Source organism: Triticum aestivum, chromosome 7B, assembly GCF_018294505.1.
Source record: "Triticum aestivum cultivar Chinese Spring chromosome 7B, IWGSC CS RefSeq v2.1, whole genome shotgun sequence".
Classification (NCBI taxonomy): Eukaryota; Viridiplantae; Streptophyta; class Magnoliopsida; order Poales; family Poaceae; genus Triticum; species Triticum aestivum.
Window position 1 is genome coordinate 443,026,991 of NC_057813.1, and position 53,661 is coordinate 443,080,651.

Sequence of the window (53,661 nt, forward strand, 5' to 3'; positions counted from 1 at the left end):
TCTTCTCATTTGGTGCTAGGTCCCATTTATGATGATGCGTCGATACTCGACGACTTCGTCCTTCCTTTGGACAAGACGATGGCCATGGTGGAATACGATGCACCCCCCACATGGTTCCATCAAGATGAAGATGACCACCATTTGGTCTTTCCCACCTCACCTACACCACTTGAGTGGAATGACAAAGGTAACATAGGTGACGGTGATGCTCTAGTCCCACTAGTGGACATTCTTGACATTGATTGCTTGCATGATGTTGATCCACCTAGTACCATGCTTCATGCTAGTATGATTTCCCCATGTGATGATTTGCCCATTTATGATGAGTATGATGATTCTCATGTGGAGTCTATTAGTAGTGATGCCATGTTACATAGGATTTCTTGTGACAATTCTTTCGGTCACATCATGTTTGATAATCCGCTTGACTTGTCATATGCTATGCATGAGATCCATCATATGTCTTATTTGCAATCTCTTCATAGTGACTATGCATATGCCATTAAAATAAACCCAATTTGCACATATGGCATAGATGACAAGCCCATGGTTATTGGCATTTGTTTTTCTTGTGATGAAATTGATATGCTACCTTTGCATCATTTATCTCATATGCCATGCCATGACATCCTAGCTTCGGATATGCATTGTTTTGGATGTTGTCCATTTTCTCCATATGATGTTTCTGATATTTCTCATGAGGAGACCCCCATAGTTTCCTCATACATTTTAGGAGATTTTGATCCATCCCATTCATTGCATGATCCCAATACTTGTGTGCACCATATGCTCCCCATGAATAAACATGCTATTGATATGCCATATACTTGCATTCTCAATTTGTATCCCCATCGAGTCATACATAATAACTATTCTTTCATGATGGATGACATGTTCTTATACCATGCATCAAATTTCTTCGAGCATTGCTTATCTTGTGCTAATTTACACGTGCACATACACATCATGATGGATGATGTGTACATTTACCACGCGCACAATTTCTTTGGTTTGTGTCTCTTTTATGTAGGTACCCATGAATACTTGTCAACCTCGCAATCCCACGAGTTGACAAAACGAGCTCTAGAGAGCAACGATGATTTGGGATCCCATGGATTGTCTTTCCCACCGCTCTCTTCGCACAAAGACTTGGCGCATTTCTTCTACATGGCCCTCACATGGTTATGGCTTATTGTCCATTATATATCATTTGCCCATCTTGCCATGTTCACTTTGCATGATATGCTATTTACTATGCCTTTGTCATGCATTTGTGACCCATGCTTTGCATTACACATGATGATTGATTCTAGTACTTGTATGTGTATTTGCAAGCTTGGTGGAGATATTGCTTGTTATTGCCATGTTTCTTTTGTGCACCATTCCTATGATGATACTTGCATCTTGCTTTGTGTTTGTGCTTGCGATATGTCATGTGCATTCCCTATGCCTATTATTTGCTCACATGACATGATTGCCATGATTTCTTCTAGTGTGTTGCATCTTCGCTCCACTAGTTTGCACGACTTGATTACTATGCTTGCTTATGTTGCATCACCAATGATTCATACTTGCTCATTTCATGCGGTTGATGACAACCATCTAAATGCTTTGCACATGATTGTTATTGCTTCTTGTCACATATCTCCATATGTTGCCTCTCTCATGCTAGATCATTTTCCATGTATTGAGTGCAACCATGATTGTCGTCTTGCTCATGAGATGGCCCCCATAGCATTCTCACACTTGTTTGGAGTTTTTGACATATTCCTTGTGAAGCATGCTTGCCTTACTTCTTTGCACCATATACCTAGTGCCATGAATATCGCCATTGTTGCATCATATTATTCATGCACTTTTGTTACTAATGGTTTTGTGCAAAAGATGAGAACCATCAAGATGGATGATGTGTTTTTCTACCATGCGCATACTTTATTTGTTTTGTTTTGTGCATGTGTAGGATACTTGGACTTTGTGTCGACTTCCACTTCACGTGAGTTGACCATTCGAGCTCTTGAGAGCGAGCCTCATACATTCTACCACGACTCGCATCTACACCGTATTTGCTTCCACTTCGGCATTGTGAAGAATGCACAAGGACACGCTTTCAAGGTGACATCCTTCTTGAGCTTGGATATTGTGGATCATACTTCATGTGTTGCTTGCACCATTTGCACGCATGTTCAAGATATTGCTTTTACCCATGATTGCCACATTTCCATGCTTCATGACATATATACCTTGTGTGTTGCATCAATTCTTGGACTACTTGCTCCTATGATATGGTTGGTTGCACCAATATCATTTCTTCACATATGTCATGTCCCTTTGTTTGTCACATGATTCACTTGATTGCATCACACATGATGAACAATTGCTCTTTCTATTGTGTTGAGTGCCACACTATATTCACTACACCCTATGCACATTATGCTTGGATTGTCTTGCACTTGACCCATGTGTTTAAACACTTCATTTTATTTGGTGTTGTGAATGATTCTCATGCCTACCATAGACCTTTCATTGAGCAATTTGTGAATGCTTGCTATGAACTTGAGGTAGATGCTTATTCTCTTCTCACACATATTTGCATCACTACCTCACATTTGCATACTTGTCACCATGATATCTTTGCTTGTGCTCAATTGATATGCTTACATGCCATGTCACAATCCTTTGTCACACCCGATGCTACGCTTGATGACGACACTTGTTTGGTGAATCACCTCTTGAATGCTTGGTTTTGCACTAACGCTAACCACATTTGTTTTTCCAAGTGTTTGTTGTTCTTGATTCTTTTGAAGGAATCACTAGACAGTGCGACATTGGAGAGTGCCCATTTCGAGTTTCAAGATGATGAGTGCTTGGTGACCGACCATTTTGACACGGCACCGCCATCTCTTTCCCATGGTGATTTGGTTTTCGATCCGAAGTCGGATCTTTTCCAAGGGGGAGGGGACGATGCGGAGCATCCTACGGTCATCACCATGTCAAGAGTCCGTTTGACAAGTGACACGTGCGACCTCTACTTCTCATACATAAAGGTGAATCTTCTCCTTTACACGTGCTCACTTGACCCCTTCGAGGATGGTATACTACTTGACACTTCTCCCGTGTGCATGCATAGGTATTGTCGGAGCTTCACGGATGTTGAGGAGGAGTGCGAGTGCCAAGGAACAACTACACCATCCGCAAGGGAAGCTTGGAAGTGACGACGAAAGAAGACGGAGACAACCCCCAGGACCCGGACATCCGGCCAGGACCCCGGACATCCGGCCCCTGGAGCTTCACCCACAGCAGCCACCCAGCAGCCAAGTACCTACAGGCCCCGGACATCTGGCTCGCAAGCCCGGACATCCGGTGCCTCCCGACAGCCCGGACATCCGGCCACAAGCCCGGAAATCCGATGCCCCTATCCAGAGAGCACCGAGGCCGACCTCACCAGCCCAGACATCCGGCCCATGCCCCGGACATCTGGCCTCCCGCGAACGCCCGGACATCCGGCCCCCAGCCCGGACATCCGGCGCCTGCCTGCGCGCAGAGTTGGGCCAAAGGCCCATGTATCCCCTCCTCACTTACCCCTTCGTGGACTAGCCTATATATACTCCATCCCCTTCCTCGAGTTAGGGTTAGCAAATATGATAGCTCATTCTTAGGTGAGCTTTGTTCCTACCTCTACTCTTGAGAGAGAGAGACTACCACTCCCATGGAGTTCAAGACCTCCATGTGAGAAGATCCTGCGGGATATCATCAAGACCCCCTTGTGGGAAGATCCATCTAGGATATCATCAAGACCTCCTCTTGGAGATGAACCTTACCTTGTATCTTTCCCTTTGTTGTTCATGTATCTTGTGATCTTGTGTGTTTGATTGTCTAGTGGATGTGTGATTGGACTTGTTCTTGAGTGTTTCCCCTTGTGATTTCTCCCCGTTCTTCCCCGTGTTCATCGTGTTCTTCGAGGGATCCCACTCCAATCATGAAAGATCGGCCTACACCGGGTTAGCCCCACATCAGGATGCAACAGAATGCGTCGTGTTCATCGGGAGGCAACAAAATGCGTCGTGTTCATCAGGAGGCAACGGAACGCATGGGAGCCAACCGGCTTGGACGGAATAGCCGATGGAAACGAGGCATGGCGTACCGCAGAATGGAGGAAACGGCCTTGTGTTCGACCGGCCACATTCGAAACGGGATCTTGTTCATCGGGAGGGGTCTGACGTATCGCAAAACGGAGGAAACGGACTTGTGTTGGACCTCCTACGATTGAAACGGGGTCCTGTTGATCGGGAGCGGTGTGGCATACCGCAAAACGGAGGAAACAGACTTCTATGATGATACCGGGTTTTGTCACAATTATCGTCATAGAAGTGTCATAAGTATGACAGGAAAAAAATCGTTCGGCCCAACATATCACGGATGTGTCTTTTTTTGTAGTGGATTGGCCTTACCGACCTATGCAAGATGGCGGATGCTAATGATATTCGCAAGTACACTCGTCTGGATTGCATGGCGAAGGATATCATCTGCTCCTGTCTCTCCAGAAATCAGTTCAGGCTCATTATGCATCTGTGCAATGCAAAGCTTATCTGGGGCCGGATCTCTCATGTTTATGAAGGTCATCGAACTCGTCAGGATCCCTGGTTTGATGATTTCAAGGAATCACTCAAAACGATGACTTTTGAACCAGAATCATCATCATCCGCACCATGCCTCATGGCTAAGGGTGCAAAGGTACCTGATTACTCCTCATCCTAATCTAGTGATGATGAATCTGATGATGATGTCTTTGGACCTAGTTATACCAAGCTTGTTACAATTGCCACTAAACAACAAAAGCCTTTGCAAAAGGTTCAAAATCTGCTAGACAAAAGCGATGACCTGTTGGGTGAGGAACTGGATCGAACTCAAACTCTGACTGATGATCTTCAAAGTCTTCAGTCTAAGTTTGATAAACTTCAGAGTCATCATAACTCTCTCTTAGCTGATCATGAGAAGCTTTCTTATGAATTTCTTCAGGGAAAGCAAGATCTTGAGAAGTTAAAAGTGAGTTATGAAGATCTTCAGAAGGAAAACAATTCATTGCTTGCTCAACAGATCAGTTCCGCTAAGGAAGAATTTATTCCACCATGTTTCAAATGCATTGAGCGTGAATCTGCTAATTCCTCACCTGAATGTTCAAATGCTTCTATTGCTGCAAATTCTTCAACTGCCTCTGTGGTCACAAATTCCTCATCTGAGGATGCCACAAGTATCACTGATGATAATGCAGGGTTGAAGGAATTGTATGTGATAGGCATATACAAAAGCCTCAAAGGGCATCAGACTCTTTGCGACGTGCTCAAAAAGCAGATCTTGAACAGGAATCCTAGGAAAGAGGGTATTGCCTTTGAGAGGAAACTCAATGCAGATGGGACCTACTGGAAACCTGAGCAGTATCCCAAAACCTCATGGGTTTCTGCAAAAGGACCTCCTGTAGATCCATGCACTTTATCTGGCTTTACTTGTGAATCTTCATATTCCTCTGATGAGTCATTTGACTCCAACTATAAACTGTTGAAGAATCAGAATGGTGAAATATTTGCTCGATATGTTGGAACTAACTGCAGGAACGATCCCCCTATGAAGAAAATCTAGGTTCCCAAAAGGCGCCTTGAAAGTCTTCAGGTGAATGTCATCATGACACCACCTGTGAAGAATAGGAACCCCAGATCAAATTCTTCATATGGATCAAAATCTTCATATGGATCCAAGTCCTCATATGGACCAAATTCTTCGTTTGGATCAAATTCCTCACGTGGATCCAAATCCTCATATGAACATCATCGTGCTAACACTTCTATTTCGCAGGGAAAGTCAAAAGCCTATGAATATGTGCATTATTCTTCAAACCATTATGTTCATAAGCCCTCAGAGAATTTCTCTGCTTATTCATAAGCTTACCCTAACCCCTCTTCTGTGAAACAAAGTGCACTGGCTTCAATGCCATCTTTCTCTTATGGAGCTCCCAGAATGATGAACTCTTTGCCACCCCTCCATATGTGGGTGGTCAAGAAAAAGAACCAATATCTTATGCAGGGTCAGGTCTCCAGACAAACTTAATCGTCTGAAGAATTTGCTGGAGACCTGAATATTCTTGAATGGACGCAAGATAATCATGAAGAAATGAGTTACTCATTTCTCACGTCCTCATGTTGTTATATCTGTTATACTGTTGATGAAGTTCCATCTGATGAAATTAATGTCATATTCTTCACTGATGAAGTATATGGGTTCGTAAGTTGCACTAAATCATCTGCAGGATGAACAACCCAAAGCTACTGAGTGGGTCCTTGCCAGTGGATGTACAAATCACATGACCGGTGACAGGAACTTATTGATGGACACTGCTTTATCTCCATCTCATCTGAAGCATATCACCTACATTGACAAAGGCAAAAGCAAGTCTTCAAAGGCTTTAGGAGAGGAGACTTGTATATTGTTGATTTGTTTGTAGGACCACAACCTGCCACATGTCTACTTGCAAAATCTTCAGAAGGCTAGTTATGGCATCGACGACTTGGTCATGCTGGGATGAGGAACTTGCATACACTCGCGAAGAAGAAGCATGTCATTGGCATCGAGGGTGTCAAATTCCTCAAAGATAATCTTTGTGGGGCTTGTGAGGCTGGAAAGATCACCAGAGCCAAGCATCCCTCGAAGACTATCATGACCACTTCTCGTCCCTTAGAATTACTTCACATGGGTCTCTTTGGCCCCAGTCATTATGCCACATTCACTAATGCTGCATCATTATATGGCTTTGTCATTGTTGATGATTATTCTCGTTACAAAACTGAAGTGTAGGAAGTCTTCAAACGATTTTCCTCAAGAGCATCTACGAACTTCAGTGTGAAGATCAAGCATATCAGGAGTGATAATGGGACTGAGTTCAAGAATACTGGTCTTGATGACTATCTTGATGAACTTGGTATTACTCACGAGTTATCTGCCCCTTATACTCCTCAGCAGAATGGCGTTATGGAGCACAAGAACAGGACTCTTGTTGAGATGGCTCGCACTATGCTTGATGAATACAAGACTCTGCCTCGTTTCTGGCCTGATGCTATTGATATTGAATGCCACATCATCAACAGGGTATATCTTCACAAATTCTTCAAAAAGACCTCATATGAACTCCTCACTGACAAGAAACCCACTGTAAGTTATTTCAAAGTCTTTGGTGAAAAATGCTGGATTAGAGATCCTCATCACAATTCTAAATTTGCACCGAAAGCACATGAGGGTTTTATGCTTGGTTACGGAAAGGACTCGCACACCTACAGAGTCTTCAACACCTATCATCACAAGGTTGTTGAAACTATAGATGTGCGGTTCGATGAAACTAATGGCTCGCAAAGAGAGCACCTACCTCCAGTGCTAGATGAAATATCACCTGAGGAATCCATCAAGTTCAAGGCTAGTGAGGATGTCATCCCTACCGAAGAATCTACTGAAGAAGGCATTTCATAACATGAAGAAAATCATGTTGGTGCTACTGAAGAAAATGGCCCTAAATAAAATGTTGTGCGAAATCAAAGTCGTCAACCTGCTCATCCCCATGTTGCAAATGAAGTGCAGATTGAGAGAATCATCAACAACATCAACGCACCAGGTCCTCTCACGCGCTCAAAAGCTCCACATTTGTCTAAATTTTGTGGGCATTTTGCGTTTGTCTCCATAGAGCCCACCAAAGTTGATGAAGCATTTATGGAGCCTGTGTCGATTCAAGCTATGCAAGATGAATTACATCAATTCGAGCTCAATAATGTGTGGGACCTTGTCAAGCGACCAGACCCACGCAAGCACAATATCATCAGCACCAAATGGATCTACCATAACAAGCAAGATGAAAATGGCCTTGTAGTGAGGAATAAGGCTCATCTTGTAGCTCAAGGCTACACACCGATTGAAGGAATTGATTTTGATGAAACTTTTGCACATGTTGCTAGACTTGAGGCTATTCGCATATTGCTTGCTTATGCTAACCATCATAACATCATCTTACATCAAATGGATGTGAAAAGTGCATTCCTCAATGGTAAGCTTGAGGAAGAAGTATATGTTGCTCAACCACCAGATTTTGAGGATCCAAAACTTCCAGACCATGTCTTCAGACTCAACAAGGCCCTCTATGGCCTCGAGCAAGCTCCTCGGGCATGGTATGATACTTTGAAGGAATTCCTCATGAAGAAAGGCTTCAAACCCGGTTCGCTCGATCTAACTCTTTTCACCAAAACATATGATGATGAATTATTCATGTGCCAAATATATGTTGATGATATTATCTTTGGCTGTACTAACCAACGTTACAGTGACGAATTTGCCTATGTGATGAGTGAGGAATATCAAATGCCTATTATGGGAGAGTTGAAATTCTTCTTAGGTCTTCAAATTCGTCAACAACACAATGGCATATTCATATCCCAGGAGAAATACCTCAAGGATGTGTTGAGGAAATTCGGCATGCAAGATTGCAAAGGAGTCAAAATCCCTATACCCACAAATGGCCATCTATGCACCGATGAAAATGGTAAAGACTTCGATCAAAAGGTATACCGCTCCATGATTGGCTCTTTATTGTATCTATGTGCATCTAGGCCGGATATTATGCTTAGTGTTTGTATGTGTGCCCGATTTCAAGCTACACCGAAGGAATCACACCATAAGGCCGTGAAGCATATTCTTCAATATATAGCTCACACTCCAACACTTGGATTATGGTATCCCAAGGGCTCGGCTTTTGATCTCATTGGATATTCTGACTCTGACTATGCTGGTGATCGGGTGGATCGCAAGTCAACAGCAGGCACATGTCATTTCCTCAGACAATCCTTGGTATGTTGGTCCTCGAAGAAGCAGAACTGGGTATCACTCTCTACTGCTGAAGCTGAGTACATTGCTGCTAGATCTTGCTGTGCTCAATTGCTATGGATGAAGCAAACCCTCAAGGACTATAACATCAATGTGAAGAATGTGCCACTCTACTGCAAGAATGATAGTGCTATCAAGATTGCTCACAACCCAGTTCAGCACTCGAAGACAAAGCACATCCAGATTCGTCATCATTTTCCTCGTGACCATGTGTTGAAAGGCGACATCTCCATCGACCATGTGAATACTGAAGATCAGCTGGCAGATATCTTCACAAAGCACTTGGATGAGATGAGATTTACCAAGTTGCGGTGTGGGCTAAATATCTTAGAATTTTCGAATGTTCTTTGAAAAGGACACACATCCTAACACTTATGAAAAATTGATGACTTAGATGTGCAACACACAAAGTAACGTTTTTCTTCAATCAATGAAGACTAATGCTCTAAGTGTGATGAAATTAATGAAGAATTTGATTCTCAAAACCCTATGACAATTGTACTCGGTGTCTGAAATCATCATTCTTATACGGTGGGTTACGCCACCAACCAAACTTGAAAATCTTCAATTTGAGTTTTTGCAATTTCTTCAATTTTCAAATTCTTCAACTTTGGAATTTCCCCAGTCTTTCTGACTGTGTTTTTCATTGCTATATATATGAGTTTTTCATGTCCTCTACAGCGTTCACTTATTGCTAATTCTTCAAGATGCTTTTTCATCTAAGTGAATGTGATCAGACCCTTTCCCCCTCTATGCTAAACTCAACCTAGTATGTTCACAAATTCTTCATGTGCATTCTATTTGAAACCCGTTCAAAATCTTCACTATGTCCTTGACAACTGAAGAATTTGTGAACGAAACGTTAAAATTTTCATATCTAATTTTTCGGCTTTTGCCGCTCAAATCCTTCTGCATCCCACGACAGGATTAATCTATTCACCCACGATCTAACATGATCTGCACCTCTCAGTACGTGCGTGACACATGTCGCAAGGATAGCAAGGGTCAGGGGCACGTTCGTCCAATTTCCTCGGACGAGCGGTTTTTCACTTCGTCTATAAATACCCCTCCCCTTTCTCTGAGTGCATTTACTCCGCTCGATCTCTCTCCCTCGCTCGAGCTCTCTGACCTGGCGCCGCCGCTGCATTCTATCATCGCCGGTGAGGAAGAGCTTCACTGCCACGACCTCGTTGTCGTCGTACTCGCGTCGGCCGTGGAAATCTTCACCTCCACCGCCGCCGTAGCTGTCTTCCTCCGCCAAGTTAGGGCGTGGAAGATCTGAATGGACGAACTTCTATAGTTCACCTCTCAGTTCGTCGTGTTCTTTGTCAAGGGTAAATAAAATTCACTTTTACTGCCCTTGTTGATTCTGATGATTTCCACAAAATCTTCAAAAGGTATTTATTCTTCAACTTTCATATCCGTAAACACCAAAAGTTGCTTCTGTTCTTGATTTGTTTCCCTAAGATGTGTTTTTCTTCAAGATTCCTCAATTGTGTAGATTTCCAATCTATACAACTCTGGAACCTAAGACAAGAACTCTTAGTGAAATTCCTCAAGACTCCTCTGGTCAAATTCCTCAAACTTGATTCCTTTTAAAAACAAAATTCTTAGAACGCATATGACCTCTCCAAATTCTTCGCACCTATATTCTGTTCACAGGTACACATGTCTACTGCTGAATCACTAGGTTCTCATCAACTTAACTCATTTGTAGCATTCCTCGAAGAAAAACTGCATACCTCTTCAGAAACCTCTATTGTTCAGAATCCTCAGACGAAGAATATGGCTTATGGAAAGCGTCCTCGGAAGGGAGGAAAGAGGCCTGAGACAAACACTGCCTTCGAAATCCCTGAAGAAATATATGAAGAATATTGTACTCCTGATGAAGCCAAGCATGGCAAGGAGAACAAAAATTAGCGCAAGGTGCGCATTCAGTGGATTGAACGCAGATGGGCAAGAGAATGGAGGGAATATTGTTATGTCACTCCCAAGTACATGAAGAAATTCGTTGTCAATCCTCCATGCCCAAGACCACCATTGGCTGCAGGCCAAGAAGCTGATCCCACAAGCATCCAAAGTGGTGAGGAATTTCCGGAGTGGGCAAAGTGCCAAAGAAAATTGGCCAAAGTAGCAAAAGAAGCAGTGAAGAAATTCAATGAAGATTCTGCTGCTGAGGCCTCTACTAGTAAGCTCAAGAAGGCTATGTCGAAGAAATCAGTTGTGAAACCACCTTCTTCAGCTGCAATGCCTACATGGCCAAGCTCATCAAAGCCCTCACGGCCATCTTCTCAAGCAACATCTTTAAGTGCTGCTCCTGCTCCTGCCAAAGCCTCAGCTGCACCTGCAAAGTCCTTAGCACTAGTGCATCTTGCCATGTGCCAAAGGACGACAGGCATCTCTATTGCTTTAGGAGCCTCAGCTAGTTCCTCAATTCAGCCTTAGTCCTCAACAGCACCAATATTGCTGAAGAAAAAGGCTGCTGCTGGACGCGGCGCAAGGCCAAGTCCTCACAAGAAGCAGGTCGCCTTTGAAATTCCATCAAGTGGTCATGAAGCTGATGATGATGAACTTGCTGAGATCATCAGAGACCACCAACACTAGGCCGCTAGTGCCAAAGGCAGTGTTGTGCCACTTTTGCTAGATCCAAAGAAGATCCTCGACTTCATAGATCTATGGCACAAAGATCCCAACACATCGCTGCCAGAACTGAATCTCTCGCCTAGAGAGAGTCACATGTTGACCACCTTTACCACTGAAGAAAAATGGAAATTTGATAAGGCCAGGCAAGTGAAGTAATCTCAGTACAAGAAGGAGCGATTCCAGATGAAGAATGTTGTCAACATGTCTCCTGAAGAACTTGTGACTCTACAGACTAAGATCAAAGCTCTCAGTGATGAATTTGACGCATATCGTGTAGATTGGCTAGGCGCTAAGGTCAGATTCGTCAGACTGGCAAAAGGCTTTAAGACCAATGTTGCTGCTAAAGCGCAACAAGAAATTCCTCAGGGTGAAGCATCTGCTCAGCCCACTGAAGAACATGCTAGCACAACTGATGAAAATCAGGTTGTTGATGATACTGAGAGTGCCAGGGCTGTTGAAGAAATTCTAGCTCCTGATGAAACTGCCAAGGCAACCATCAATGTTGCGCCTGAAGATCAACCGAAGCCAGCTGAAGAATCTGCTAATGTGCCTAAAGAAACTGAACCTGCCAGGGCAACTGCATCAGTTGCGCCTGAAGAAGTTGTGCCTCTTTCATCTGCTCCTCCTACAATGTCATCACAGATGAAAAACATCAACCTTCCTTCTGCATCAGAAGCGAAGAAAACAAAGGCTGCAGAAAGGGCAGCTGTGAAGAAAAGAAAAGCATCTGCAACCTCAGAGTCTTCAGCTCCCAAGAACGTGAAGACTTTGACAAGCTCATTCGCAAATCCGATTGATGATGTTCCTCTGTCAAGCATACCATCAAAGGAGATTGTTCCCTTTGGTGAGGAATATGTCATCCCTAATGACACTGATGAAGAGAATCCCTCTGCTGCTACGTCAGAGCAGTTGTTTGAAGAAATTGAAGTGGATGAGATCCCTTCACCTCTACAAGTATCATCGATCGTGCCTCAGTTCACTGCTGAAGAGGCAGGCGTTGATGAAATTGACGCTGAAGATGAGGATGTGGACATTGGGTCTACGACTCCGGTTCTGAATGATGATTATTGGGAAAGACATCATCCCAATTCTCCCCTGACCACTCCTCTGCAGCAAATTCCTGAGTCCCCTGCTCAAACTGAAGAAATTCATACGGGCTCTAAAGAACGTCAAGCTTCACTTCTTTCTATTCCAGAAGAAGTTCCAGCCACTAGCGCTGAAGAAATGGAGACCAAGGCTGCCTCTGGTAAAATTGCTCCTGAAATTCCTCAGCTTGTGGCTCCCGAGGCTGTGCGATAAGAGGTTGTGAAGACTTCCACTGCAAATCTTCAGCCCAAGCCACAGAATCCTCACACCAAGAAGCAGAAGTTCAAGGCTGATGACTTCTTTACTGAGCATCATTTCTTTTCTGACTACAATCCATACGACTCTGCTCGACTTCGTTGCAAGCGTTTTTGGACTGCCACACAGATGAGTTTCTATTCCTCATTGTTGTTTGATAAGGACAAAGTTTTTGACCATGAGCAACATCCTCATGTGGATATGGAGTCTCTTCCATGTTTCACCCCAATCCTCAGTGTTCTTCATGACGCTGGTTTGCTCAACTTCTGCACCGACATCTTCGATCGGAATGAAGAACTCGTTCTTCAATTCTATGCCACGCTGCACATCACTGGAAATGTTGATGATGTCAATGTTGGAAATATGCCCTAGAGGCAATAATAAAAGGGTTATTATTATATTTCCTTGTTCCTGATAATTGTCTTTATTCATGCTATAACTGTATTATCCAGAAATCGTAATGCACGTGTGAATACATAGACCATAATATGTCCCTAGTAAGCCTCTAGTTGACTAGCTCGTTGATCAATAGATAGTCATGGTTTCCTGACTATGGACATTGGATGCCGTTGATAACGGGATCACATCATTAGGAGAATGATGTGATGGACAAGACCCAATCCTAAGCATAGCACAAGATCGTGTAGTTCGTTTGCTAGAGCTTTTCCAATGTCAAGTATCTTTTCCTTAGACCATGAGATCGTGTAACTCCCGGATACTGTAGGAGTGCTTTGGGTGTACCAAACGTCACAACGTAACTGGGTGACTATAAAGGTGCACTACAGGTATCTCCGAAAGTGTCTGTTGGGTTGACACGGATCGAGACTGGGATTTGTCACTCCGTATGACGGAGAGGTATCTCTGGGCCCACTCGGTAATGCATCATCATAATGAGCTCAAAGTGACCAAGTGTTTGGTCACGGGATCATGCATTATGGTATGAGTAAAGTGACTTGCCGGTAACGAGACTGAACGAGGTATTGGGATACCGACGATCGAGTCTCGGGCAAGTAACGTACCGATTGACAAAGGGAATTGTATACGGGGTTGTTCGAATCCTCGACATCGTGGTTCATCCGATGAGATCATCGAGGAGCATGTGGGAGCCAACATGGGTATCCAGATCCCGCTGTTGGTTATTGCCCGAGAGGCGTCTCGGTCATGTCTACGTGTCTCCCGAACCCGTAGGGTCTACACACTTAAGGTTCGGTGACGCTAGGGTTGTATGAATATGAGTATGCAGCATGCCGAATGTTGTTCGGAGTCCCGTATGAGATCTCGGACGTCACGAGGAGTTCCGGAATGGTCCGGAGGTGAAGAATTATATATAGGAAGTGATATTTCGGCCATCGGGAAAGTTTCGGGGTCACCCGGTATTGTACCGGGACCACCGGAAGGGTCCCGGGGGTCCACCGGGTGGGGCCACCCATCCCGGAGGGCCCCAAGGGCCAAAGTGGGGAGGGGAACCAGCCCATATTGGGCTGGTGCGCCCCCCTTGGCCCACCCCCTACGCCTAGGGTTGAAACCCTAGGGTGGGGGGGGCGCCCCACTTGGCTTGGGGGGTACTCCACCCCCTTGGCCGCCGCCCCCCTTGGGAGATTGGATCTCCCAGGGCCGGCGCCCTCCCCTGGGGGCCTATATAAAGGGAGGGGGGAGGGGGCAGCCGCACCCTGAAGTTCTGGCGCCACCCTCCCCCTGCTACACCTCTTCCTCCTCCGTCACGTGCTTGGCGAAGCCCTGCCAGAGTGTTGCTGTTCCACCACCACCACGCCATTGTGCTTCTGCTGGAGCCATCATCATCAACCTCTCCTTCCCCCTTGCTGGATCAAGAAGGAGGAGACGTCATCCGCTCCGTACGTGTGTTGAACGCGGAGGTGCTGTCCGTTCAGCGCTAGGATCTCCGGTGATAGGATCACGACGAGAATGACTACTTCAACCCCGTTCTTTTGAACGCTTCCGCTCGCGATCTACAAAGTGGTATATAGATGCATCTCCCATGACTCATTGCTTAGATGAACTCATAGATGGATCTTGGTGAAACCATAGGAAATTTTTTAATTTTCTGCAACGTTCCCCAACAGTCAATTCATGGGTGCTTGACTGGATAACTAAAAATACTCACTACAAAGCTCCAGCCTCTGAATTGCTTCATGCCATCCCAGTCAGTCCTCCCACTGAAGGCGCTCTAAAACTCTATGAGGAACCTGAATTGTCAAATCATCTGATGCAAGTACTGATGAAGCCTTTGAAGGTTGGCCAAGCTCCAAGGACCACTTTCCTCGTGAAGGAATTGTTGTATGTGCCAAGGACAGTGTATCGCATTTTGGCCAAAACCCTCAGTCCAATCAAGGGCCACAACTCAGATGAAGAAGAAGTTGTTGGCATCATGAAGAATCTGCTCTTTAACATCATGCATGGTATTCCTATCAACTACCGCGATTTCTTCATGAGAACTTTGGCCAATGCTGCTCTGTCACCTTTTGAGTTGAAGCCTTACGCTCCCTGGGTCATGAAATTCATCAGATCAAGGTCTTCAATTCATTACGAGGCTGATTTTCAGAATCATCTCAGCTATTTACCCCCAATTGAAGTCCTCAAACAGACTATTTCCTGAGCAGATGAGAAGGGCAAGGGTGCGGTCATTGATGAAGGCACGCGTCCTCTGGATGGTCAATTTCGCAAGGTTGCATCCTACTCGACCAATGATGACTCTGCCGCAAATGCTTCAAAGAAAAATCCTCAAGCCACTGCTCCGCGTGTGATGACTGATCGTGAGCTGCTCCTCAATCTTCATCAGAAAGTGGATAGAAATCACAAGTGGGTCAAGCGTCAGTTTGGTGCAATTCTTCAGAACATGGTCGTTACTCAAAACACTATGAAGAAGAATCACCATTATCTGCATCAAGTCTTCGACCGCACCTGGGCTATTCTTTCGCATCTATACACTAATGATGAACTCAAGGAGATGGACTTCCAATAGGACTTTGACTGGTCTCAACCACCATCGAAGAAATTCAAGAAGGTCAAAATTCCTCAGCTGGTTGCAAGTTCATATTCTTCATCGCGCGAGACAGACGAAGCTGAAGATTTGGATGACACTGTGGCAGGCCCTACATCAATGGACGACCCCAACAACGCCGGCGCTCCTCCATCAACATCATGATGATATTCTTCAGGGGCGTTAGTCCTAATTTTCGTCCCTTTCCATCGAAGAAATTCAACAAGGTCAAAGTTCATCAGCTGGTTGCAAGTCCATATTCTTCATTGCGCGAGACAGACGAAGCTGAAGATTTGGACAACACTGTGGCAGGCCCTACATCAACGGACGACCCCAACAACGTTGGCGCTCCTCCATCGACATCATGATGATATTCTTCAGGGGCATTAGTCCTCATTTTTCATCCCTTTTGGTCATTTGATGACAAAGGGGGAGAAATTTGAGTTAGTCTTCAAGAGGGTCTATTATATGGGCATTTTTTGGTTAAGTTACAACTCTTGTTCTTCTGAAGTGTTTGCTTTGTCAAGTTGTGAACTTAAGTCCTATGGTGGTCTGATACCTTTGACTGCTTTCTGCATGCTTATTTCCTCAAGTACTTAAATGCACGCATGCTAAATTTCGTCAGACACCATATTTCATCATGCATTTCAAATTCTTCATACGATATGTCAAATGCGTGTATGGATTACAAGATATAGGGGGATATCTCCATGATATTACTCTACAATGTGCATTTGCTATCCAAAGCAAATTCCTCAAATATGCACATCTTCAGAGGAGTTCTTCTATATCTTGCAATCAAATTCCTCAATATTAGCATTTACACTTCATATGTTTATCCCCGTTGAAAACTTAACCTATTTGTCATCAATCACCAAAAAGGGGGAGATTGTAAGTGCATCTAGTGCCCCTTAGTGATTTTGGTGTATTGAAGACTTATAGGTTAAGGGACTAATATGTTTGTGAGTGTACACAGGCTCTATAAGTCGATGAGGAGTTTGATATTTAGGATGAAAGTCGATACCTAAAAATGTATGTCTTCACCTGAAGACTTTGGTTCTCCTGAAGATTTTGAAAGTGAAGAAATTGGTGTGACCTTGAAGACTTGGATATTCATGCGAGGATTATGAAGCGTGAAGACTTTTATTTTCATAGTTTCATTTTCTCTTTCTTGAGTCATAGGAAACACCACACTGTTAAAGGGGGTCGAGGTAATACTAAGGAAAGTGATTTCATGCTCAACTCAAAATCCTACACCTACCCAACCCTTTCTAGTGAAGCCATTGGAAATCTCATATTAGTTCAGTAAATTTCTTCAGTGACAGAGATGAAGATCTTCTGGTCTCTAAGGAATTTGTTTTGACCGAGAAGTTAGGAGAATTCGCCAGTGCGAATTGCCTACACAGTGAGGAACATGATAGCCCCGAGAATTTTGAACCTCAAATATTCGACCGTTGTTGTGCTATGCGCTAGCTGTCCCAAAATATCTACCCACCTAACGGTCATATCATTGAAGGGCATTTATGTCTTATCATGTCGGGTTGTTCCCTAGGCTATAAATAGCCGCCCCCTACAACCACTAGCTAGTTGGCTACTCCAAGACAAACTGACACTTGTCATTGAGAGCATCCCATCCTCCGAGGACTTTGAGCGAAAATCATCAAGTGAGGAAAAACCCAAAACCCAAACACCTACAACCCAAAGTGATTGAGCATCACTGAAGATATTGTTCCTGTGTGGAACCCACGCTTGTTACCTTTGAGGACTGTGTATCCTCCAGACGGTTAGGCGTCATGGTTTGAGCATCCAAGAGGAATTGTGGATTGCCGAGTGACCAAGTCTATGAAGGTTCGGAAGTCACCTGAAGACTTACCACAAGTGATTGGGTGAGGTCTGTGTGACTTTAGCTTAAGGAGAGTACGTGAGGACTGTGTGTCCGGGACTGTGTGTCCTCGGGTTTAAATACCCAGCCACTCCAACCAGACGTACAACTATCACAGCTATTGGAACTGGTCTACCAAATCATTGTCTTCACCAAACCAACTGGTTCTATTTCCTCAACCCTTTCATTTCCTCATTCATGTGTTGATGAACCTGATCATTATTGTATGAAGACATTGACTGAAGACTTTCTCTATTTCCTCAATCCTATTTCTTCAGTCACATAGTCTTCAGCCTGCTTATCCTATTTTCACGCTATGTATACTTTGTGCTTGTTTTCATTTCATCATGGTGACTATGTTGTTGCTCTGTTATGCTTATACCTGAGTACTTGTTCCGCTGCTAGTGTGTCGTTGCTTACGAATTTCGTCACCTAGAAATTCCTCAGTGACGAATTTGTAAAAGTCGCCTATTCACCCCCCCCCCCCTCTAGTCGATATAACACACTTTCACTTTCTACTCCAACTTCCAAGCCAAACATTTGATCTCTAATCCCCTACTTACCACTTGAAACTCGCCAATCCAAAGATTTATCTTATAAGAGTTTTGTGGAGGAGATTATCTTCCAAAGCACAAGAGCAAGGTATTCATCACCAATCAACGTCAATCTTATAACTTTTGGAGGGTGTGCGCCTTCTAGATCGGCTAGGTCTGCTTGAGAGACTTCAAGGCCTGAAGGAACCAAGAAGTTTGTATGAGCCCGAAGATCGCCTACTTCGTGAAGATCTACCATGACTCAGGCTAGACCTTTGTTGTCGTAAGCCGTCGTGGGATATGTTGGCTGCACTTTTGTGGACCTTTGTGGAGGACCTTGCAACCAAGATCCCTATGGCCCAGAATCTTCGTGATTTGAAGCATACAAAGACATGGAGTAGGATAGCTCCAACTATCCAAACCACAAGAGAGGTCGTCGAGACTACTTGTTTGCATTCCTCTAACCTTAGTCTTTGTGCAAGTTTTTGTTTTCGCTCGCCTTACTTTTTGTACTCCCTCCGTTCCTAAATATAAGTCTTTTTAGATATTCCAATATGGACTATATACAGAGCATAATGAGTGAATCTACACTCTAAAATATATCTATATACATCTGTATCCGTATGTAGTCTATATTGAAATCTATAAAAAGGCGTATATTTAAGAATGGTTGGAGTAGATTTGCATGTGTAGGATGTGTTAGGCAGCCCCTAGCTAAGCTGAAAATTGGCAAGAACTAAAATTTAGGTGGGGGTGGGGGATCTTCTACCATGTTGTTTTAATAGTCTATTCAACCCATCCCCCCTCCCTAGATTCAAACGAGCGTACAAGAGGAAATGCTAGCAGTCAGCAAGGCCAGACAAGTTGTCAGACTACCCCTAAATTATCCGAGAACCACAACATGGGCAGAGAGATCAACACAAAACACATACTCACGACTCTATCAGGGGGTTCTTTTAGAACCCTAGACAACAACCACTAGGGGCCTTTACTTGCTTTACGTGTGACTCCGACCAAGAAGCCGAGATCTACAACTTGGTGTCAAAGCTTCGTCAATTTGTCATGCTAGTAGGTAAAAAGAGTAAATGCGAGAAAAAGGAAATCAAAAAGGTGCAAAAAAAATATACTAACCTAGTAGCCAACCTTATAACCAACTCTATTATATGAGTGATTAGGTATGTTGGCTATGAATGACACGCCGATCTCATACAGCCAATTGTTGGGAATATTATTTACTAGAAGTTACCCCACACTTTTGTTGCATTAATGTTTTGCAATATATGCCAATGAGATTTGATTGTATTTTTCTTTTGCAGGAATCATAGAGCTTTATTCAGTCATTTCCAGCTCCAGCGCGATCAACCAACAGGAAACTGGGAGGAGTTCATCCAGCAATCAGTTACACCCAGTGTGCTTGCATGTTTCACACACAAGTGAGCTGAATTGTTGGCCGAACAACAAATAGTATCTCTTCTCTACTACTTCAAAAGAACATAAGGTTACTGTTTCACCTTTCTTCGTATCATCCCTTCATCCAACCTTCCCCATGTAATAATAAATTACCTTAATTTATTTACTTTTTAAACCAATTCCACTTTAATTTATTTACCAAACTTCTGATCAAAATACAAGGTAAATCAGGAGCAGAATTTGATGAACATTTATTTACACAATCGCATACTATGGGCAGGTAAATCACTTCCGATCAAAATATAAGGTAAATCACGAACAAAATTTGATCAACATTTATTTACACAATCGCATATTATGGACAGGTAAATCACAACCAAACGTACTATAATATTTATATCCTGTTGCAACGTAGGGCATTGTTCTGAGAACTAAAATTAAAAATACATATGATTTATTGTGTATTACTATTATATAATTGTAAAATATTTATTTAATAATAAATAGCATAATAGAATGGAAAATCCTCATGCATTTTTGCATGTTGATGTGGGCTTTTTCCTATGTATGATTACATATTGTGGTGGACTTTTCTAGATGTATGTTGTATGCCAAGGTGACATACTTGCATGTATGAGAAAAATAGGTTAGTGGATAAGCTATTTAGATGTACTTAAACTTCCGTTTCTAAATATAAATCTTTTTAGAGATTTCAATAGGAATTACATACAGACGCATAGACATATTTTTAAGTGTACATTCACTCATTTTGCTCCGTATGTACTTCACATTGAAATTTCTAATAAGACTTATATTTAGGTACGGAGGAGAACAAGATTAGCCTTGCTCTCAGGGCTAACAACAAAAGGCCCTAGATTTCAGCCTCTTCTAGTACACCCGGGCTGGTTTGCTTGGTTACCATCTAAGACGAAACCTGCATTCTTTAGTAGTACATATTTGCCGAGCAGAAAACCAAGTGAATTTAATATCTGCCCCGAGATGAGCAGCCCAGATGCTTCAGTTCTTTACGTCAGGGTCAGATACTCTACTACAGAGGAAATAGATAACCGAAATATATATACACAGGTAACAAACTTTGCCGTACAATAGACGAGACAAAGATCCATCGTTCTCTTAAGATAAACCATTTGATCCCATCGCTTCCAAGTCTCCAAAATCCAAAATGAATACTTCAGGTCTCCAATCTTCACTCATTCTGCAGTTTTCTTGTCAGCGTCGCTGCAGTGAACAAAGCTTCTTTCTCAAACTGTGAAATCTGAATGTTCCTGCAAAACAGTATACAGAAATTAAATGCACAGGGAACTTAGTGAATTTGTTGGCAGATCCGTACTGATAGTCTGATATGGCTGCCCGACATGCAGCGAGAGTACCATCTGACACTCATCTCCTGAGTCCTGACAGCTTTAGAATCGTGGTGGCCGCTACGATAATAAACACAACAAAATACTCACGTGTTGATTTTTCTCAGATTCTGGAAAGCCAACACAAACTTGCAAGATATCTCGAGAAGAGACGCTCCCATCATTTTTGCTGCATCATTAGCTTCGCTAGAACCACCATCAACGGATAGGCAGACCTGAAAGGTTTTATGATTGTCAAAATTATAACCCAAGATGTAGATTGCTGTAAATGGAAGAATATCAGAACAGCAGAGAACATCAGGGTGGGAACATGGAAGACAGAGATCTACAATGCCACCTGTTCAAGTTTCTTAATAACAATAGTATTACGCTCTTCAATTAAACAAAGAGAAAAGGAATTATGCTCTAGACAGTATCAAGCTAGCGGCAAATAATGGATGAATGATGCATTTATGCTCTCAACCTGAATGACAGATAATCAGGCAATATACAGTACAATGCAAAGATGGCCATACGAGTTAAAGACACATACGCTTACTGCCTATCTACCAAGGAGTATCGCCTTAGAAACTATATTCTGGAGATGTGTATGCATCTATATTATTCCATGTCACTATTTCTCGGGTCAAAACATACATTTCTGGGGTCAAATCAAATATCTAGTCGCCTCTGTCCAAAATCTATACAAAAAAAAAATCTTGTATAGAAAATAAGGAGCAGGCAATTAATGCCCTAACCTGGTATGCATGTGCTAAGAGAAGCTGAGCAACTTCTGGACACATCATCTTAACCATGGCCTTTGCGCTTGCTTCTGTTGAAAACATACTCAGAGCGCTTTCCACTGTCAAATCTTGTTGAGAATTATCTGACCTCCGAGTACGTACTGCAGACCATGAGCAACAAAAAAGGCGGCAATAGCATCCATGATTTTGCTTTGATCACAAAATGAACTTATGTGAAAGCTCTCAGGTAGAAGAGATAACGAGGACAATACACCAATTAGCATGTCAATATTAACATTTAATAATGATCTCTAGTCATTTTAACTCCATGCACACAGAAAACTGAGTTCATAAATAATACGTTAGTTTGTGACATACATCTGCACCTGTTAGTTGGCATTTTGATGTCTATCTCTCAAAAATGCTACTAGAAATAAGAGCTCCATGTGTGTGGGAAAAGTTGCCTATAAAAACCAAACAGTAGTACTTGACATCCTTTTCTAATTGACATCTAAACTGTAGTACTTGTAACTTCTATCAACATGTCCAAAAAACAATTGTTAGTACAGGTCAGTAACACTCCTAAGATTCTTGTTTAGAGGACAAATAACCCAATCATGCTAGACTTTCAAATAACATAGGAAAGAGCAAAAGATCTGTAAAATGGTACGCCTCCGATTCATAATAAGTATCGCGGTTTTGAACCAAGGTTGAACTAATATTAGTTCAAAACTGCAACACTTATGATCGATCGGAAGGAGTACCATATGCATGGTTGAGTGGAGCTAAACATGCATGCAGCCTAGGAAACAGGGTAATGGACGTCACTGGTTGATAAGAGATGGAGGCAGGGAAGAGAAGCGCTTTGTGTCATTTTAAATGAAACTTTTTTTGAGAAAACGCAAAGGACCTTTGCGTTTCATTTCATTGAAAACATGAGAAGATACAATCCTCCTAGGAGGTGAGGGTTACATGGGTCAGCACCCTATCAGTGAACATCCCAGTTAGTGGGAAGAACTACCCTGAGGCCCATTGCGCCGGCTTGTGCCCAACAATGGAATATTCCCCGGGAGTGTTATTTACCACAAAGTTTGCTCTTGTGATGTCTATTTAGCATAAAATTTACTATTGTGGTGTCATTTTTAAAGTCAAGTGTGTTTGAGATGATCTAAGTGTTGTGGATAAGCCTGCAAATGATAGCTTAAGCTGTGAGAACCAATATTGCTGTTTCAGCATTGGAATTCATTTTCGTTGTGGCCAAATTCAAGGTGATTCTGTCTGTCAGATTAAACTTGTAGAATTTTTTAAATGATGTTCCATTTATTTCAGAACTCAGTTTGAAATTATAGGTACATATTCAAGTCCTATGTAATTAATAAAACAAACCAGTCTAGATAATGCCAATGAAGACATGATGGGGGTGGAATATTTGGAGAACCTATCTAAGAGGCAAGAAAATTTGTATCAACTGGAGAGCAACAGTTGATACCAACATTTGATACCACAATTGTCACACTTCTGCTGTATATACTGAAACACCAATCACTGTCTCCAAAGGGGCATTTCTTTAGTTGCACAGAAGGCATTTGCATGCTAAGAATCAGGTGATTATAAAGTAAATTTAGCATACCTTAACTTGATATCTTGAGAAGTACAGCAGGATAATCTGCAATTTCCACTTCCACTCCGTGAAGGCCTGTTGCGGTTGATAAACAAAATCATTAATTTACTATCAAAGTGGAGTACCAGGAAAATGAGCAGCAAATAGAAACAAAATTATGCGTACAGGTTCTGATATCTAAATAGCTTTCATCTCTTTATTTTCATTTCCAAAAAAAAATCATATAGCATTCATCGGATAAGAATTCAAGGTGCAAGTTTTCGTATCTAAATGGCACCAGATATCTAACTTGTGTCCAAACAGTTATTAAACACTTGAGGTACCCATCAGCGATGGTCCAAACTCCAAAGTCCGCACTTCACCCAAAAAAGAAGCTGGTAAACCAAGCCATGTGCCTAATCATTGGGAGTAAATTGCAAAAAAGAAAACACCACTTTGAAGGCTAGGTTTGCGAAAAACACTAGGATACATTTTTTCGACAAAAAACACCACGTCTTGCGTATTGTTTTTGCAAAATCCACTGGTCGGCGGATCTGGCTCGGTTAAGTGTGTTTATGACAGATGGGGCCCGCCAATCAGGCTGACATGGCATCAATCTCTCACACCGTTACAACGAAAGGTTTTGCTGGGCGCGAGACCGGCTCGTCAGCGAAACACTGGAGCGGGCCGGTGTTGTGGGGCGTCGGAGGTTCACGGAGGCGGTCTCCGGTGACGCTGGAGCGGGCCGTGACGACGTCGAAGTACAGGGGCGCGGGCAGCAGGGGTGCGCTCCCGGAATTCGTCGGCGCGAGCAGGGGCGATGGCATCTTCCGCGTGCGGCCATGCACCTTGGCCGCTCGCCGGAGTTCAAGGTGCGGCCGCGATGAACTGGGCGGCGGCGAGGTGGTTCCAGGCGAGAAGGTGCGGCGGCGGGCTGTTGGCGAGCTGCGGCAGGCCGCTCCTCAACCGGGCGCGGGGGCGGGACATGCGGTGTCCTCTGCCTAGCCCTTGGTGCGGTGAGCAGCGAGCAGGCGCGGCGAGCAGGCAGTGGGCGTGGCGGCCAGCGAGCAAGCAGCAGGCACGACGAGCAGGCAGCGGGTGCGGTGACCAACGAGCAAGCAGCGGGCGCGACGAGTAGGCAGCGCGCGCGGTAGCAGCGAGGCGCGGGGTCCGCGGCGAGCAGTGGGCGCGGAAGCAAGCAGGCGCGGCGCAGCAGCAGCGAGGCGCGGCGGCCGCGGCGAGCAGCAACGGATCTGGACGAATTGGTCCAGCGGCGGGAGGTTGACGAGCACCAGATTTTTTTTCCTTTTTTCTTTCAATGACAGGTGGACCCCACAGGGCCACACATGATGATAACGTTAGCCAACGTCGCCGTTAATTAGGTGGTGCCACGTCAGCCTGACTAGCAGGCCCAGTCTGTCATAAACATGCTTAATCGAGTCAAATCCGCTGATCAGTGTTTTTTGCAAAAAAAATACGCAAGACGTGGTGTTTTCTGTCGAAAAAATGTATCCTAGTGTTTATCGCAAACCTAGCCTTCAAAGTGGTGGTTTCGTGCAATTTACTCAATCATTGGCAAACAGTTTAGTTGCCAAGTAGTTTTCTAAATAGCTATCTATCACAGCTACGCATGGAGTTCCGCTGATACAGCTATGGCAGCTATTGCACCCAATAGTGGTGCTGTTTCTATTAGTGTATAGCCTGCTAAAGCACAGCTATTCCATATAAATGACCCAAAATAAAAGAGACAAGTTTCAGTTTCAACCGTACAGCTGACCCGGAACACCCTTTTACCTGTAAAACCACATGAAGACCCAAAACACTAACATAGTAGCTGCTTAACCATCATAGGTCTTGGTTTGATTGCTTTACAAGACGTAAAAGTTAGGAATTTGGAAAGTACAATCATGGGTATTACTAAGACATTCTTGTGCAAGTTTGAGTACTACTCATGAAGCAAAGCAATCAAAGTAGTCAGTAATATGCATATCAGATCTCTACTGAGACCTTAACTCTAGTCAGTCACCTTTAGCTGATTTGTATAGATTCAGTGGAATTTAAAACGGGGGCTCTCAAAAATAAAACGACCAATGTTAGGGTAACTTGTAAACCCATGAAGCAAACCCTCACTGCCTCAACCCCATCCCAAACCATTCGCCGTTCTCCCACCTCACCAAACCCTCGTCACTGCCGGCTCTCTTCTATCCGTTCGGTTCCATGGCTAGGCATTGGTAGTCTTGACGGTGCTGGACAGGCTGGTGACGGTCCTTGAAGGCGTCGTGGTTGGAGTGGCTGCATTGACCATTCTCCACACCAGGTTCATTTGCCCCTGGTCAACCTGATGCTCATGCAACTGGAGGTCGGTCGTCGCTAGGGACTAGTTGCTGCTGCCTCTGAAATTGAGAATTAAGGTGATCACAGCTCGCAGCCCCCGCGTCGCTCCCGCAGGGCCGACTCGGGCGGCGCTAAACCTAGTCCGCCGCCGGCCGCCTCTCCCTCTCTCCTCTCCCTCGCTGCCATGGGAGGGGGTCGCTGGAATGCCGCACGCCGTCGGGGAAGATGGCGGTGAGGATCCTGTCCGCCCTGCCACGCACGGGGGACTTGGAACCGAGGCGGCCTCATGAGGTAGCCCTTGGTCGGCGGCTGTTGCAGGTGCTGGCCACCCCCCTTGGCCGCACGGGCGGCGAGATGGTGGCGGGTGGTGCCTGCGGGCGTGGTGGCCTCGGGGGCACCCGTCCCGGATCTGACGCCGTCCCAATCCAAGCCTCTTGATCTGGTCTCCGGCTGCCCTTGGTCGCCGGTGCCGCGTCTGAAGAAAGGGATGGGGAAGTGTGGAGCCCAGAGAAATCCAAGGCCGGATCTTCCGGCCACGACGACGGCGACGCCGGCGGGCGCCGTCCCCTACATATAGGCGTCGTCAAGGTTCTCCATTCCGCCTCTGCCTCCCTCATTTGCTCGTGTACCGGGGTGAAAACCCAAATTCCTCCGGATTGGGCGGCAGCGACGCTCACGGCGTCGTCATCTTCATGGAGGTGTCGCCTTCGGTGAGCATGGGAAGGTGGTGGGTGTTCCATGGGAAACCCTAGATCTGGGTCTATCGGATCGGACGATGATGACGCCTGCGGTATCGTTCTCCCTCCTAGGGGCGTCGTTTTGGAGCAACCGCTGGCTAGAGGGGACAAGAGGACAAGCGGTGTTACATCTACCGCATGGCCGGCAACGGATCTCGGTGGCATGGCGCCGCGGAGTTTCGGCAACGAGCACGTGTGGATGGATACGTGAAGGGTGGTGGCGCTGTGTGGCGCCGTGGTGGCGTCGACGGCAGCCTGGCAATGGTGATGCGTCAGTGCTTGCTCTGGAGAGGGATTGGTGGAAGACGGCTGCGGTGATCTTTGAGAGTGCATCGGACCGGTGTGACCCAGTCCCGATGTGTGGCTGGGCTGGGGCATCCGACTTTAGATGTTAGGGTTTGGTGCAATGTCTGTTTGGTATTCGGTCCGGATATTCAGCACACCTTCATCGAAGGGGTAGGAATAGCAACAGGTGTTGCCTAGATGGTGGCTTCAGGGTTACTGATGTATTACTTTGTATGGTCTTTGTGAATAATTAATAAAATGGCTGCATGCATCGTCCAGATGTAGAGGCCGGGTGTATATCCTCCTTTTCCAAAAAAAAAAGTTGCTGCTGCCTCCGTGATGCTTGTACATTTGGCTGTTGCTGCAAACTCCCATGGTGGATGACTGCTTCCCATGCCTTACAGATTATACTTGTAATTGACTAGGGTGTGGCCTGGTGAGGACGATTGTGTTTGAGGTCATGGATGGCCGTCGGCACAAGTATTTTAGTGGTAGCAATCCTTAGGTCGTTTCAGGCTGCCTAGGTGGCTGTGTGTTTCCCTTTTTCTGGGTTGTGTCATTTCTTTGGGTCATGCCTTTCAAATGACATTGTAGAACTCCTTTTATCTTATTACTGATGCATGCAGCTCTCCTGCATGATCTTGGAAAAAAGAACAGGAATCCCCCTATACAACAGGGACATCACACAGGGGATAGGAAAATTAATTATAGATGTGTAACAACTAAAGCTAATTTAACTGGCATTATGCTTGACTGTGCAGTTACTATAAAGCTACGGAGACATCTTATTCTTCTATCTCAGCAACTAGTACGCGGAAGCTTAAGGGTTGTGCACATTTCCTTTTCCTGGGGAAAATCCAGCACATGTGCGGATTACTGATTGATGAATTAACAGAACATTAGAGTACTAGATTTCAAGTAAAGTCAGCTATTCTAATTCAGTATGTGGTCTTTATTTCCTATCTTTAGCTGGCATCAAGCGAACTCGTAATAAAGTGAAAATTGGTAAGCACTCAGTCAAGCTTTACTAGGAACTTTGAGTGGGTTTACAACAAGCTTTAAATGAACCACCAATTCAGTTTCTCGTGCAAGTTCAACATTATAATAACATTAAGATATCCATGAAAAATGAGTAAGAGGCCAGAAGGATGCAGTGGTTTGCATTTACCAAAAGAAATGGGGATAAGTAGATTGTGTTGTAAGTTAGCTCCTCTAGAATAACTTCCAGGATAGGATTCCTACAGAGAAGGAAATGGAATGTCAGGCACAATGGCTACATTCTTAAGCAAATGAAACTAAGAACCAAACCTGAGGCCATCAGCCCTTGAAGTCAGGCCCAATTTGTCTGCTTCTTTCCTAATCAAGTCAAGGTTTATAACCTACAAAAAAAACTGAAATAGTTAGCATCTGCACTTCACACCAATCTGTGTATGATCAAAAACACTATGGTATAGCTCACCATAATGAAAAGTTTTTTCACGGATATAAGCGCTTCTCTTTCAAACTCAACCAATGGAAAGGTTAAGGAAGAATCTAAATCAGATGCTGATTTAGAAGATATGTCATCTTCAACTTCCCGCTGATGTTGGTTCAGAAGGGATATGCAGTTCTTGACAAACATTTTGAATACCAGTTTTCGCGATCCCTGTTAATGAATATTAGGGATTCCAAAAATGTCATAAAATAACGCAGACGTTGCAATACTTTCACATAACTGTGACTATGTCAATGGTAAAAAAAAATCTTCAATAAAATATGACGAGGCAAAGAAACAACAAACAAAGTTTTAGCCCAGAAAGCTAAGCTACTTTTTATAAATTACAGATGTAGGTAGGTCTTACCAGAAGCACGTTTAAAACAGATTCCCTGATAATCACCCAGTCTAATGACTCTGCAACAAAATCACAAGAATGTTTAAGAATATATTGTCTTATACACAGGAATGTAAAACAGTTAAGTTGACAGGCACTTTTACCTTTATATGCAATATGACGAGGTACAAAATCAGCCTCAAGTGTGCGAACGAGATATTGGAACAGCACCATGTTCTCTATATGCTAAATTACAGAACAGAACAAGCTTCAAATCTCAACAACAGACAAAGAAACGTATATTATAGATGCAAAGTTTCCATAGTACTGCCAAGGAATGCGATACCATAACAGAAAAACTCATGGTGTAACCCTTCCTAATTTGAGGTACACCCTCAGGTTATCTTTATTAGGTATCATTTACTTTGGCGGTTCTCAAAATGAAAGAATAATAAGAAATGAGAGGGATTTTTTGGAATAGCAAGAGTTTTAGGGACCTGGCTAAACATAGTCACGTTTCAGACTTAGTTAAAGAACACAAACTTTTTTGTTGCCATTTGGAGACAACAAGCAGGATTTTTCTCCAGAAGCACAAGAGAAAGGATCGTTTAGCACGATGGGAATTCTTTCTGTACCCCTAAAAGACCAGGGTGGCCTCAGGATTCATAAATTACTAGTAAAAAATTATGTACTTATGAGTAAATGGTTGTTTAAGCTGCTAAGCAAGGATGAAATTTAGCGGTCACTCCTATGAAGTAAGTATTTGGGGCAAAAATCACTCATGGCGATTAAAGCCAAACCAACGGACTCTCACTTTTGGAAGGGCCTCATGAAAGTAAGGATAGATTTGTTCAGTTTGGATCATTTAGTGTGGGGAATGGCAAATCTATTAGATTCTGGGAGGATAAGTGGATCAGGGGTAGGCCTCTTTCGGTGGTTTAACCTAGACTCATCCATCCAGTCAACTTGGACTGATCTGTTAAATGACATGGTACTGATGTGCGTACATGCGGCATCTGCGTCAACTGAAACCACCTGTGATTGAAAAATGGACAGGATAGTTCAAGTCACAACTCGGACAGTTGAGTTTGTGACTTAAAAGTGGGCATTTGTGGAAGTTTAAGTTTGAGAAGTGGACTTTTCCAATATTCTCTGGAGTTAGAGACCATCAGGGATTTACCTTAAGCCCATTATTAGCACCTGTGTCATTCGATGCTTCAACCATAGCCTCGGTCAACAAAGAAAATCTCTGAAGAAGGGTAAAACTGAATCAGATACTCCGGACACAGAAAAATGAGGAAGCCAAATACTATGATAATAAGTATTGCAAAATAGTCTTTTAACATCCAAAAGATAGTTCCTAATTCCCACTTAAAATATTTACCAACATATAATACAACAGTAAAAAGTAGTCTTCAAGGAACTCAAGTAATCAAGTGGCTAGGGGACAAGAACAAAAGTAGAAGAAAACCTGTAAAGGCATAATGTAGGCTAAAATACCCAGGCCCCAAGAACATACAGTGAGGATGTGCTTCTTGGTCCAATAAGAGCAGGGAAACTCAAGACAAATATGTTCATAAGCAGGAAAACAGAATTTGCAAATATGAATACAGCATAAGAAAATAATGTAGCACACTAATACCAGCTTACCAAAGAATCAAAGAGGTGATCTGAGCGACTGGTGTTTCTCCCAATCTCACCAGAAGCTACATTGTTGCCAAGGAGAAATGGTGACCATGACTGGAAAATGGGAAATTACTTATGCATGTTAGATTTTTAAATCCAATAGAAGTATAAAACATACAACAGTACATAGTTTGTTGAAAAAACATCTAATACATTATGTCATCCTTTACCTCTTTAACTATAACTAGAGTTGGATGGGAACCAGAATTTGTCAAATATACTCTTGGATATTGCTGCAAGTTAACATCAAAAGCACACAAAATGAGATAACAGGATAGCGAAATTGTCGGAAAACTGCAACAAAGAAGAAGAAAAAACAATCAGGATGGTAATCAAGTGAAATGGCATGCGTTGATAAGAAAATTCAATTTCTACTAAAACTGCGCAGAGCTAATTTTTAGGTTATTCTGCTCAATAAAGTTGACAACAGCATTACCTTCTTCATTGCTCTGTTTATATTTTCTTTCTATGCATATCCAACAGTGAAGGTCACAAGGTACTTTGGTTTGAATGGCAAGTCCTGCATATTTGATATCAAATGTCAGCACACCAAGCACCCAGGACTTCTGGTTTGAATTAATTCAAGACATAACATGTGAGCAATGGCTGTGAGGTACCAAGTTTCTAACTTAATAACAATGGAGATGAACATGAAGAGCCACAAAGTATAACACTAATTTCAATCTCAACAATGCATAACGTTTTGATCTTAAAGAAAGAACTAGCTTAAAGATAAGGCACAGATGCTTGCAGATCTGAATATTTGACAAAGAGATAGGAATTCAAGACATTTCTCAAGATGTTCAGTTATAAAATAGTTCCAGCTACAATAACGATCTGATTACAAATCCATGTGTAACGCCACTGTTTTATGCTACATTTGTTATTCAGGTCCAGTAGCCAGTGGTTCTTTGCGTAATTGTTCAAAAGGACATTTTGAGGTGCTTGTCCAGATGTGATTATTTCTCTTCAGTAACAGGTCAATCATATATTTCTTTCATCTAACTTTGTGCTTTGTTATCTACAAACTAATAGGTCGTTCTGTCTACATACTATCCGGCCAAGTGGAGGCGTAGGTAGCGTTAAAGGGTGGCCGCCTGTGGCTGTGTGGGAGTATGCGTGTGTAAACGAATCTCTGTACTCAACCTTCCTCTGCAATCTCAGCCCCCTTCTCCAAGCTCATCCCCCTTCTCCTCTGTTCCCCTCGTCCCTTCTCTGGACCCCGATCCCCTCGAGCAGATCAGGGTTGTTACATTGGTTTTCAGAGCCAAATTTTCTTCCCCTCACCGCCGCTGCACCGCCGGAGCTTGGGAGGTGGATCGGTAACATCCACCGCGTATGGTGCGAGTCCGCTCGCCGGATCTCGCCCAAAATCCGTCACAGGGTTCGATCCCCTTTCAGGCCGAAGCAACGGCGCCGTCGAAGCCCTCCGTTGCGACGCGGCAAGTCCTGGAGGCCATGGAGGAAGGGAACGCCAACATCGCAAAGATGCTCGACTCCCTCCTCACCAAGCTCGACGAGCAGACCGCCCTCCGCGACAAGCAACTGGAGGCGCAACTCTCCTTCAACAACCAGATCGCGCAGGAGCTGCGGGGTCTTGCGCGGCAGCTCGATCTGACGCAGGCCGACGTTGATGCGACCCGCAAGACCGTCGACTGCTCGGCCTCACATGCGGGATCCGTCACCACGTTGGTACCACCACCGCCGCCGCCGCCGCCGCCGCCTCCGTCTCCGCGTCACCAGCCCCACCACGCGGAACCCCATCGCCCCGCTTCTGCTCACGCTCGCTTGGGGGACAATCGACCACCACTCATCCCGGTTCCCCCTCTTGGTGCGCCCATGGCTGGGGTCACCGCGCCGCCGCCCAGCCCCAACTACACAGAGAACTCCTACCACAAACCACCGAAACACGATTTTCCCCGTTTCGATGGATCCGCACCCTACCTCTGGTTGGATCGGTGTTTAGCGTACTTTGAGCTCTACAAGGTGGGTCAACATGTTTGGGTGCCCACCGCTGCTCTGTACATTGAGGGCCAGGCAGCACACTGGCTCCAGGCGTTTCGCCAGAGCCACCGCAACTTGTCATGGGACATGTTCGCCGCCGCCGTGCTTGAAGAATTCGGTGCATACGAGTTCGAGCTCACCATGCACTGTCTCCTTCAACTACAGCAGACGGGCAGCGTCGCCGAGTATCGCACATTGTTTGATGAGCTCATGTATCATCTTCTGGCGCTGGATCCCTCCATCAACAACAAATTCTTCATCACCCAGTTCTGTTTGGGCTTGAAGGACGAGCTACGCGCAGCAATTTGCTTACAAGCCCGTCGAGCATCACCCGCGCGTCTGTGCTTGCGCGCATTCAAGAGGAAGAGCTGGGCACGACACGCCCACGGGTCCGACCGGTTCCTCCAGGGCGCCCGCCTCCACCAACGAACGCGGCGCCGCCGCGGCAAGCGGCTGTTCCACGCGCCACCGGTGACGAATTCGCACGGGAGCGACAGCTGCGAGATTATCGGCGCGCCAACAATCTTTGCTTCAAGTGTGGGGACAAATACTCCCGGGAGCACCGCTGCGCGCAGCCGGCACAATTGCTCACCATCCATGTGGGGGAGCATGGCGAGGTTCTCTCCGACAACGCGATCCATGCTCTCCAACTCTTGGACGATCCCGAACCACCAGCGCGGCTGGCGGAGTGCTACGTGCTGTCAGCTCAGGTGCTGGACGGCTCCGATTCGCCAAGTACCATTTGGCTGCGTGCTCTGGTGAGGAATCAGGTGATGCTGCTGCTCCTCGACTCGGGCAGCACCCACAGCTTCGTCAACAAGAGCTTCGTCGACCGTATCGGCGCGCAAACTCAACCGCTGCCTCCGGTGGAAGTACGTGTCGCCAACGGTGATCGCATCACCTGTGATCGCATCGTGCCCGATCTGAAATGGTGGATGCAGGGGCACACCTTCTCCACACCAATGCGGGAGCTCGACATCGGCGCCTATGACGGCATTCTGGGCATGGACTGGCTGGCATAGCACAGTCCCATGACTTGCCACTGGCAAGACAAGTTTGTCTCATTCATCCACGACGGCGAACAAGTCACGCTGCGCGGCGTCAAGCCCAAGACCACCGAGACCCTGACGGCGGTGGAACCAGCAGAGCTTCACAAGTTGATCGCCGGCAATAAGGTGTGGGCAATGGCCATGGTGGATGCCTGCCCGCCTGTCCAGACTAAGCGCAAGACACCGAGCCACACCCCACTCGCCGATATCCTCGACGAGTATGCAGATGTCTTCGCCGCGCCCCACGGCCCGCCACCACACTGACAGTATGACCACGCCATCACGTTGGTGGAAGGGACGATTTCGGCCAACACTCGCCCCTACTGCTACTCTCCCCTGCAGAAAGACGAGATCGAGCGACAGGTCCGTGAAATGCTGGATTCAGGGGTGATCACACACAGCGTGAGCCCCTACGCGGCACCGGTGTTGCTCGTTAAGAAGAAGGACGGCACCTGGAGGTTTTGCGTCGATTACCGCTGGCTCAATGACGCAACAATCAAGAACAAGTTTCCCCTACCAATCGTGGATGAACTGCTTGATGAACTAGCGGGCGCCACAGTCTTCTCCAAGTTGGATTTACAGTCCGGCTACCATCATATTCGAATGCGAGAAGAAGATGAGGCCAAGACGGCGTTCAAGACCCATCACGGCCATTTTCAGTTCCGCGTCATGCCGTTCGGCCTCACCAACGCTCCGGCAACATTTCAGTGCCTGATGAACGCGATTTTCAGTAAGTACATCCGCAAGTTCGTCATCATTTTCCTTGACGATATTTTGGTCTTCAGTGAAACAATGGAAGAACACCTGGAACATGTGCGCACGGTGATGGGACTGCTTCGTCGACACCAACTCTATGTCAAGGCCTCCAAGTGTGAGTTCGCCACCGATCACATCGACTACCTCGGCCATGTGATCTCCCGCGAGGGCGTCGCCACCGATGCGGAGAAAACCTAGGCCATGGTGCAGTAGCCTACGCCTACGACAGCGACGGAGCTTCGCGGTTTCCTCGGCCTCACTGGCTATTACCGCAAGTTTGTGCCACACTACGGCATCATCGCCAAGCCCCTCACGCAACTCCTCACCAAGAAAGGCTTCGAGTGGACAGAGCACGCCCAGGCCGCGTTCGACCTGCTCAAGCAGGCCATGGTCACCACCCCGGTGCTCGCACTCCCCAACTTCGACAAGCCGTTCGCCATCGAGACGGATGCCTGCGACACGGGCATCGGCGCGGTGCTCACCCAGGAAGGGCATCCCGTGGCTTACTTCAGCAAGGCGCTGGGCGCGCGTAACCAGAAACTCTCCACTTACGAGAAGGAGTTTCTCGCGGTGATGATGGCAGTGGACAAATGGTGTCAGTGTCTTTAGTGCGGGCCATTCGACATCCTGCAACTTGGGAGAACAGCACCTGGAGACAGACGTTCAGCGCAAGGCCATGTCCAAGCTCGTCGGCCTTCAATTTCGCTTCTTGTACAAGCGCGGCCTCGACAACGGAGCGGCAGATGCGCTCTCCAGAGTGGGCAAGCTGATGGACCTGGCCGCGCTCTCGACCTGTCAGCCGGCATGGTTGCAGGAGGTGGCTAACTCCTACACGACAGACGCGGATGCCCAGGAACATCTTCAGCACTTAGTCGTGTCCAGCCCGGATGCAGAGAGGTATGAGCTTCATCGAGGCATCATTCGTCGCCAAGGCCGGCTCTGGATCGGGGCTAACACGGCCCTGCGCACTAAGCTGATCGCCGCGCTCCACAACAGCGCGGTGGGTGGCCACTCTGGCGTCACGGCGACCTACCACCGGGTCAAGAAGCATTTCGAGTGGCGGGGCCTGAAGAAGGACGTGGAGGAATTCGTGCACCAATGCACCATCTGTCAACAGGCCAAGCACGAGCACACCAAGCCAGCTGGCCTCCTCGCGCCCTTGCCCATTCCGTCTGCGCCATGGGAGGACCTAACAATGGACTTCATCGAGGGCTTGCCGGCGTCCGAGAGCTGCAACTCCATCATGGTCGTTGTCGATCGCTTCACCAAGTTTACACACTTTGTGCCACTTCGCCACCCCTTCACTGCAGCAACAGTCGCCCGCGCGTTCTGGGACAACATTGTGAAGCTGCACGGGATTCCTTCTTCAATTGTCTCCGACCGCGACAAGATCTTCACCAGCAACCTCTGGCGCAAACTCCTCGAGAGCGCGGGCACCAAACTGCTGTACTCGACGGCATACCACCCGCAGACCGATGGCCAGAGCGAGAGGGTGAACCAGTGTCTGCAGATGTACCTGCGCTGCACCGTCCACGACTCCCCCAACAAGTGGCGCCGCTGGCTACCGATGGCTGAGTTCTGGTACAACTCGACCTTCCATTCCTCCCTCAACTGCACACCCTTCAAGGCCCTGTATGGCCGAGAAGCCAATTTGGGCACCATGGCAACCTGGGCAGAGGAGGCACCAACCGGCGACGACCTGGACTAGGCAGCTCATACGAATGCCATCCGTGCGCAGCTGACGCTCGCCCAGCACCGCTTCAAGAAGCAGGCGGACAAGCACCGTGTCAAGCGCTCCTTCCAGGTGGGGGAACAAGTCCTCCTGAAGTTGCAGCCCTACGTGCAACGCTCGGTGGTCTCGCGCCCATGCGCCAAGCTTGCATATAAGTTCTTCAGCCCCTACACCGTCTTGGAGAAGATTGGACCACTGGCGTATAGGATGGATCTGCCGCCAGACAGCCGCGTGCATCCAGTCTTCCACGTCTCCCAGCTGAAGCCGTTCACGACGGATTACACGCTAGTGTTCGCCGAGCTTCCCCGAGTCCACGACCTGTTGGCTTCACTGACAGAACCCGTCAAGATCCTGGAGCGGCGCATGATGAAGCACGGCGACGCGCCCGTGGTGCAGCTCAAGATCCCGTGGTCATCGTCGTCTCCGGACGCGGCCACCTGGGAGGACTACGACGTTCTATGCCGACGCTTTCCCACGGCCACCATCTGGGAGGGAGAAGCCTCGTCTTAAGGAGGGGAGAATGTCACGCCTAAGCAGCTGTTAGCGTGACGAAGGAGCTGGCTGGTGGGCCCAGCCAGCTGGCCGGCCAAGTGGAGGCGTAGGTAGCGTTAAAGGGTGGCCACCTATGGCTGTGTGGGGGTATGCGTGTGTAAACGAATCTCTGTACTCAACCTTCCTCTGCAATCTCAGCCCCCTTCTCCAAGCTCATCCCCCTTCTCCTCTGTTCCCCTCGTCCCTTCTCTGGACCCCGATCCCCTCGAGCAGATCAGGGTTGTTACAAGGTTTGCCCGTGTTTTTGGTTGTGTTGCCAAATCATTTCAAAATATGTCCTTCATATGGAGTTAGAATATTTTAACGTTACAATGGCAACCTAAAATAGTGGAAGCTTTCCAGCATTACCAAAGTTCCACTCCTGTTTCTATTCATTTTGGTCGCTCTGGTTAGTGTTATTGTTGAAAATTAAATTAGTAAAATAGCTTGTGATAAAAATAAGAAAGATATACTGGCCACCTGTGTGTTAATTATTGTTTCAAACCTGAAAATGGAAGTCTAAAAAAATCCCTAAATGTTTTCTCCTTAGGACAGAGTTGTTGTTTTTGAGGAGCAAGGTACACGATATATATGTAGGGCCTCTTTGGTCAACGTCTCAATGGATAAAAGCCAATGCACGTTCACTTTACAAAAAAAGGAGAGAAAACCTTCATGTGTTTCATATGCTTACTCGTGGTGATGCCAACCTTTTGCTATTGCAAACGTTACTGGTTCTCTCATATCAAGATCACCTTCTTTTCTGTTGCAGCAAACATTACATGAACTTTCATGAGTTTGTTTACAATTCCGAACTCCTCCAATTGAACGGCTCATCTACTGAAGTACTCCCTCCGTTTCAAAATAGATGACCCAACTTTATACTAACTTTGTACTAAAGTTAGTACAAAGTTGAGTCATCTATTTCGGAACGGAGGGAGTACTCTATTTGTGTACAGTTTTGTAGGAGTTTGGAGTACTCTGAGCACCTACCTGTAGCGTGCCATCAAAACCACATGCACAACAGGAGTTTTGCATGGCATGAGTAATCTTCCTCTCCTTCCTCCCTCACAGTCTCTAACCGCCCTCTCCCTCTAGATCCAAATTTAGCTCTTACGTGTAAGAGTTTGCATCATGAATGAAAGCAGAGCTGATTCTCATTTCAGTACTAGGTGGGTAGGGATTAATCCGTCAAAACGAATGATTATAGTTAGGAAACCTGTCAATATGGTTATATGTATTAGTAATAAGATTTTCAATTAATCCAAACAAGAAAAGCATGTGATTTTTTCTATTTAGTATTTAGTATTTCTGGAAAACTATACGCGATCTTGCTAATTTCATACTACTAGATTACAGTCGTACATGCTCTTGCTTGTCTACAAAATTTCATTCTTGCATCTAACCCTGATTAAAGAAATGCTTGAATAGCAGGATGGCATTGGGTTGTCATGTTTTACTGTCATTTGCCTGTAGTACTCTATTGACTCAGGTGCTTTGCTATTATAATGTTGTCATTTACGTTTAGTAATATGTTGACTCACATGGCACACTATGTGACTGTATGTGGTTATATGTGTGGTGTGAAGATGGTCATTCTTCAATTTGAAAGTAAACAAGCGGCCTCCATTGAGGTCTACCGACAATCATGTAGGTGAGTCCATTCATGTATATCACCTTCCCATTTCCATTTTTGTCCTTTTTATTCTTGATTCAGTATGTGACACAAGTGCTTATTAGGCAATGCGTAGTCTTAACTCTTAACGTGAGGGGGCGCCGAGATACACGAGGGGTTGGAGTAGGACTACAGGAGGAGGTGAGGACATGTTTTATTTAAGATCCACCTGATTAGTCCCAGGTTTTTGCAAGGTCTGTTTCTTATGCAGAGATTTCTTTTGATGGGCAGCCTAGCCAATAAATTATGGTTACTCCTTTTAGTTAGATTTAGTACTAGGTGAATTATTTGCTTCTGTGTCGATGAACAAATGAGTCTGATTTAATTTTGCTTTAGATTATTATTGTTTTCGAAGTTGGTTTGAAGTTAAAAGTGAGAAAGAGATTAGGTGACAGGGATTTGGTGTGACAAACTTTTATTTTGTCTTGTGTTTACTCCTATTTAGCTTTTGTAGATAACTCTATGATAACATCTGTACTGACAATAGTTAGATCATGTATGTCGTATATGTTGGGGAACGTAGTAATTTCAAAAAAATTCCTATGCACACGCAAGATCATGGTGATGCATAGCAACGAGAGGGGAGAGTGTCGTCCACGTACCCTCGTAGACCGAAAGCGGAAGCGTTAGAACAACTCGGTTGATGTAGTCGTACGTCTTCACAGCCCAACCGATCAAGCACCGAAAGCACAGTACCTCCGAGTTCTAGCACACGTTCATCTCGATGACATCCCTCGAACTCCGATCCAGCCGAGTGTCGAGGGAGAGTTCCGTCAGCACGACGGCGTGGTGACGATGATGATGTTCTACCGTCGCAGGGCTTCGTCTAAGCACCGCTACAATATTATCGAGGAGGACTATGGTGGAGGGGCGCACCGCACACGACTAAGAGATCAATGATCTGTTGTTGTGTCTCTAGAGGTGCCCCCCTGCCCCCGTATATAAAGGAGCAAGGGGGGAGGGGGCGGCCGGCTAGGGAGGAGGCGCGCCAAGGGGAGTCCTACTCCCACCAGGAGTAGGACTCCCTCCTTCCTTGTTGGATTAGCAGAAGGGGGGAAAGAGGAGGGAGAGAGAGGAAAGGGGGGGGGGCGCCGCCCCCCTCTCATTGTCCTGTTCGGACTAGGGGGGAGGGGCGCGCGGCCCTGCCCTGGCCTCCTCTCCTCTTCTCCACTAAGGCCCACTATGGCCCATTAAGCCCCCGGGGGGTTCCGGTAACCCCTCGGTACTCCGGTAAAATCCCAATTTCACCCGGAACACTTCCAATATCCAAATATAGGCTTCCAATATATCAATCTTCATGTCTCGACCATTTCGAGACTCCTCGTCATGTCCGTGATCATATCCGGGACTTCGAATAACCTTCGGTACGTCAAAACTCATAAACCCATAATATAATCGTCATTGAAACTTTAAGCGTGCGGACCCTACGGGTTCAAGAACTATGTAGACATGACCGAGACACGTCTCCGGTCAATAACCAATAGCGGAACCTGGATGCTCATATTGGCTCCTACATATTCTACGAAGATCTTTATCGGTCAAACCGCATAACAACATACGTTGTTCCCTTTGTCATCGGTATGTTACTTGCCCGAGATTCAATCGTCGGTATCCCAATACCTAGTTCAATCTTGTTATCGGCAAGTCTCTTTACTCGTTATGTAATGTATCATTTCGTAACTAACTCATTAGCTACATTGCTTGCAAGGCTTATAGTGATGTGCATTACTGAGAGGGCCCAGAGATACCTCTCCGTCAATTGGAGTGACAAAACCTAATATCGAAATATGCCAACTCAACATGTACCTTTGGAGACACCTGTAGAGCTCCTTTATAATCACCCAGTTATGTTGTGACGTTTGGTAGCACACAAAGTGTTCCTTCGGTAAACGGGAGTTGCATAATCTCATAGTTGTAGGAACATGTATAAGTCATGAAGAAAGCAATAGCAACATACTAAACGATCAAGTGTTAAGATAACGGAATGGGTCAAGTCAATCACATCATTCTCCTAATGATGTGATCCCGTTAATCAAATGACAACTCAGGTCTATGGTTAGGAAACATAACCATCTTTGATTAATGAACTAGTCAAGTAGAGGCATACTAGTGACATTATGTTTGTCTATGTATTCACACATGTATCATGTTTCCGGTTAATACAATTCTAGCATGAATAATAAACATTTATCATGATATAAGGAAATAAATAATAACTTTATTATTGCCTCTAGGGCATATTTCCTTCAGTCTCCCACTTGCACTAGAGTCAATAATCTAGATTACACAGTAATGATTCTAACACCCATGGAGCCTTGGTGCTGATCATGTTTTGCTCGTGGAAGAGGCTTAGTCAACGGGTCTGCAACATTCAGATCCGTATGTATCTTGCAAATCTCTGTGTCTCCCACCTGGACTTGGTCCCGGATGGAATTGAAGCATCTCTTGATGTGCTTGGTCCTCTTGTGAAATCTGGATTCCTTTGCCAAGGCAATTGCACCAGTATTGTCACAGAAGATCTTCATTGGTCCCGATGCACTAGGTATGACACCTAGATCGGAAATGAACTCCTTCATCCAGACTCCTTCATTTGCTGCTTCCGAAGCAGCTATGTACTCCGCTTCACATGTAGATCTTACTATGACGCTTTGTTTAGAACTGCACCAACTGATAGCTCCACCGTTTAATATAAACATGTATCCGATTTGCGATTTAGAATCTTCCGGATCAGTGTCAAAGCTTGCATCAACGTAACCATCTACGACTAGCTCTTTGTCACCTCCATAAATGAGAAACATATCCTTAGTCCTTTTCAGGTATTTCAGGATATTCTTGACCGTTGTCCAGTGATCCACTCCTGGATTACTTTGGTACCTCCCTGCTAAACTTATTGCTAAGCATACATCAGGTCTGGTACACAACATTGCATACATGATAGAGCCTATGGCTGAAGCGAACATCTTTCATTTTCTCTCTATCTTCTGCTGTGGTCGGGCATTGAGTCTGACTCAACTTCACACCTTGTAATACAGGCAAGAACCCTTTCTTTGCTTGATCCATTTTGAACTTTTTCAAAACTTTATCAAGGTATGTGCTTTGTGAAAGTCCAATTAAGCGTCTTGATCTATCTCTATAGATCTTGATGCCCAATATGTAAGCAGCTTCACCGAGGTCTTTCATCGAAAAACTTTTATTCAAGTATCCTTTTATGCTATCCAGAAATTCTATATCATTTCCAATTAACAATATGTCGTCTACATATAATATCAAAAATGCTACAAAGCTCCCACAACTTTCTTGTAAGTACAGGCTTCTCCAAAAGTCTGTATAAAACCATATGCTTTGATCACACTATCAAAGATTTTATTCCAACTCTGAGAGGCTTGCACCAGTCCATAAATGGATCGCTGGAGCTTGCACACTTTGTTAGCACTTTTTGGATCGACAAAACCTTCTGGTTGCATCATATACAACTCTTCTTCCAGAAATCCATTCAAGAATGCAGTTTTGACATCCATTTGCCAAATTTCATAATCATAAAATGCAGCAATTGCTAACATGATTCGGACAGACTTAAGCATCGCTATGGGTGAGAAAGTCTCATCGTAGTCAACCCCTTGAACTTGTCGAAAACCTTTCGCAACAAGTCGAGCTTTATAGACAGTTACATTACCATTAGCGTCAGTCTTTTTCTTAAAGATCCATTTATTCTCAATGGCTTGCCGATCATCAGGCAAGTCAACCAATGTCCATACTTTGTTCTCATACATGGATCCCATCTCAGATTTCATGGCTTCTAGCCATTTTGCAGAATCTGGGCTCATCATCGCTTCCTCATAGTTCGTAGGTTCACCATGGTCAAGTAACATGACTTCCAGAATAGGATTACCGTACCACTCTGGAGCGGACCTTACTCTGATTGATCTACGAGGTTCTGTACTAACTTGATCTGAAGTTTCATGATCAATATCATTAGCTTCATCACTGATTGGTGTAGTCGTCATAGGAACCGGTTTCTGTGATGAACTATTTTCCAATAAGGGAGCAGGTACAGTTACCTCATCAAGTTCTACTTTCCTCCCACTCACTTCTTTCGAGAGAAACTCCTTCTCTAGAAAGGATCCGAATTTAGCAACAAAAGTCTTGCCTTCAAATCTGTGATAGAAGGTGTACCCAATAGTCTCTTTTGGGTATCCTATGAAGACACATTTCTCTGATTTGAGTTCGAGCTTATCTGGTTGAAGTTTCTTCACATAAGCATCATAGCCCCAAACTTTAAGAAACGGCAATTTTGGTTTCTTGCCAAACCATAGTTCATAAGGCGTCGTCTCAACGGATTTTGATGGTGCCCTATTTAACGTGAATGTAGCCGTCTCTAAAGCATAACCCCAAAACGATAGCGATAAATCAGTAAGAGACATCATAGATCACACCATATCTAGTAAAGTACGATTACAACGTTTGGACACACCATTACGTTGTGGTGTTCCGGGTGGCGTGAGTTGCAAAACTATTCCGCATTGCTTCAAATGTAAACCAAACTCGTAACTCAAATATTCTCCTCCACGATCAGATCATAGAAATTTTATTTTCTTGTTACGATGATTTTCCACTTCACTCTGAAATTCTTTGAACTTTTCAAATGTTTCAGACTTGTGTTTCATTAAGTAAATATACCCATATCTGCTCAAATCATCTTTGAAGGTGAGAAAATAACGATATCCGCCGCGAGCCTCAATATTCATTGGACCACACACATCAGTATGTATGATTTCCAGCAAATCAGTTGCTCGCTCCATAGTTCCGGAGAACGGCGTTTTAGTCATCTTGCCCATAAGGCACGGTTCGCAAGTACCAAGTGATTCATAATCAAGTGATTCCAGAAGTCCATCAGTATGGAGTTTCTTCATGCGCTTTACACCAATATGACCCAAACGACAGTGCCACAAATAAGTTGCACTATCATTATCAACTTTGCATCTTTTGGCTTCAACATTATGAATATGTGTATCACTACTATCGAGATTTAATAAAAATAGACCACTCTTCAAGGGTGCATGACCATAAAAGATATTACTCATATAAACAGAACAACCATTATTCTCTGATTTAAATGAATAACCGTCTCGCATCAAATAAGATCCAGATGTAATGTTCATGCTCAATGCTGGCACCAAATAACAATTATTCAGGTCTAAAACTAATCCCGAAGGTAGATGTAGAGGCAGCGTGCCGACCGCGATCACATCGACTTTGGAACCATTTCCCACGCGCATCGTCACCTCGTCCTTAGCCAATCTTCACTTAATCCGTAGTCCCTGTTTCGGGTTGCAAATATTAGCAATAGAACCAGTATCAAATACCCAGATGCTATTGCGAGCATTAGTAAGGTACAGATCAATAACATGTATATCACATATACCTTTGTTCACCTTGCCATCCTTCTTATCCGCCAAATACTTGGGGCAGTTCCGCTTCCAGTGTCCAGTCTGCTTGCAGTAGAAGAACTCCGTCTCAGGCTTAGGTCCAGATTTGGGTTTCTTCTCTTGAACGACAACTTGTTTGTCGTTCTTCTTGAAGTTCCCCTTCTTCTTCTTCTCTTTACCCTTTTTCTTGAAACTGGTTGTCGTATTGACCATCAACACTTGATGCTCCTTTTTTATTTCTACCTCCACAGCCTTTAGCATTGCGAAGAGCTCGGGAATAGTCTTGTCCATCCCTTGCATATTATAGTTCATCACAAAGCTCTTGTAGCTTGGTGGCAGTGATTGAAGAATTCTGTCAATGACACTATCATCAGGAAGATTAACTCCCAGTTCAATCAAGTGATTATTATACCCAGACATTTTGAGTATATGTTCACTGACAGAACTATTCTCTTCCATCTTGCAGCTATAGAACTTATTGGAGACTTCATATCTCTCAACCCGGCATTTGCTTGAAATATTAACTTCAACTCCTAGAACATCTCATATGCACCATGACGTTCAGAACGTCATTGAAGTCCTGGTTCTAAGCCGTAAAGCATGACACACTGAACTATCGAGTAGTCATCAGCTTTGCTCTGCCAGACATTCTTAACATCGTCAGTTGCATCTACAGCAGGCCTGGCACCCAGCGGTGCTTCCAGGACGTAATTCTTCTGTGCAGCAATGCGGATAATCCTCAAGTTACGGACACAGTCCGTGTAATTGCTACCATCATCTTTCAACTTAGCTTTCTCAAGGAACGCATTAAAATTCAACGGAACAACAGCACGAGCCATCTATCTACAACAAACATAGACAAGCAAAATACTATCAGGTACTAAGTTCATGATAAATTTAAGTTCAATTAATCATATTACTTAAGAACTCCCACTTAGATAGACATCCCTCTAATCATCTAAGTGATCACGTGATCCAAATCAACTAAACCATGTCCAATCATCACGTGAGATGGAGTAGTTTTCAATGGTGAACATCACTATGTTGATCATATCTACTATATGATTCACGCTCGACCTTTCGGTCTCAGTGTTCCGAGGCCATATCTATATATGCTAGGCTCGTCAAGTTTAACCTGAGTATTCCGCGTGTGCAACTGTTTTGCACCCATTGTATTTGAACGTAGAGCCTATCACACCCGATCATCATGTGGTGTCTCAGCACAAAGAACTTTCGCAATGGTGCATACTCAGGGAGAACACTTCTTGAAATTTAGTGAGAGATCATCTTATAATGCTACCATCAATCAAAGCAAAATAAGATGCATAAAGGATAAACATCACATGCAATCAGTATAAGTGATATGATATGGCCATCATCATCTTGTGCTTGTGATCTCCATCTCCGAAGCACCGTCATGATCACCATCGAAACCGGCATGACACCTTGATCTCCATCGTAGCATCGTTGCCGTTTCTCCACCTATTGCTTCTACGACTATCACTACCGCTTAGAGATAAAGTAAAGCAATTACAGGGCGTTTGCATTGCATACAATAAAGTGACAATCATATGGCTCCTGCCAGTTGCCGATAACTCGGTTACAAAACATGATCATCTCATACAATAAAATATAGCATCACGTCTTGACCATATCACATCGCAACATGCCCTGCAAAAACAAGTTAGACGTCCTCTACTTTGTTATTGCAAGTTTTACGTGGCTGCTACGGGCTGAGCAAGAACCGTTCTTACCTACGCATCAAAACCCCAATGATAGTTCGTCAAGTTAGTGTTGTTTTAACCTTCTCAAGGACCGGGCGTAGCCACACTCGGTAAAACTAAAGTTGGAGAAACTGACACCCGCCAGCCACCTGTGTGCAAAGCACGTCTGTAGAACCAGTCTCGCGTAAGCGTACGCGTAATGTCGGTCCGGGCCGCTTCATCCAACAATATCGCCGAACCAAAGTATGACAGGCTGGTAAGCAGTATGACTTGTATCGCCCACAACTCACTTGTGTTCTACTCGTGCATATAACATCTACGCATAAAACCCGGCTCTGATACCACTATTGGGGAACGTAGTAATTTCAAAAAAAATCCTACGCACACGCAAGATCATGGTGATGCATAGCAACGAGAGGGGAGAGTGTCGTCCACATACCCTCGTAGACTGAAAGCGGAAGCGTTAAAACAATGTGGTTGATGTAGTCGTACGTCTTCACGGCCCGACCGATCAAGCACCGAAAGCACGGTACCTTCGAGTTCTAGCACACGTTCAACTCGATGACGTTCCTCGAAGTCCGATCCAGCCGAGTGTCGAGGGAGAGTTCCGTCAACACGACAGCGTGGTGACGACGATGATGTTCTACCGTCACAGGGCTTCGCCTAAGCACCGCTACAATATTATCGAGGAGGACTATGGTGGAGGGGGGCACCGCACACGCCTAAGAGATCAATGATCTATTGTTGTGTCTCTAGAGGAGCCCCCTACCCCCGTATATGAAGGAGCAAGGGGGGAGGGGGCGGCCGGCCAGGGAGGAGGTGCGCCAAGGGGAGTCCTACTCCCACCGGGAGTAGGACTCCCTCCTTCCTTGTTGGATTAGGAGAAGGGGGGAAAGAGGAGGGAGAGAGAGGAAGGAAAGGGGGGGGGCGCCGCCCCCCTCTCCTTATCCTATTCAGACTAGGGGGAGGGGCGCGCGGCCCTGCCCTGGCCTCCTCTCCTCTTCTCCACTAAGGCCCACTATGGCCCATTAAGCCCCCGGGGGGTTCCGGTAAACTCCCGGTACTCCGGTAAAATCCCGATTTCACCCGCAACACTTCCAGTATCCAAATATAGGCTTCCAATATATCAATCTTCATGTTTCGACCATTTCAAGACTCCTCGTCATGTCTGTGATCATATCCGGGACTCTGAACAACCTTCGGTACATCAAAACTCATAAACTCATAATATAATCGTCATTGAAACTTTAAGCGTGCGGACCCTACGGGTTCGAGAACTATGTAGACATGACTGAGACACGTCTCCAGTAAATAACCAATAGCGGAACCTGGATGCTCATACTGGCTCCTACATATCCTACGAAGATCTTTATCGGTCAAATCGTATAACAACATACGTTGTTCCCTTTGTCATCGGTATGTTACTTACCCGAGATTCGATCGTCGGTATCCCAATACCTAGTTCAATCTCGTTACCGGCAAGTCTCTTTACTCGTTATGTAATGCATCATTCCGTAACTAACTCATTAGCTACATTGCTTGCAAGGCTTATAGTGATGTGCATTACCGAGAGGGCCTAGAGATACCTCTCCGTCAATCGGAGTGACAAAACCTAATCTCGAAATACGCCAACTCAACATGTACCTTTGGAGACACCTGTAGAGCTCCTTTATAATCACCCAGTTACGTTGTGACGTTTGGTAGCACACAAAGTGTTCCTCCGGTAAACGGGAGTTGCATAATCTCATAGTTGGAGGAACATGTATAAGTCATGAAGAAAGCAATAGCAACATACTAAACGATCAAGTGCTAAGCTAACGGAATGGGTCAAGTCAATCACATCATTCTCCTAATGATGTGATCTCGTTAATCAAATGACAACTCATGTCTATGGTTAGGAAACATAACCATGTTTGATTAATTAGCTAGTCAAGTAGAGGCATACTAGTGACATTATGTTTGTCTATGTATTCACACATGTATCATGTTTTCGGTTAGTACAATTCTAGCATGAATAATAAACATTTATCATGATATAAGGAAATAAATAATAACTTTATTATTGCCTCTAGGGCATATTTCCTTCAATATAACGTTGAGTGCTTGAATTAACTTGATGACCACAATAATTTGTATAGCCGGAAGAAATAGTGCTTATATTCGAATCACCTCCTTTTAGCTAAGAGTAGTAGGCAATGAGCAGCAGGCAAGTGTGAGTCAAATAAAAGGAATGCAAGAACTCGAATTTACCCTGATAGAAGGTTATTTAAACCATTTTGTTTTACTTTATGGGAATTACATAACGTAGATATTCACAGTGCAATGGGCTTCTTTTTTTCATAATTCATCAAAATGGACTCCAACTGCTCATCTTGAAACATCGGATTGGAGATTTCTAGAGAAAAAAATGCCTGTAATAATTTCACAGATTTTACATGATCAGTACAGTAGGAAGGCTTGCAAGAATTCGTAAGATAGTTTTGAACTCTTCTCAAACTGAAAGGATCATATATTGGCGCAAAGAATTTATGTATTGTTTTGTATCAGTTTGGATTACTCTGGGCAATTCTCTCCCGAGTTGAGAGTACTCTGAGCACTGCCCATAGCGTGCCACGATGACCGTTTGCACTATAGGAGCCTCGCGACGCAGGTCATCTCTCTCCTTTCTCCTCCAGCTTCCCTCCCTTCAGGTCTCATTGTAGCTTTTATCTGCGAGAGGCTTGATCATGGGCATAAGCACAATAGGTTTCCATTTCATTTGTGCATGCGCAAGAGCAATGAACTCGGAAGGGTTTCTTTTCTAATGTGATTTTCTTCATTCCTAAATATAGCTCATCGTTTGTGCCCTCTTTTTGGTCGATGACATGGATATTCCTATTAAAACAAAGTTCTGGAATTCACAGTTTGATGGATTAGTAGTCGTTATTGTATTTTTCAATTTTTTTTGTTTGCCTGGTCTCCCCTTGCTATGCCGAATGAAGTTTGCTTGCCAGCTTTTCGTTTACTATGAGAAGTTACATGCATGAGGCATGATAGGTGCATTCCTCATATTTTCTTTCTATCCGCTAACTTTGACTTCCTTTTTTTCATGCATTGCTCCTTCTACAGTCCTCATACGAGAAGTGGGGATTCCACCAGCATTGTCACAAATAGGTACTATTCATTTTGCTTTAGAGAGATGTCGATTGATGCTGCGTTTAACTGGATTTGGAAAGCCAAGTGCAATATGAAATGGAAAGGTGTTCGCCTGGCTTCTCTTGGCTGACAGGATGAATATGAATATGCTACGCTTGAGGCACTATAGAGTTGCCAATGACTATACATGCCTGTTGTGTGATAATCCTCCCGAGGAAACCCTGGCAATTCTCTGGGGTAACTTGGCCAAACTCTGAATGTAGACTTGAGATGTTGCACATGGGAAAACAAACTTGGCACAAACCCTTGTTCATGGAAACTTTCATTGTTGCCGTATCGGGATCTGTATGGAGAGAAATGACAAGTCCTTCAGAGGAATGCCCATGCAAGCATTATCCAACAAATAACAAGTCTGCTTATTCATGCATGCACACCCTCAGAAGACCACAATCGGCCAAAGAAATCTTCTTTGCTCAAATTATGTATGCTTATCTATATGAGGTATCTCTGCCTATGTTGCTTGCTTTTTAAAAGCATTGTAAATGGCTGTTATGTATCAACATCATACCTAAGTATATATTTCTTTATGACTAAATATTCTGACGAGCTTGCCTCAAATGTCTGGTTTGCTCTCGCCCTTTGTGCCATTGACGCAACGGGTCATCTAGTTATTGGAAAAGTCTCAAAAAAGACTCTTCCTGAGAGTCTTCTTCATTTAGTCCCAAGAAGCAACTTTTAGTCCCTAGTAATCTCTCCTGTTTGGTTAAAAAATCTCTAAGTTTTTCTAGTACCTACACCAGAAAGTCCCTGGAAAGAAACAACCCCTATATCTCTAGAATGTATATCTTATTTCATCTTTCGTTTTTTAACCTAGTTCAAACTAACCGGATGTGAATTTCTACCCTCAAACATCCATCTTCATTGCAAAACAACCTGTTGTGATTGGATGGTTAAAAAAATAGTGGTACACCAATCCCACGAGAATTCAAATCCTAGATTTGACATTCCGACTACGAGGCGCCGTATCATGTTAGAAAAACATCCATTAGCGGATTATTATTTATTTATTTTGAGAAAAGCATTTTATCTATTTAAAAAGTTAACCAAAAGTACAAAGGATCTCATACATAATAAAAATTACATCAAGATTCCACGACCATCGATCACCATTGCCGCGAGAACGAGCCGCTGACGTGCCGTTGTCGTCACTCCCCTACCGGAGTCGGCTTGACCTTGTCGATAACAAACATAAAGTCTTCTTGCACGTTATAAGGACCAGCGCCATGGAGGCAATGGTCGTCATTGAACCCATCCATAGATCTAAAGCACCTGACATCAAACCTCGCCACATGACGAGAAACTCTAACCTCACGGCTCCAAGGAGACGACATGAATCTATGCCGGAGCTCCAACGACTATGTCCAGGCAGACGAACCCGAGGAGGGTCGAAAGCCAGAAGACAAACTCAAAGAAAAATCGCCCCATCCGCTCGAACAACGCACCTGCGAGGATTTTAAAAAATCCTAACCTAAAATACTAACTGGAGCGGAGGCACCAACATTCCCCTCCCCACCACCGGCCGCCGGAGCCGCAAGCAGAGAGAAGGCGAATCCACGGGCTCGTCCGTGATGTCTGGAGGGGAAAGTTTGCTCATCATAGTGGATTATTATACATGTATGGACAATTACAGTTTGAATTACTTCGGATCTTTCTAAAAGCATTTTGGGCAATGCTTCTTTGATTACAACAACAATAACTTAATCAATACGAGCATGTTGTTGGTTACCAACCACTCCTATGACTCGAATACACATCAACTATGCACTCCTTTGTATGTGGCTCCCTATTCTGAACGACATGCAGTCATAATTTCCGTACGCTTCCAGTAGCATGCGCTAGTGAGCCAGTGCTAGTCGAAGCCTTCAAATGAGTTATGGCCATACCGTCCTAACTGTCGGAAAATTGCACCCTTTAGTTTTGTTCGGTGATTCCAGCGTAAACCTTTAGAGCCAACGTACATTGCAAAAATATGTGTAATAGTCTGATTTGTTGCTCTAGATTATACACCTACCCCACTAACTCACTTGTAGCTCAAAGCAACTATATTAAGATCCCATTTTGACCTCATACATATCATGTGCTAATTTTCAGGCAAATCCACCCCCACCACCACTTACCACTCCAACCTCTCAAATCAAGAGCTCCATCTTGTGAGATTTTTTGAGTGTGGAGGAGATTATCTTTTGAACCATAATAGTAAGAGATTTACAATCAAGCGGTCTCATTCTTATTACTTGTGGACGGTGTGCGTCCTAGAAAGGCTTTACCGAAAAAGGCTTTCACCCCGCTTTATAAATAAAGCAAACCACCATAGCCAACGAGTACAATAAGGTTCACACCCACACACACAAACATAGAGCGGCAGAGACGAAAAGTACTAGGTTCTGCTGAGGGCAAAACTCAGCAAGCCCAAAACATAAAAAACAAGGCCAAGCCGTAGGCAGGACAACAACTACAAGATCTAATCCGGCTATGGGGGAGGAGGAGGAAGCGGTGGCGCCAAGCGGATGGCCAACACACGGAGAGTCGCGATGATGTTGTTGACGGCATCGAGATCCTGGGGGCGGCTAAGTAGCTGCCAAAGCTACAAGTAACCACGCATTTTGAAGATTGCGTCAGTCGATTGGCGAAGGGGAACTCGTTGAATCACTAGTTTGTTGCGAATCGTCCACAGCGTCCACGCAAGGACCCCAACCACCAGCCACCTAATGTGGCGACCAGGTTGGGGCGAAGCCGGAACCTCGGCGAAGAGATCTGGGAGGTTGGTGTTACACCAACGACCTCCTACTACTTCGCGGAGGCAACTCCACAGGAATTGGGCAGAAACACAGGAGAAGAAGATACGATTGGAATCCTCGAGCGTCCCGCACAGGGGGCACATCCCATCATCGGGGCCATTACGCTTCAGCACCTCGACTCCGGACGGAACCCGCCCACGGATCCACTGCCAGAGGAAGATCCTGATCTTAAGGGGAAGTTTGATTTCCCAAATCAATGTAAGAGGTTCCGAGGCGGGGGAGGGAGCGATGTACTTGTAAAGGGATTTGGTGGAGAAGTTGCCCAAGGGCTCTAGGCGCCAGGAAACAAGGTCCTGGGGAAGCGAGAGGTCTGGCTCATGAAGAGCAACAGTGTCCAGGAGCTCATGCCATGCGTTAACTTCCAGGGGCCCGAAGGCCGCCTGAAGGCGAGGCGCCCTAAGTCAATAAGGGCCGCCTCGATGGAGATCCGAGGGTCCACAGCAATGGCGAACAAGTTCGGGAAGCGGGAGGCAAAGGGGGCATCGCCCGCCCACCTATCAAACCATAAGAGGGTACTAGCGCCCGAGCCAACCATAATGGAGGTCCCAATCCGGAGTACAGGTAACACCTGAATCACGGACTGCCAGAACTGGGAGCCACCGGACCTATGGCAGAAAGCAAGTGGTTGGTCGCGAAGGTATTTATTCCGGATAAGCTGCAGCCAGAGACCACCCTCACCGTCGAGATTCGCCAAATCCATCAAGCAAGGAGGGCGATGTTCATGCATTTGGAGGACATAATCCCGAGGCCAACTTGGCCACGAGGCTTGCAAATATCAGACCACCGAACCATGTGGTATTTTTGCTTGTCACCGTCGCCAGCCCAGAAAAAGCGGGCTTGGATCGTGCCAATCTCGTGGTGCAAAGTCTCGTGCAGGCTGTAGAAGCTCATAAATGAACAATATGAGGTTGGACAGGTTGGTGTTTATGAGAATGGTCTGTGCCGCCTTTGAGAGCCATCTCCCCTTGCAGGGCTCAATGCGGTGTTGCAATTTGAGGACCGAGGGCCTCAAATCAGCAACAATAAGGCGGGAGGACGAGACCGGAGACGAGGCCGACCAGCCCTACCTCGAGTACGCGGCCGAGCACTGAGGAAGGGGGTGGATAACCATCGGAGTGGTCACCAACCACTCCACCGTTGCAGCCGGCGGGGACAAAGGCCGAAGCGCCAGTGTGGAGCAGTGGTCGGAGGAGACGGTGCATAGGAGAGGCTGACAAAGAGGAGCAGGTGCAGTCGGCACCGGAGAGGCCGGAGGGATGACTGGAGGGTCTGGCATGACCAACTCGACGGAGGTGATGGAGTCGAGGGCCAGGGGCCCGGCGTCGATCGGGCCCGTCTCCAGGTCAATGGGGCCGGGCTCGGGGGCCAACACAGCTGGCGGGAGCTCATCTGCGAGGGGTCCTGGAGCAGCCGGGGAAAGGACCGACATCTCCCCCATGCCCAGAAGGTCGGTGGAGAGGACGGCAGGGGAGCGCGGCAAGGAGGCCGGGAAGACGACCAGACCGACGCTGGACACGTCGCTTCCCTCCAAGGTCTCGACCACCTGGACCGCAGAGTCATCCAGGGGCACTAGCACCCCGGTCAGGGAGGAAGGCGCGGCATGGCGGCCCCGTCCCCCAGCAGCAGGCGGCGGAGGCGAAGGGGAGGGGGAGCGGGAGGGAGACTCATCAGAGCCCACATCATTGTCGGAGCGGTGGGATCGGGGGTGATGGCGGCCGTGGTAGTCTCCGCCCATCCCCGGGTTGCCCCCGGGAGGACCATCGTCGGAGTAGCGAGGGCGGCCGACGTGGTTGGGGGCCTCAGGTGCGATCCTGAGGTCGAAGCCCTGGTCGTTGAAGAACACTCGGACAGTGGCACAGAGCTTGGATGAGTCCAAGCACTTGACCTTGACCCGGACCTCCTTCTCCTTGCGGAGGGACAACTCGTCAACCATCACCACCCTGCCCAAGATCCGGGACATCTGGCGGATGATGGGCTCAGACCGAGCGATGTCTGGGAGGCCGGCCACAAGGATCCAAGCTGTGTCTAGGACGGCCACCGCATTCGAGTCGAGGATCGGCTTGGAGATGTCGACGACGAGTTGGTTGAGGGCGAGGGTGATCTGACCGCTGCAGGTGGCATAGCCATAGCTGATGGCGTCGGGGAAGATCACGGTGAAGATGTTGCCTACGGTGGGCGTGACCACCCAATCCCACTGGCCGGTAGAGGTGGTTGAGTTCGGCCTCGATCATCTCCCGGGAGGCCACCCCATCCACCACCATGACAATCGCTTGGAGCGAGGGGGTGGGAGGGGGAATGTCGGGGACCTTGAGGTGGAAGAACCCCAGCCCCTCGATGCCGTGGTCATATATCATGAGCTCAGAGGTCACCGGTCTATCGGGGCACAGGAGGGCGGGGTGGCCGGGGTCCTTGCAGATGTAGCAGCACTGAGGGTTGACGCAGTTGACTTGAGAGTTGCCCGCCACCCCGTAATTGAAGCACGGGGGACGGGGGAGGCCGG

The 53,661-nt window shown here is 45.6% G+C and overlaps 2 protein-coding genes and 1 long non-coding RNA gene across 4 annotated transcripts; 2 read left to right on the forward strand and 1 right to left on the reverse strand.

The window, feature by feature from the left end:
• Window positions 1-20,558: 20,558 nt before the first annotated feature.
• Window positions 20,559-30,856, reverse strand: LOC123159378 (negative regulator of systemic acquired resistance SNI1-like). 2 transcript variants are annotated; one of them, XM_044577208.1, is made up of 13 exons: window positions 30,711-30,856; window positions 30,445-30,507; window positions 30,239-30,328; window positions 29,769-29,837; window positions 28,753-28,834; window positions 28,619-28,668; window positions 28,237-28,422; window positions 28,086-28,156; window positions 27,946-28,015; window positions 23,462-23,517; window positions 21,837-21,999; window positions 21,190-21,314; window positions 20,559-21,003 (listed from the first exon to the last, which is right to left on the reverse strand). In XM_044577208.1, the coding sequence occupies exons 1-13, from the start codon at window positions 30,717-30,719 to the stop codon at window positions 20,925-20,927; spliced, it is 1,113 nt and encodes a 370-aa protein (XP_044433143.1). In that variant the 5' UTR covers window positions 30,720-30,856; the 3' UTR covers window positions 20,559-20,924. The 2 variants fall into 2 exon arrangements, 1 of the variants encoding a protein (XP_044433143.1); XR_006479680.1 differs by having other exon boundaries at window positions 20,563-21,003; window positions 21,837-21,982; window positions 23,452-23,517; window positions 30,711-30,849.
• LOC123159377 (uncharacterized) lies at window positions 30,834-33,683 on the forward strand. Its single transcript, XM_044577207.1, has 2 exons — window positions 30,834-30,887; window positions 31,166-33,683. Exon 2 carries the CDS (start codon window positions 31,613-31,615, stop codon window positions 33,038-33,040), a length of 1,428 nt encoding a protein of 475 aa, XP_044433142.1. The 5' UTR covers window positions 30,834-30,887; window positions 31,166-31,612; the 3' UTR covers window positions 33,041-33,683.
• Window positions 30,898-38,336, forward strand: LOC123159380 (uncharacterized). The gene is made up of 3 exons (XR_006479681.1): window positions 30,898-31,253; window positions 37,303-37,997; window positions 38,084-38,336. It is a non-coding gene; the product is annotated as an uncharacterized lncRNA (long non-coding RNA).
• The last annotated feature ends 15,325 nt before the right edge of the window (window positions 38,337-53,661 follow it).

Excerpts from the sequence above, each read along its gene's own strand:
- LOC123159378 (XM_044577208.1), bottom strand. Across the intron at positions 22,000-23,461 it reads CTGCTGTACTTCTCAAGATA|TTGCTCATGGTCTGCAGTAC; the intron begins TCAAGTTAAGGT and ends CCGCCTTTTTTG. Across the intron at positions 21,315-21,836 it reads TCTTAGCACATGCATACCAG|GTCTGCCTATCCGTTGATGG; the intron begins GTTAGGGCATTA and ends AAAACCTTTCAG.
- LOC123159377 (XM_044577207.1), top strand. The coding sequence starts at position 31,613 with ATGGTGCGAGTCCGCTCGCCGGATCTCGCCCAAAATCCGTCACAGGGT.